Genomic DNA, 70,588 nt, shown 5'->3' with positions numbered 1-70,588 from the left:
TTGTAATTCTGACTTTCTCTCAGGGCAGGCCGCACATTGGGCGCCAAATTATGTACTAGTTTGAAAACAAACCAGTGAGAGGCACCAAGTCAGAATAACAATTTAATGGAAATTAAAGAAAAGGAACAGAAAATAAAAGAAAACACTGACAGAGTCAAGATACAACCTGAGTCCCTATTAGGCAGGGTAGTGGTAGCAGTCTGGTGGAATGGTGGCTGCAGTCCTCTGAAGTGGTGATCCTGTAGTAGAAGGGGTCTGCTCTTCCTCAGAAAGTCCAGCGGTGGCTGTGTAGCTCCTGTCCTCTGGAAATCCAGTGGAGCCAGTGTCTTTCGTGCTCAGAGTCCCAGTTATATCCACGATGGGATGCTTGGTTCCTCCCTCTGGGTGGAGCATCTCACAATGGAGTAATGAGTCATGAGGCCAAGTGTTGATTAGGCTCGTTAACAGAAGATAGTCTGGAGGGAGTTATCTCTGAGTCATGCAGCGGGACAATGATGGGCCATTAACAGAAAGATAGTCTGGGGGAAGGAGGCAAGGAAACACTGCCCCACCTGATTTCAACAGCTCATGAGGATGGTAATAGAATACACCTCAACCCAGGACAGTCCCATACGTCCATCTCCTTCTCGCCCAGACAAACTGCTTCTGTCAAAACATGCCGATGCTACCTGCTTTCCTTCTCAGCTATTCACACCGTCACATTCTGTGTCCCTCTTGCAGTCTGAGTCTAAACCCAGAAGTTTCTGCCTACATCTCACATGAACAGATGTGCAAGGAGGAAAAAGTTGCTCGGACCTTGCCGCTTACGCTTGAAAATGTCCATTGACTCCGCAATAAAATGACAGCTTTCTTTGCTTTACATCCTGTGAACTTTGCACTCACACAAGTACACATGGAGCTATGCACTTCCTTTCTTCCTGTCCTGGGTTGAGGTGTATTCTATTACCATCCTCATGAGCTGTTGAAATCAGGTGGGGCAGTGTTTCCTTGCTCCTCCCCCCAGACTATCTTTCTGTTAATGGCCCATCATTGTCCTGCTGCATGACTCAGAGATAACTCCCTCCAGACTATCTTCTGTTAACGAGCCTAATCAACACTTGGCCTCATGACTCATTACCCCATTGTGAGATGCTCCACCCAGAGGGAGGAACCAAGCATCCCATCGTGGATATAATCTGGGACTCTGAGCACCAGAGATAGTCTCTCCACTGGATTTCCAGAGGACAGGAGCTACACAGGCACCACTGGACTTTCTGAGGAAGAGCAGACCACTTCTACTACAGGATCACCACTTCAGAGGATTGCAGCCACCATTCCACCAGACTGCTACCACCACCCTGCCTAATAAGGACACAGGTTGTATCTTGACTCTGTCAGTGTTTTCTTTTACTTTCTTTTCCTTTTCTTTAATTTCCATTAAATTGTTATTCTGACTTGGTGCCTCCCACTGGTTTGTTTTCAAACTAGTACACTTTCTCAGATGAACTCACCCATCCCTCACCTTGACTTTCTCTACCACTTTCCTCTTGGCCTTGCCACGCATGAACAACAGATGTCTTTCCTCTTAAGAAACCCATGGTGTTGCATACCCCTCCCTTCCCTTGCCTTGCCTTTTCTGCCCAACATTGCCTTTCCTTGTCATTCCTGACCATTCCTTTCCCTTGCCTTCCTGACCTACCTATGTCCTTCCCTTGCCCTTCCTACCAGTTCCTTTCATTGACTTGCTCACCCACCCTGCACCTGACTTCCCATTTGTCCAGGTGCAACCTTTCATTTCCTTCTCCTTCTAGGACTCCCATTGCCTTGCCTGCCTCTCCTTTGTCTTGCCTTGCAAAGCCACAGCTTGCCTTGCTTTGCCCTTGAAGGCATTCCTTGCCTAGCATTACATTGCTCACCTCTCCTCCACCTGGTATTCAAGACCCCTCTTTTTGTGGCATTTCTTCAACTTGCCTTGCCCTGCCTGCTCCTCCTAGAACTCTCAAGGCCTTCACATACCTCCAGTGTTTCAGGAGCATGTGAGGGGAAACCCAGAGGAGGTCACGTACAACTACATCTGTCTGTCCTGGCAGCTTTTTTCTGGCACCTGTCCTTGCATGTCTTGAAGTTTGGACAGGCATCCCTTGGGCTCCAGGACTAGAATGACAGTTCTTTTGCATATGAAGGAAAGCAGGAAGCCCAAGTCTTTTAGGTGCAGACTGGAGACAGCCCGTGCGGAATCAAGGCCAGACAGAGCAGTCGGACCTGGCCGCTTTTGTGTATCAGCAGTCCTTGAACGTACCTGTCACTTGCCTTGCCTTGGCAACCCACCAGTTTCCTTGCCTTGCCCTGCCAACCCTCCCTGGCCATGCCCTGCCCTTGACCTGCCTACTTCTTTTCTCCAGGGCCTTGCCTTGCCAGACCTACATCTTGTTGGCATTTCCTTGCCTTTCCGGCCCCTTCCTTTACTTTGCCTTGCTTCCCCACACCTTGCATTGCCTTGCTGTCCAGTCTGTAGTCTTCCCTCAGCCTTCCTTCCCTCCACTGCCTTACATGGACTCAGTTACCCATCCCCCACGCAACTTCCCTTCGCATTTTTCCAGGTCCAGCCTTTAATTTCCTTCTCCTAGAACTCTCATTGCCTTGCCTACCTCTCCCTTGTCTTGTCTTGCAGAGCCACCACTTGCCTTGTCTTGCCCCTGAACCCCTCTCTTGCCTTGCATTACCTTGCTCACCCCTCCCCCACCTGGAATTCAAGACTGTAGGAACCCAGAGTGCCGAGAATATTTCTCTGCCTGTTTTGAAGGGGTTTTACTCCCCTGATCAACACTGTTTTAACCTCCAACCTTGGAAAAAACTGCCTACAATCAGAAAAGAACTAGAAAATACAGTGGTGTGAATTAGGTGATAGACTACTATGTAAGATTGTCACAGGGTCAAAAATTTAGAGGTTTTGGGCTTCTCTTTGTAGTAAATAGGTAAGAACAAAAAATATCAAAATGGAGGATTGTTGTTGTTCTCCAAACTTTCTTCTTCTTCTTTTACTACTCCATATTCTGCAATAAAAGTAATTTGGGATGATTGGGCAAAGAATTCTGCAGTTCCTGGCCGTGTTATTGAATAATTGGTAGGAAAGTGAAAATAATATACATTTTTAGTAACCATTGCTTAAATTAAAAGGCTGTGTAAATATTGAAAATTAGACTTCTCTCCTGCTTTCTGTGCTCTGTGCTGTACCTGGGTCATGCTGGTGGCTCTGTTTCTCTAATAAGACTTAAACAACTATCTGGCAGCATTGAAACACCAGGAAAAGTCTCCGTTTATTTTTCAAACTCCTTGCAAGGACTTTTAAAATATCCTCTCCCATCAGGAGAGATTTGATTTACGGCACGGTTCAGTGTCACAAGACCCCTTTTCTCCTGGCATTTCCCAGCCTTGCCTTGCCCTGCCTGCTCCCCTGAGGACTCCCAGGGCTCTCCTATATCCCCAGTGTTTTAGGAGCACATGAGAGATAGACCAAGGGAGGTCCCATTCATCTTTCTGGGCAGTTTTTGTCTGGGACCAATCCTTGCATGTCTTGAATCTTGGAAGGGCAATTCACATTTCGCCCTTGGGCTCCAGGACCAGAACAACAGCTCTTTTGCATACAAAGTAAAGCAGGTAGCTCAAGTCTTTTAGGTGCAGAGGAGACATGTGAGATCAAGGCCACACAGAACAGTTGGTCCTGGCCACTTTCGTGTGGAATACTTGCAGCTTTTTACCGGCTCGTCTCGTAGTTCAATGCCTTAGAAAACCTTGGGCAGCCTAGAGAGGTAGCATGGACAATCTAGCATTTCAGTAGCTCTGAAAGTGGCAAATGGTAGCTGCAAAGCTAATACCACTAGTAGAAGCAAAGAGGGAGAAATATAGCCTTTGGTTTGCCTAATTCCTGCAATTAGAAGCTTTCAAACAGAGACACACAGATGTTCGCAGAAGCAATGCAAAGCCAAAGAGAACGGGCCCTCTCTCGGGTCCTTCTTTTATTTGGAGAAGGGGAAAGGGGAGAACTGGGGATGGACCCAGGGTGACTGGCCAATCAGGCACTGCTGAAGAATTTGAGTTACATTTGGTTTTGCCCGCGGTTGGAACAAAGGAGTTCAGAGCACATGGCAGAGGCAAGTCTTGGCTTGTCTTGGGGAGGGGGAAGGACGACCTCGGAGCAGGCAGCAACACTTTCGTGTACCAGCAGTCCTTGAATCTACTTCTCACCTGCCTTGCCTTGCCTTGGCAACACAACAGTTTCCTTGCCTTGCCCTGCTAGCCCTCCGTAGCCTTGCATTCCTTTGCTTGGCTGTGCCCCACCCTTGACCTGCCTACTGCTTTCCTCCACATCCTTGGCTTGCTGAGCCCTTCCTGTTTCTGCCTGGCCTACCCATCACTGGACTTTCCTTCCTACGGCCAGCCTTGCCTCTAATTCTGGGCCTTACCTTGCCTACCACTGCATTTGCTTTCCCCTCACTGCTCTGGCCTTGCCTACCTCTCCCTTGACTTGCCCACAATTGCCTGCACTTGGTTTGCAGCGCCTTGCCTGCATGGAAGGCAAGGTTAAAGAGTGGTAGGCAGGGCAAAGCAAAGCCAGCAAGTTGTAGGTAGTGCGAGGCAAGGCAGACATAGGCAAATGAAGCAAAGCAAGGGTTGCTTAGGAAAAGCTAGGCAAGGTACTGAAGGCAGGGCAAGGTGACACCATCCCTGAACCTCATGAGAAATGCTATGGCAGAAAAAACAGCAAAGGCAGTGGCTAGTAAGGTTCAAGTTCAAGACCTAGCTTGAATCCCTTCTAGCACCCCTATGAATAAAAAACCCCCACCATATGACAAGTATGATATAAATTGGTGTACTAGTTTGAAAACAAACCAGTGGGAGGCACCAAGTCAGAATAACAATTTAATGGAAATTAAAGAAAAGGAAAAAAAACCTAAAAGAAAACACTGGTTCAAACTGACAGAGTCAAGATACAGCCTGAGTCCCTTTTAGGCAGGGTAGTCGTAGCAGTCTGGTAGAATGGTGGCTGCAGTCCTCTGAGGCGGTGATCCTGTAGTAAAGGGGTCTGCTCTTCCTCAGAAAGTCCAGTGGTGCCTGTGTAGCTCCTGTCCTCTGGAAATCCAGTGGAAAGGGTTGTCTCTGGTGTTCAGAGTCTCAGATTATATCCATGATGGGATGCTTGGTTCCTCCCTCTGGGTGGAGCATCTCACAATGGGGTAATGAGTCATGAGGCCAAGTGTTGATTAGGCTCATTAACAGAAGATAGTCTGGAGGGAGTTATCTCTGAGTCATGCAGCAGGACAATGATGGGCCATGAACAGCAAGATAGTCTGGGGGGAGGAGCAAGGAAACACTGCCCCTCCTGATTTCAACAGCTCATGGGGATGGTAACAGAATACACCTCAACCTAGGAGAATTGGATACAGGAAGAAAAGGGACAAGAACAGACGGGTGGGCTAAAATAAAAGATCTCATAGTCATACCTAGAAAACTGTTAAAATTATTTATCCAAAGCAAACATTCTAAAACACATTAGGGAGTTGACGCCTTACATAACCACTTAGAAGACAAAAGAATAGCACTGAAATTAAAGGAGACAAAGGAGGAAAAACAACCCTAATACCACTGTTAGGCTAAGCACAGAGACTATCCCTAAAAGAGTTTTACCAAGAGATGTGTGGCAAATTGACTTCTCTGAATTCCCTAGAAAAGGGACATACAATTATCTCTTAGTCCTCACAAATACTTTTCAGGTTGGCCAGAAGCTTTCCCTTGTTGAACAAACAAGGCTAGAGAAATTGTTAAAGCTTTAGTACAAGAAATCATTCCAGGATTTGGGGTACTGAGGGGAATGAATTCTGATAAGAAATCACACTTTGTAGCCCAGGTAGTGCAAGGAGTGAGTCGTCTACTAAGTCTACAGTGGCAACTACATATACCATATAGGCCACAAGCAAGTAGACAAGTAAAAAAGATTAATCCCTTCATAAAGCAACAATTAGCCAAAATTTGTCAAAAAACTAATTTCTATTGGTATCAGGCTCTGCCCATGGCTTTGCTAAGCATTTAGGTCCACAATAACAATCAATACGCACTACACTTGTTCATTGTCAACCACCACCAGCTGATAAACTCTTTCATAATATGAATCCAAAAGACTGGGTTTATATTAAGTCTCTTTCTGGAAATCCACTCCAGGAAAAATGGGAAGGACCTTCCAATTTGGGACAAAACAAGAACATTGCATCAGACTACCTTAGATAACACTTCTTGGAAGTTTAAAGAGATAGAAGATAAACTTACAGCATGGTTACCCAACTTATCCTGGCTTAAACAATTGTTTGTAATAGTTATTTGTGTTGTTACATTCTTATTTATTGATTGTATTAGTAGTTATTGTTATATGATATTAGGTACTTAGTACTGCAATGCTTAAGCTCAATGGCAAAAGCACAAACTTAGAAACAAGATAGAGAAGGGTACTTACTTTCAAGGCATGCAAGATTTGTAAAGAATTACAAACGATCGAGGAAAAGGCGGGATTGAGAAGGGGGTTGATCCATAGTTAACTCATGTAAGCACGAATAAACTATTAAGAGACAGCAAATGTTAATCAAAAGCCTAAGCAGCAGGATTCACCCTAATCTTGTCAAGATAAGGGGAACAGGATCTTTTGAAAACCGGCACAGAGATCGCTGAATCGTCCAGCGAAGGACTGCGCATGCTCCAGAAAGAAAGGTAAAAAGTGCATTGTGACGAATATGACTGATCTTCATCAGAAAGACCCCCGAGGAAGAAGAGGAGCCTTCCTCAGTGTGACCACTGGGGTACACAGAAGTCCCATTCGCCTCCTTTTTTCTCCTGGCAAAAATCTGAACGTCTCCCCCATCAGGGAAGACAACAATTAATGATGCGGACAGCGTTACAGTCCTTATGAAATATTACATAGCAGGCCATACCAAGTTCCACATATCCCAGAGGAAATTCATATGAGAGGTAAAAATGATTTGCAGAAGTATTTAATGGCTCTGAGTTCCACTTTGTAGAAGCTCCAGAGATTCATTGTGTTATCCAAACCAATAGGATTGGACACAGCTGCTCATCCATTCCAGGCTGGAGACTGGGTCTACATCAAGCGGTGGGACAGCGACCCCTTGCAAGCCAAGTGGAAGGGACCATTCCAAGTTTTGCTGACCACTTCTACTGCAGTCAAGGTTGCTGGCAAGGGAGCCTGGATTCACTACTCCAGGGTGAAGAAAGCTTCTGCTCCCGAAATCACCAAGAAGACAGAGACTGATACAAATCAGAAAGATGCAGTTTAAACTGTTTTTTACATGTTTGCTGTTTGCCCAAGTGGTAACCATGGTTCAGGGTTCACCCCATGATTTGCATAAGACTGTGATCTAAAATGTGTCCAAGGTTCTTATGTGGACCAAAGTGGGAGAATTAAGAAAGATTTGGATGAAATTTGGAAGGGAACTCAAATTCTACATGAAGTAGCATCTAGAAATAACATCTTAAATTTTGATCATATTTTTGATACCCTCACCTCATGATTACCAAACTGGGCCTGGGTAAAAGAAATATTCATAATAGCTGTAATTGTAATTATTATCTGTGTAATAGCCTGGGGAGCAGCCAGTTATGTAAAATGATTCTGCGGGTAAAGAATAGAGTAGAGACTAGACAAGGTAGAGTTTTGTTAGTCTTTAAAGGGGGGAAATGATGCCATGAAGATTTTTTGCCTTTTCTTTTATACCCCTGTTATACCTTTTTACAACTTCTGTATTCCTAGTGCTTTTTGCCTATATTCTTGGACTTGTTTGTCAAGCTGAGAGACTAAACATTTTAGAAGTTTCATAGCTAGGGATCAGTGTGCCCCAGACCCCAAGGTTCTCTCCAGAACACATTGTGTAAACTAAGGTAGAACCATCCAGGAGAAGGTTCCTTGGGGCAGATGCTGTCCACGTCATTAATTGTTGTCTTCCCTGATGGGAGAGACATTCAGATTTTTGCCAGGAGAAAAACGGAGGTGAATGGGACTTCGTGCTTCTCAGTCTCCAGATAGGTGTTTATTAATTCTTACCTAAGGAGTACAAGCCACTGGCATGGCCTAGACATAGCACAGAGCAGAGAATGCAGCAAGAAGACAACTTATCAAGATTTCAGAGTTTTTAAAGGTAATTACCGAATGAAAACTTAAAATACAAGGTATTTTCACTTTTTTACCAATGCCCAACAAGTTCCTAAATCACGTAGTCAGGAACTGCGGAATTCTGTATCCAATCATCCCAGACCACTATTGCTGCAAAATATGGAGTTAGTGAAGAAGGAGAAAGAAGTTTTTAACTACAACTTATCCTCCATTTTGAGGTTTTCTAGTTCTATCTATTTACTATGCAAATAGACCTAAAAGCTCTAAATTTTTCATGCTGTGATAATCTCACATAGTATTCTATTGCAACTGGTGAGGGGTCAGTAGCTCTGACCGAGGAAGAGGTGACCGGTCGGGGGAGATGGTCCCAAAAGGAATCGCCTTCCCGAGGCCCGGTGTCTTCCCTCAGGTGCTAGCTAGGAGGGCCCGTGCAGAAGCTGTCAGCTCTTTAGTGATTATCAGCTCGTGATTTCAGCTCTGCAGTGCAGCCTCCAGGCCAGACCAGAGAGAGACGAGAGGCTCGTGTGGCTGGTTCCGCACAAAGGTAGCTTTATTGTTGGTCTGTACTCCGGCGAAGGGGAAAGCCAGGGATGAGAGCTCTCTCCCTCGCAGGGGCAGAGGGCTACTTTTATAGGGATACAGGGGGTGGGTGCCAGAGGGTAAAGGCCAATGGGTTACAAAGGATCTGCATAGGGTCTCCCAGAGGATTCTGGATCTGTCTTTTCTTGCCATAACTGCAAAGTTAGCTGCTTTCCCAGGGAGTCCTGCTGGGAGATTGCTCCATCTCCTTATCTCAGCAGACATCCCTCCAGGGCAGTGGCTGGGCATACCCTACAGTATTCTATCACCTAATTCACACCATTGTAGATTCAAATTCTTCCCAGAGGCTAGGCAAATTTTCCCATGGACAAAGGCCAGAAACAGTACTGTCCAGGGGGGTAAAACCTTTCAAAACAGGCAGAGAAATATTCTCTGCATTCTAGGTTCCCACACCCTTGTATTGCTGCTGAGCACAGAAACGCGAGCATGAGAGGACCTTGGGCCAGAGCGTGGTGCCTGCAGTCAGAGCCTCGCTGTAAAGAAATGAGGGTGAACTGAGAAGCCCACGCTGGGGTCACACTTTGAACATTTACTGTTTCACGCTGTCAGACCTTGGGACTTGATCACAAAGGTGATTACTGCTCTTTGTCTCCTTGCAGCCCGTGATGCTGGATGTGGAGGAACTTAATCTCTGCATCCAATTTAACCCAGCTTATGAGAACGATTTGAACAGCCAGGTAGCAGAGAGAGCTCTCAGGGCGTGCTTTGTGGGGCACCCTCATGAGGAGCACATCGCTGTTTGGGGAGAAGTCCAGTTCCCGAATCTTCGTCTCCAGGCCAAGGCCCTGGACTTTGGCTGCATCGTGAATGACACTAAACAAGTGTTGTACATGGAGATGACGAACTGCAGCCCAGTTCCTGCCCAGTACCAATGGTCATTCCATGTGGACAGCCAGGTGAACAGCATAAGGTAGGTGCACCTTTGCCCTCTACTTAAAGCTCTTCTTCCTGGTGTCCTGTTTGTACTTTGCAAAAACCAAGGCCGTTTGCCTGGGATTTGACAAAGTGTTTTTTTCAGTTTTCCTTGTGGAAATAACACTGACCAGCCATGGTCAGGCTGGCAGTTCAGGGAATAGGTGATCTCCAGCAGTTTGACACTGGGCTGGAAACAATGTCCTCCTGCCAAATTGGGCTTATAAAACATTCCCAAGATTTTTCGCAGAGCCGGTAACCTGGAGTGCTGCTTTATCTCTGGAGCGACAAAGCCATGCTTAGGCACTTGGACAAGCAGATCTATAATGTGACCTCTCGTCCTTCCCTGCCAAGCTGATTTGTGGTGCTTTCCTACAAAGCACCTACACAGAACATTGTGCTGCTGTCCCAATCTCTTACTGCTGCTTTGCCGTAGGCCCCATAGTGGTTTCCCCTGGGAAGGAAAGCTGCTTTCTTAGACCTCTGTGGCCCGAGGCAAAGACCACCTTTAACACCTGTTAAACCACACTCCCCTTCCCAGAGCAGCTCTTTGGTGTTTGACAGAGATCAGCAGGTTCTGCAGCTTTAGCAATGGCTGCAAGCTGTTGGGGGGAGCACCCGTCTGAACAGCCCTGGAATCAGGGCCATCCAGGGCTGGGCTGTGCTTCCCAAGCCCAGGAGCAATCCTGCAGTCATACTGGGGCACATCTATGAACACATTTTGTGACCTCTCTGCAGAGTGCAGAAGTCTGAGCTGGGCAGTCTTCATGGCAGAAGCGAACGGTTTTTCCATAGTGCCCCAGAAGCCAAGCCAAGGTAACCACTGGGCATTGAAGTGCTGCTGTTACCAAGAACGGAGTTCATCCAGAAACAGCTTCCTTTAGGGCATTGGGATCTGGCTCAAAGGCGATGATGACCTCTGTAGCTCTGAGGAGGGTCGTGTTTGACTGTGTGGGGAACACTGGCAGCCTGGCACGGTGTCAGGCAGGCACGGCTTGAGTGTGTCCCCAGCGTGGCATTAGAAACACAAGCAGAGCACCTGCTGTGATTTAAAACAGGGAATGTGACCTGAGTTACCTGGGGGTGTTGGAAAGTATTAACTTGCCCCTAACCCAGTGGTGTTGGGGAAACATTCCAGATAAACACCTGGGAGAGCTGCAGAGCTTCTGGCGTTGGCCTTGAGGGGGACGAGGAAGGGTCGGCGCTTTCAGGCGGGTGCTGGGGGGGCTGTGCTGGCTCATCACTGGCCAGATCTGCCCCTTGCTGCTTCAGTCTCATTTTTTACACAGTTTCTCTGTCTCTTCCTTTCCTGCTGTGCTTTTTGCCTCCCCATGAGGTCTTCACCTCTGTCCTCTGTAGTTCCTCATTGCAAGCAGTTACCAGCTGCCTGCACCGCTGCAAGCCCAGCATCATCCCTGGGCTGCTCTGAGCGTGGACCTGCTCCAGTCTGCTTTGGCAGCGGCTGTTACTGAGCTCGCCACACCAGCACCCAGCCAGGGGCCACATCCCGATGAGGAGCTGCTCTTGCAGGCATCGCTCTCTCCCACTACAGGGCCATGACCGCAGTTATGTTATTTTCCAGGTTCCTCCCTTCACCACCTACATTCAAATCCCAGTCATCGAGGAAGGAGCAAGTGTTTCCAAGGAGATGCTCCAAGTCTGCAGGTGTGGAGGAGCCAACCAAAGCCCTGGAAGCAATGCAGGATCCTGCCCAGGAGGATTGTGCCCAGAAGGATTGTGCCCAGGAAGATCCTCCCTTTTTGCTGCCCTGCTGTCCTGTGCCCTGAGAGTGGGCTGGGCAGCAGGGCCAGTAGCTGGACATGGGGTATCTGGGGAGGGAGAAATAGGAGAGTTTTGCTTGGAGAAGCCCACTCACTCAGATACTACAGACCTGTGTTGAGTGTGGGATTTTTTTTCCCTATTTTCTTTACAATGTAAAATGAGGTCTTTGTCTGCATCGTGATGAGAAGGCTTCCAGCTTCCTGTGTGTGTCAAGCCATGATGAGCCATGATCTCCATGTACCCCCTTCCCAAGCCGGCTCGAGCGCTCCCATTTCTGCCTTCACCCGACAGCTGGTATTGCAGTGGCAGCCCCAGAGGTGTCTTTCATAGAGCAAGACTTTGCAAAGTGACTGTCTCTTCCTCTGAGCAAGGAAAAAGGCCTTTGCTCTGCCAACTTGCCTGGTGAACATCAGCACTCTAGAGTGGGAAGTGGCCCCTGGTTTTGCATCATGTGGAACAAAGGCTGCTCATGGGGCAATAAAGAAAAAGACGTAAAGAAGCAGAGGAGTTTCTCAAAGCCCCAGTGTTGGCATTAAGGAGAGGGGTTGTACCTGCCCACACACAAATCCCAGTTGCTTAACTCTGCACATTTTTTTCTCAATCAGGAGAAACAAAGCCCTGTAGATGCAATGAATAGTGTGGCTGAATGTTTTCAGACAGAAGTCCAAAATCATCTTTATTTCCTGGTTGTTGCCATGTTGGATGCACAAGTAAACCAGGGAAATTCCAGTGGCCATCCTAGAATCCTGGAAGGGTTTGGCTTGGAAGGGACCTTCAGAGACTATGTAGTTCCAACCCTGCCTGCCTCAATGCTGGGGGCACCCAGTTCCCTCGTGCAAGTTTGATGTAGGAAGTGCAGATGGAGCCCAGGTCTGATCTGTGGGTGGGCTTGGACCCACACTCGACTGCTGGCGTGGACATTTCCACACTTGATTTGTGCCCAGGGCCCTTCTGTGGTGCTCCTGGTGTGGTGAGGTTGTGGAGCCTGCAGCAGAGTGATCTTGCTCAGACCAGCCAGCTGCTCACTGCGGGCCGTGGTGCTTGTTTTCCAGGAGCTGTCATCCACTGCTGTGGAGCCTCAGAGGCTGGTGAGGAGGAGGGGACTGAGTCGACTCACAGTGGTGGGGCACCTCGACTTGAGAATGCAGGAGGTAAGTGGGAATCTGTCTCACTTCCACATTTCCAGTGTGGAAAGCGGTTGTGTAGCCCCCAGTCCCACTGGTGGCCCTCAGCATAGCCCACAGAGGGGCCTTGCATCCCTCCATGCCCATCACAAAGCTCTGCTGAAGCAGCTGGTCACTGGAGAGGCCATGTGGGACATCTTGTAGGGCTGCCCCAGGATGCTCCCTGTGCAGCACCTGTGGAGGGCATCGTTCCCATTTACCTCATCAGGTGTTTGACAGGAAAGTTTTGTAGGAACTTTTGCTGTAGCAGCTTGAGAGAGCAGCACGTAGATCAGAGAGAGAGGGAAAAGCCTCAGAAGTCAGATGAGCTGGGCTGGAGTCCTTCCCCCAGCTCCAAGGGCTCCCGCCTCCAAGTCTCCTGTTCTTCTGAAGGCAGTGAAAAGTGTTTCTAAAGGCAAGTTCTGCAGCAGAGAGAATTTCTTGCTGCCAGGAGACATTCCAGTTTACTTTCATGTAGTGTATACTCATCATTAAGTGATGATGGGAGAAGATTTTCCCCACGGTCCCTCCACTGGTCAGTGGCATGGACACAGGATGAGAATCAGGTGATTCTGGCTGTGTTTGGGGAGTAGGCCCCTCCAGAGATGACTGTACTTCACTCCAAGCCACAGCTGGTCTGCATGCATTTCCACACTCAGCACCTTGATCTCTCCTCCCCTCCCTCCAGTTTTTCGATGTCCTGCCACTGTGGGGTGTGCTGTTGCCAGGCCAGAGTGAGCTGGTCACCTTCAGCTTCTTTGGCCATGCCAACATTGTCGCCCGTGCCACAGCGCTGTGCCACATGGAGGGGGGCCCCACCTATGAGGTGGCGCTGGCCGGGGCGGCTTCGGTCCCCAGCTACCAACTGGAGTGGAGGAGATCGACTGGGGGCTGCAGGTACTGCACGCTTTTCCTGGCACAGCTCCTTGGCTTGGAATCACAGCCAGCGGGTTCCTGCCCACCTTGATGCCAGGCTCTGTCCCCTTCTCAGCTCCTTTGTTGGCTCTGGGGCTTAGAATGCAACCTCTGAGGGATACGTCCAGCATCCAAGCTGGTTTAAAATGGCCATCTCCACCCCTCCCCTCCCCCCTGGCCGAGGGACATAACACCCTCCCCTTCAAGGCACCTAACACTGCCTCCTGGGGAAGGCAGGGTCTCAGGGAAGATGTCCAGAGGGACATGTCCCTCAGACATCCCTCCACTGATCTGCTCCTAAAGCTTGAGCTCCAAGGAGATGCTCCTGTCTAATGCTCTTGGCTTGATCCACAAAATGATCCAGGGAGGAAGCTGGGCTTTCCGCTGAAGAGAATTATAGCCCTGACTTACTTTTCTTATTGGTGTATGATTCCATGAAGCATTTCTCTCTTATTCTGGGATGTAGAGGTTAAGCAGGAAAAAGTGTTAGTTTTAAAACAAACTTTGCCTATTTCTTATACCTGTATGGTGGGAACGACATGGTTTCTTCTCCAGTGATCCTGCCGACCTTGCAAGTTCATCTGAGGATAAAGAAACAGTCATCCATACATCCTTCAGAAGACGAGCCTTGAAAAGTGCAGTCCCGAAATTGTTTTGGAAAATGGGAAGCACTTTATGAAGAAGTTTTCTTATGCTAAGCCAATGCTTTTACATGTGATGACATGGAATTTCAGTTACTCTGTAGGACTCAATGAAAGACTTGAAGAACCTACTGAGTGATAAGAACCTCGAGGATTGGCATTGGCACACCTCGTTGAGCAATAAAGCAGGGAAAAAAATGTTGCATGCAAAGAAATCCATGAACACTGAGCTCTGTACACAGGCATGGTGCAGATTTCATGAGATGCTGTGCAGTTTTCCTCTTCTCCCAGGTGAAGCTCTTCAGGACAGAGAACTGAATTCTGTCCACCTCTGTGAAGCACCTGGAGCTTTTAGCCAGCCTTAGGCACTACTTGAAGTCCCACCATGTCCCTTGCCACTAGAATTGGGTAGCTATTACTCTAAACCCATATCACGAAGCCAGTGACATGCTTATGATCATGGATGACCATCTGATAGCAAATACGTTACCTTGGTGGTACTTTGGCCCAGGTAACACTGGGGATGGGGGCAGACCCGTAGAGAGAAGACTCTTGGGACTCTTGGGAGATGTATGACACTGATGATGTGGATAATTATGGCTAAGCTTACTGCTAATACAGTATCTAATTATTGTCAATGCAGTATATAATAGAAGCAGGTCTAAAGGGTTTTAATATAAGCAGCTTTGGCTGGAAACCTACAGGTTTACAGTCTTTGGCATTGCAGAACTCCCAGTGACAAAGCAACAAAGCACCTATGGAGCTGCTTCAGGATTTTACCTCGAGACGTGACTGGATCTTAGTTGGATCTGCAGTTGGAGGCACCAGGAAGCCTGCTGGGGCATGCAAGGAGCTCAAGTGGCACAGAGGGTGGGTGGCACATGCCTTTCAGCATTTGCTCCTTGCCAGGCACAATGGAACCCTGCAAGGGACGGGAGAAGAGAGAGGGAACGAACCAAAGAAGCTTTGATGGGGGATGGCTCAGGGGACAGACAGGCTGAGAAGACAGGTTCTCATCCAGAAGAAAACATCAGCCCACATCACCTTCGAACTTCCTTGTGCCCCAAAAGCTCGAGCCTCTGAGCCCAGGGTGCAGCGTGTCCTCCTGAGTGGTGGAAAGGCTGCAGCCCCAGCACAGGCTGATGTGAGCACAGCTCTGCTGCTCACGGCATTTGCCCTCTGACAGCAAGGGCCACACTGAGCAAATAAGAGCTCTTTTGCCAGCTGCTTTGTAAATATATCTCATTGGGATATATACTTTTCCTTGTTTTTATAAGATTACGCAACATTTTCCTTGGCATAGTCGGCAGGATGTCAGTAGAGGGGTTTTTGGGGAGTCAGGGCTGTGCCCCTTCTCCTTTAGGGATGGAACGGGTGAAGGAGAAGGGCTTGGACCTGGAGGAGGTGGTAGATGCAGCAGTGCTGCCACGGCAGAAAAGGAGATAGTAAAGAAAGCGCGTGTGCCACCTTGGGAGCGTGCCTGGTACAGGCACATAGTGCTTATTTCAGAACACTGGAAATAGAAAAACAGCTGGAGACAGATGTCTTAAAAGAACAAACAGGGAAGGAGAGCAAATATGTTTCTTGGAATGAAGGATTGAAAGAAAGCTGTCACAACCAAAAAAAAACCCCAAACAATAGGATTATCCACTTCTGGATAGTGACAGCAAATGTGGATCCAGAGGACTGGTATGGGAATATCTGGGGAGATTCTGATGAACAGAGTTCTGAAGGATTAGGGCAGTTAGAGGAAAGAAGCATGTGGCCCCTTACTGAAAAAGGTCTGTAGGTCCACATGGCTGATACTCCCTTTAGCACTGTACGCCCAAGCCCATGGATGGGACTGGAACTTGGTGGAACTCTAACTTCCCTAAGCTGCAACTCAACAGTTTCATGCCCGCTCGAGCCCCGTGGCAATGGCCCGTTGGGCACGGCGGGTCCTTCAGGGCTCGTGGCGGGAGCCCCTCACCCTCAGAGTGGGCGGTGGTGGCCGCCATCGCAGCGCGCTTCAGCTGCGGCTTGTTCTGTGCTGCCACAGTTCGCATCGTCTGGCAGCTGCTCCTTTTGTTCTGTACACGCCGCCATTCCCTCCAGCAGTGACAAAATGAGCTGGTTTCCAGCAGTTCTCCACAAAATGGAACTGCTGGGAATGAAAAGCACATTTTGGTTTCTCCTCACCCAAGCGTGTTGCAAACTAGAATATATACTCTCTTAAAAGTGATTTTCATTCTATCACTAACAATTGTAAGCTAGCAACTTATCAAACACATATATGCAATAAATGCTCACGTGTTAAATAGCAAGGGTCTGATTATTTGAGGACTCAAAAATACAGAAATGCTAAATGCTGAATCCCTGCACATTAACTAAAAGAATGACTAAAACCTCCCATTCAACTCCATGCTACCTACTTATCTTTTAGTTCGTTTTGTATCCTACCAGTAATTTTCTTGTTTTGCTGTAAGCCTTTTCACGCATTTAGATGTCACAAAAGCATGTTTTATTTCATAGCTAGAGAATGGTATCAGGAATTTATTTTTCTTACCTTTTCTCAACTGGGGAGAATTCTGGGGATTTGTTGGTATGAAAAAGTGCAAAGTGTAAATACATATATAATGTAACCTGAGACTCGTAAGCACGAGCTTCAGCATGCCCTCGGGCAGAGGGGACGCAGCATTAGCCTCCACAGTGTCCTCGCTGGACAACTTCGCAGTGGGAAAAGGCGCAAGATGGACGCGCATGCTGGCTCCTCTTCGGAGGAGGCACGTCAGGTGGCCATTGGATTTGGCTTGCGTCAGCCTGGAGGCAAAGAAGGCAAGAGGGACCTCTGCTGTGGGTTCCAGTGAGTTTATTAGCAGGAGGGTCCAGGGACCAGAGGGCCCCGAGAGGAACCGTGCACAGCCTTTTATGGGGGGGGAGGGGGAAACAAGGCGGGGAAAAGGGAAGTATCCAATGGGGTACAGTCAAAGGGGAGGATACAATTTGACCATAACCAATGGGGAAAACAGGGAGAAAGGAGTCACAACAGGGAACCAATGAACAACCAAACAGCGAAGAACTTTCCAGAACGAGGGAGGTAACTTGCACCCAGGAACCACCCAAGGGGAGGCGACCTAGACTTCAGTGACATCCTCTGATCTGCCCTCCGACCCACTGTCTTGGGCAGGGAAATCCACCCAGTGGATGGCCCTGGTTTGATTGATATTCAATGGTCTCAGCCCAAGAGCGGGCTGAGCCACCCCAACACACATAGGTACAAAAAACGCTTCTTCAGATGTAAAGCTGTATCAGCATACTGTACCTCTAAATGCCTTTGCAAACAATAATACAAAGTACAGGAGTCCTTTAAAACCACTACTTTAAAAGTGCACAGAAACAGATTTTAGTAGTATTCAGGTATAGCACAGGACTAGTAAGAGAGAAACCTTTTTAGTTTATTTTGCTTAGGAGGGGTGCTCGGGTTGGAAGATTCATGTTCTAGCTCCTGCCCCAAAAACTGTGGAAGAATTTTACCTGAAGATTGCCCAAGGAAAGAACTGCCCATTAGTAAATGTGCAACTTGCAGAACTGCAGTTTTACTAGCAAGCACTTAAGTGATTTTTGTGCTCAAAGTAGTTTTTTGGGCACTCACATCCCAGATGGATATCTAAATAAAGAATGAGTGTTTTGAGTTAAAAAAGTACTTCCTAAATATCCAAACTAATGTCAATAAAGTTGTGTAGGATGCACAGAGAGAAGCATGAAGCCCCAGTGGCTTTACTGCAAATCACTCTGTGGTTGGACCTCTGTTAACTTCTGTTTTTCAACTGGTGCAAATGCTTGGTTTGATTCATAAATGAACGCTATTTACATTTGCTAAAAGGAGCAACAGCTGAACTGCTGCTGTTCCACACAATAATGTTTAGAGAACTAAAACCAAACAGCGGTTTGAAGCTGTACAGTTTGCACAATATCTGTGCAGATTAGGTTGAGAGGTGGAAAAGCTGGGAGCAGAGGACTGTAAGTTAGTAATTGTGTCTCCTGGTATCTGTTTTGTTTACCAATCCAAGGTCTAATTGCTTTGCTCTATTTTAATTTAAAAGTTCTTCCTTTAATTATTTACTTTTCCTGAAAAGATCAGCAGTGAGAGACAGCACTGCGGGTGCACCTCATACGATGAAGAGTTTCAAGTCAAGCTTTTAAAAATGTTTTAATAATTTCACAGAAGTGTTTAATACTGAAAAATAAAGCTCTTCTTTGTACATGTGGCTGCTACTTCTCCAAGGATTTCATCCCAGCCAAAAAAACAGGTCTTTTTTTCCTTTAACTTAAGGAGTCAACTGGTATGAATATAAGGAATGCAGGATATTAACAATTAGCAAATATTAGCTAGGAGAGCCAATGTAGGAATAAGAAAGGTTTGAGGGCAGTTACAGCACATGCACAGGAACTGCCATCAGCTTTTCTTTATCACACCTGCACCTGTTTGGGACTGGAGCAGGGGCGGCACAAGTGCAAACAGCCACAGGAACAGCCGAGGGTTCTTCATCTTACTCGAGCCTTGCACTGGGGCACAAGATTGCAAGACACCGAATGCTTTCAGCTCACCATGGGATTCAGATCAGCTGTTCAGGCCTGCTGACACCTGGAGCTGTGCAGCAGATCTCAAATCCAGACTAAATTACCTGAGCTTTTAAAAACATCACCATGTGCCAGTACGGTCATGACCACTGTGAATGAGATGCTAGTTCAGCAGCAATGAGGGAACAAGGATTTCCAGCACAAGGAACATCACATGTTTGGCATTGCCAGGGTGCCTGGTCAAGTACACATAAGCACTTCTGTCCTTGTGAATCCTCGCCTCCACTTTTCCTTCCTGGAGAGGACTCCTGCCAGCAGCTGAGTGAGGTTTGATAACAAGGTGGTGATGGACAAAGTTCAGTCCTGTTGCCTGTATCCTAAGTTCTCCACAGCCTACAGAATTTCCTTGTGAGAAATGCTAAATTGACCAAGATTCATTGCACATGTTAACCTGCCCTCTTCCCTCCACAAGCTCAAGCGAAACAAAATGAGATTGTGAAAACACCTCAAACCTTTTGTATTTTTATTGTGCCTCCTGGAAGTGCTTCAAGGTACCGCATAAGACTGTACAGATTGCGCTGTCCACGTGTGGCACACGCAGGAGACGGACAGATCCCCAAAAGTTTTCATAGGTTAACTCAAATAGACACAAATTACACGACCTAGCATTATTTCATTGTATACAAGGCAAACCCCAGAAAGTATCTCCGGTCACACAGAACAAGGGCACTGAAACTGAAAGGGAACTGAAGCAGACCTTTTAAAAGTCTGTTCCACCAAAAATATTGTGTGCTTTTTGCAACTCTCTTAAAAGAGATTAAAAATTCTATTAGTCTAGTTAGGGACCGCCAGCTTGAAGTTCCCAATTCAGAAGAAATTCAAGTGTAACTTTCAAAAAATAGGTACAAAGGGAATAAACAAACCTCCTTTTTCCTCTTTCAAAAGAAATGAATTGCCAGACCAATTTATCATAGATTGCTCTTCTTTCTTTCATACACAGATGCATACAAATTAATGAAGTTATTCTCGGAGGATGAAATTAAGTCGTCAAGATCATAATCCACTTCAAAGGTAGGTCTCTCTCCAGAAATTACAAGAGCAAGAAATACAGCAAAGTGTGCAGTCAGTCCCCAGATCTTGAATGACCTTTTATGTTCCTGGTCATCATATATAAAGCAGTGTATCCGAGTTAAGTAACCCGAAGACATTCTATAAGAGAAGGTCTTGTATTTTAAGGGCTTGACAAAGTACTCCAAAGGCACAACAAAAACCTCACTCACTTCATCTGGATTAGGAGTGGCCTGGAATGTATCCTCTATAAATCCTACAACTGGTGTCACCAAGTTATTCATCTAAAAAGAGAGAAACAAAGCCAATAAATCAGTAAATTTTTAAAAATCAACAAAACCCTCGAACAGTTACGTTTGTACCAAGTAAAAATGTTTGTTATTTAAAAAACATTTCAGATGTTACAAAATTAGTACAAGAAGCCTATGAACCATCCTTAACTGCAATGCAGTTTTGTTCCCCTAATGGCAAGCTATGTCCTTTGACTCGAAAAATTGGAAATCATGTTTTTGTATTTGTCAAACATGATTTTACAAATGTTCTGTTCATCCTGTAAATCAATCACACAGCAGTTAGAAAGGCTTGTCAGTTTGCTACAGAAGTAAAACAGCACGCATGCTTTCTCATGGGTCTTCCTTATATACTTTTTAAAATTCTTGGTTTTAATCCAGATTTTCCATATCACCCATCCTTCATCCTATCTCTGTATTATTTTCCCAGGATACAGGAATTTTCCAGAATATGGACGCATGGACCAGAATAGGTACGGAAATATTATTGCAACACATTTAGCCATAAAATGTAACACTTCTCGAAACACCTTATTTATGGACATTTTAATTCTAAATGTAATCCCTTCTTCCACAGGAAGGCAAAATCTACTGAAATCATCGTTTGCATCAAGGCAACGCCAAAATTCTTTAAGCTGTATTGCTAGTTCTATTTATTCACACTAACAAAGACCACCGTTCTGCAGAAAGGAGGAAGAACAAAGCAGTGTTTGTGGTATTTGATGCAAGTCTGGAAAGACTCCGTCCAAGTCAGAAGCACCAGGAACGTATCTATTAAGAAGACAAAGTAACATCTGACATGTACAATATTGGTGGTCCCAATTAAACCCAGTTAATCTTTCCTACTGACTGAGGTAATTGGCTCGAAAGCATGGAAAATGTGATCCTTTTTACACACTGCCTCTGAACTACGAGGCTTTAAGGCATGCTGTGCAGAAATTATCATGTAAGAAGTTAAAGAAAGCTTTTTGCAATACAATTTCTAAAGTAGTTCTTTCATTTTTTAATGGGGAGAGGATATTGCTAACAGATAGAAAAACAGGAGGCATAGTAATGAACTGTCACCTGGTGAACAAAAACAGTCTTCAGAAACAGCAATTCCTCTGTTCTAAGGGAAAACTGATCCTGTGTAATACTGAATGCTGCTACTGAAATTGAGAACCTGTTAATTTACAAATAGTGATCTACACTCCAAAGACACCTCTGTGAGTCTCCCTGCTGGAGGTCTCCACACAATCCCGGTGCACATCCCCTCTGGTGGTCCCTCTGCATCTGCACAGCCCTGGAGTCAGCAGACACTGAATGAGACACCTGTGAGGCTACAGCAGCCTGCTGGGGCCCTGCCCAGGCGAGTGAGCTCTGCACAGCTCCAGGGATGGAGATTCTACAGCCTGTCAGGAACATCTGCTCCAGTTTTGGGCTGACCTCATGGTGAAGAGTATTTGTTCGCTGCATCTCATCAAAATGTCCATGTTGCTGCTGTGTCCATTGCCTTGAGACGAGTTCTGGTATCATCCTCTCTACAAGCACCCAGGAGAAGAAAGCAGCTAAATCCCCCGGTAGCTTTTGAGCAGAGCAAGCGCACCTCTCTCAGCCTCTTTGCTCGTCATCCACTCACTGTAACCCACGACTATCCCCATGGCTCTCTGCTAACCTCTCGCCAGCACAGCACTGCCTGTCTGGTACTCCAGAGCATCACTAACTGGCGCCCCAAAGCTGGCCTCACAAATGCCAAGCACAGAGCAAGAACCCTTTCCCTGGGCTCTGCTGGACACATGGGCACTTGAGAGAGCGGTGCCTCTCAGCAGTTACCTGTTGGGAAAGGTCACTTCCAGCCTCACAAAAGAAAACTACCCAAACTTCTTTTGTAATGATATGCTGACTTACTTTATCAATGCCAGGCATCAGCCTACAGATGACTTCCACCCTCTCTGGCTGGAGACCCACTTCTTCTTTAGCTTCTCGGAGAGCAGTGTCAATATCATCTTTATCAGTGGCTTCACTTTTACCTCCTGGAAAACACACTTCCCCTGGTGATCTTCTCAGCTAGAATGTAAAGCAGTACTACTGTTAAATGAAACAAGGTTTATGTTTCTTCTTGGATCCACACAGATGCGGGTTAGTATTGGGGCATCCCTTTATGTTTATCTATCTATCATCTATCTATGTTTATGTCAAAGAAGCTGGACATGGTGGCTTAGGTTTCTGCAGACCAAAAGAAATGTGCCTTAGCAAGAGTAGCTGCCTCAGAGAATGCTGAGCCTATCCCCCTCGCATAAAGGCATAAAGCCTCGCTATCAGAAATACGCTGCACCTGTACAGCCTTGTGTAATTCACACTGGAGCTTCTGCTTTAGTATGGCAAAGCTTACATTCTGCACCATCTTGTTTGCGTAAACCACTGACAGATGAATGCAGACGGACAACTTGTAGAGCAAAACTAATACACTCTAAGAGCAAAAACTTCTGAAAGACACAATTAAATAATGTAGCTGTGAGAGATAAAATAACGTTTTGCTTCAGCCCAAAAAGATTATGGAGCAAAAGAATGAAAATTGCTGGTTCTCTTTCCTATTTGTTGTTATCTACAGTCGGGATGCGTTTTGTTTAATCTCTTGGGCGTTGCTGAGAACCAGCAGAGGGGCACGGTTGAAGACAGGACCAAAACAGGAAGAAGGATGAGAGGGGAGGGGATAGAAGAGTTGGCGGTCGGGAGCGAGCCTGAGTAAGCTCCCGAGTAGCCATTCAACGGGAACGGGGACTGGGAGCACCCCGGCCGCGCAAGGGTGTAACACATTGCCATTTCGGGGAAGCGCGTGTGCGTGTTTGCCTGAGGGACTCAGCTGACTCGTTACAAATTCCTGGTCACTGCTTCGAAGGCTGTGTCCCCGTTTAATTGTATCAAACCCTTAAGGATTGCTAACATACCTTTAAGTTCATTCCAGTAATAGGCTTGTGCATCAAGGATCAGTAAAAAGCACATTTACGATCAGTTTATCAGCTGTATAACTGTGATTATTTGGTTTTGTTAAAGCAAGACCCAACAACAGAAAAAAGTAATTTCTGAGTACAGACAGTTGATGGGAGACAGGGATGGAAGAGTTGTAAAAGGAAACAAAATGCTGGCAAAAGAGTTCTGGGAGCCTTAGGTTGTTGCTTTTTAGGTATTAAAGGGAGAAAAGAGTAATGGTAACTGCAGACTGAAAAATCTCATTTAAAACAGCTGCACTGCATCGTCACTTTGCTCATGTAAGTAAACAATCGCTGCAGACTCTGGAAATCACCCTTTCCCGTCACGGCTTTCCGGGGAGCCGACATGTTCCTGGCACGCGAACACCAGAATCACGGCAGTGTGAAAACACCTGGCCGTGCGCTTGGGAACAAGGGTCGGGATGAGGGTGCGCAGGTCCCGGGAGGGCGCACAGCCACGGCTTCCCGGGAAGGATCGCGCCCCTCGGAGCCCCCCCGGTACCTGCACGGACCGGACGGTGAGCAGCAGGTGCAGCCGCCCCCCCCGCACCATGAGCGGCAGCAGCACGGCGGCTCTGGGCAGCGGCAAGCGGGAGAACTTGTCCCCGACATCGAACTCCCTCAGGCGGCGCCGGGCGCTCTCCGTGAGCCCCCGCCTAGGAGCCGGCAGAGCGGAGCCCCGGCACCCTCCGGCAGTGCCCCGCTCATCCCCCGCGGCCCCCGGGCAGGGACAGAGCCCAGGGCCCAGCTCCTCCTCCTGCTCCGCCGCCATCTCCGTCAGCGGCTGCGGCTGCGCCCCGCCCGGCCCCGCCCCGGCAGCGACGCGCGGCGCCGCTGATCGGCGCAGAGCTCGTTCGCTTTCCCTTTCCTTTTCCGTGTCCCGCTGCCGGGCGCGTCGCTGTGCCGGGAGCCGTGGGGCCGCTCGCTGCCTGCCCGACACCGGGCCCCAGTGCCCCGGACGTGCGGCGCTGGCGCTGCTCGGCTCCATCGATTCCGACCGGTCCCGGCTGAACTCTGGAATCCAGCAGCTGCCAGTGGGAGAAGGAGCGTGAAAGTGCTGCATTCCTGCCCAAACAGTCACAGAACCATAGCGCATGGAAGGGATCTTAAAGATCACCTTGTTCCACCTCCGCCGTGTTAGAAATGAACTAACTTTTAGATACAATTAAATGGCGACAAAGTCGTCGAAGCAAAAGACAACATTAGTAGCGATGCAGCTGAGCTGAGAGCCGAACACACGTGCTCTCCAGTGAAATGGCTCTAATTTTATACCTGTGTACTTCTGGGCATTCTCTTCTAAAATGTCCCGCTTTTCCACAATAAAAGCATTTCTTGAGACCTGTCTGCCAGGTGGTCGTCCCCTGTCCCCTGGGCTCTCCTAACGTTGGGCTGAAGTCTTCCCTTGGGCACTCCTCTGCCTCTCCCAGCCTCATTTTCCAGTTTGCCATTTTAGTACTTGCTCTGCAGTGGCTACCATTAAATTGGTCTTATTTTTCTGTTTTTCATCATCCTTTCTAACATCAACTTCCTGAGCTTCCCTCAACAATTCACTTAATCACTCCAATGCTCTATGTTTTCCAATTTCTTCTTTGTGTCTGGCCACGCTTTGGTAACAATATGTACTTCTAATAGTTCTCTGCCTGCAGCACTTTCAAGATCCATTCCAGAATACTGCTACGTATTCTTCTGGAGCCTTTGTAACCAGGCAGTGGGTGGCTCATCACGTTGCTGTTTATTTTCAAACGCCTTTTCAAGATTCTGTCCTTTTGGTGCTGCCTGTTTAATTCCCCTTATCACCAGTCTTCTGTCATTGGACACATTATTCTTTCCCTCGATTATATTCTGATCCCAGTTAGGTCTTACTATGGGGATTTTCTGTTCACTGATATCCCCCCTTGAACATTGGGCGGATTTTCTCTCTCCCACATTCTTATTCCTGCAATTCTTCTCATTTATCTTTCCTCTGGGGTAAATGGAGTTCCTAAAATAGATTGCATTTCCTCCCAGGTGTAAATATTTGGGCCTGTGATAGATACATATTGTAATATTGGCTTTCTGCAAATGTTAAAATGAATGCTATATGTACAATGTTAAAGTAGCTTTGTTATTGTGATAGATACGTATTATAATATTGGCTTTCTACAAATAGATGCTATATGTATAATGTTAAAGTAGCTTTGTTATAAAGATGTAGTTTTGTAACAATAACTAATGCCTTTATTTCTGTCATTAACTAAACTTAGACATAATAGTAAAATAGCTAATATAGTTCTGCTTGTGGTAATTGAACTGTCTGCTTGGTTGGATAACATCCAACCAATGTGTTGAAGACCCCTGCTACTGACATGCCAACTATCAGCAACTACCGTCTGCAAAAACCATAGACCAAAGCCCACGCTGAGGGTGATGATAAAAACTGACTAAAACCACAGCCAAGAAATGTGCATGCTCTAAAAAGGCGGATCCAGGGAGGACCCATGCTGAACAGTTCCTGGAACATGTAAACTAGTTTGGGGAAAGTTTAAATATGCATAATTGATTATGAATATGCATTAGGTTGATGCAATGGGACAGGTATGTAAAGGGTGTCTGCGCAATAGCAGGTGTGCTCTTGGCTGAGTGCCAAAGCACGTCACCATGAATTTTGCTTTATTGTCTCTGTCCCCTGCTGTCCTTTATTAAATTTCTAAATCCTAACAGGAAAGTGAACCTTGTTTTTCGCAGGCCTAAGAATTGATCCAGTTATTCTGCTAGTGCCAAGAGGTCTTCTAGTATATGACTCATTTTCCTTTTAAATTCTCTTCCTTCAATACTGTTTAGAGGTCCATTAACAAACGCTGCCCCTCCGTGTGCTCCATGCATAGGTATTTCTCAGGGTACACATAGACATACTTGTGTTAGGATCTAAGGTGGTACTGGAAAGGGGGAAGGGAAAATTTTGGACATCTCTCTTTAATTGTGCTAGCTCTGTAGTCCTTGTCCTGTGTGACAGCTGGTCTGCCTTATTTTGACATCTTCTTGTTTCAGTAAAACCAGCTCTACTACAGGGGCCTGTTGTGGCCTGTGAGGTTACCACTGATGGGTCAGTGAAACCCAAACAAAGAAGGGATGTTGGTAGGATAGCCCACAGGCAGAGACATCCCTCTAGCACAGGGTGAGGTCCCAGGAGACCCTGCACTTATTATGTTACTATATGGATTTCCCCTGTGTGGGATTGGCTTGTTGTTCTCCACCCCTTTTATTACTTATTTGAACACCCTCCAGAAATTTTGATTGTCACCCCATTGGCTCCCTTCCCTTAATCCCTCCTCCTCTGTACCCCTCCTGGCTCCTTTGCCCCTGCTCGGCCCCCTGGCAATCAGCCCATTGGCTCTGTTGCTCTGCCCGCCCTCCAGACCCCATACTTAAGCCTGTACCCTGCCCTCCATCTTGGTTCTTCGTCCCTGGACCCTCTTCAATAAACCTCATAACTGGACCCCATCCAAAGGACCCTTCTTGCCACCTTGAACCAGCCATCACTGTGCTTCTGTGTGTGTGTGTGTGTGTGTGTGTGTGTGTGTGTGTACCCCACTCCATCAAGAGTGTGTGTGGCTGCACCTTCGTCCTAGCCCCCCGTGCCAAAGCGGCTTCCCCTAATCTGGGGACACTTCTGGAAGGCTGCAGCAACTCACCACTGCTCCACACCGCGGCATGGGCCTGCCATTTCATGGGAACCACCACACAGATCTGCCATTTCATAGGGACCTCCCCTGCCATGTGGATCCACCATTTTAGGGGGACCAGCCTCACTGGATTTTTTTGTGATCCTTCCCCTGGGTGCAAGACAGCTCCTCTTGTCTCCAGTCCCTGAGTATCCTCCTTAAGGGACTGTCTGGAGGTATGCTTGGAGTGGAGCTCTTAAGTCCCTCGCCCCTGTGCAGAGGAGGAAGTATAAGACCAAATCAGTAGGCCCAGTTAATGATGCTGGGGAACCAGGGCCCTCACAACCAGGAGGGGAGCCGGAGCCTGAAATCATCACCAAGTCCTTGTCGTGTGACAGTCTCCATAATCTGTGAAAGGACATTGTGCAGTGGGGGTGTGAGGCTTATGCAACCTGGTTACTTTGGGTTTGGGACCTTATGGGTACAGGTGTGCAGCTGGATAGTGGCGAGGCAAGGTATCTGGGATCCTTGACCCAGGACCCAGGTGTGGATCAGATGTTCGTGAGGGAGCCAGGGCCCCTTTCTCTCTAGGAGCGGCTTTTAATGAGTTTAAGAGAGAGGTTTGTTCACAGAGAATGCAAGAATACCATCATAGAATGTGCTGGAAGACACTTGAGGAAGGGATCCAAAAGCTGAGAGAAGTGGCAGAATTAGAGGTGTTCTTTAGAAGGGGCAGACAGCATGATAATGACCCTGACAAGGTCAAGTGCACAGGACAGATGATGTGGCACTTGGCAAAGCTAGGGCCACCCAAATACACCACCTTCGCTGCAACAATTAATGCCAAAGACAACTGAGAGACAGCGGGTTCCGTCGCCAACAGGCTCAGGAATTATGAGAGTATGGTCAATGGCCTGATGCAGGCTCATGTCTCTGCTGTGGTTAGGGACCTCAAAGAGGAGTTTAAAGAGGAGACTGGGGAGGTGAGGACAAACAGTGTGGCAGCAGTGCAAGTCACAGGCCCCCAAGTCAGAGCCCGACATCCCCCAGCTAGGGGGAGGGGGTACACCCGACAAGCTGACCTGTGGTTCTTCCTGTGTGACCATGGGGAAAACATGAGAAGGTGGGATGGGAAACCCACTTCTGTCCTGGCAGCACAGGTGCATGACCTCAAGGAGGAAAAAAGTAATCAAGGGAGTTATGCTAAAGTGAAGGTAGCTTCAGCCTCCAGTGACCGAGCTGCCAGGTATCACAGAAGGGAGTATGATACATCGGATCCCCTTGCAGGAACCTCTAGAATGTATGCCCAGGGAGGGAATGCTAACCAGGGCTAGAGGGGCCCTGCCTCTAGCCAGGAAGAGGCACGGGAGAATCAGGTCTTTTGGACAGGGTGGATCTGATGGCCTGGCACATCAAAGTCACAAAAATATGAAGCCTTAGTCGACACTGGTGCGCAGTCTACCCTAATGCCATCGGGACATGTGGGGGCAGAACCTGTTTCTGGGCACCACTGCTGGGGTGACAGGGGGATCACAGCAGTTGACCCTGTTGGAAGCCAAGGTGAGCCTGACTGGGAAGGAGTGGCAAAAGCATCCGATTGTGACTGGCCCAGAGGCCTCTTGTATTCTGGGCATAGACTTCCTTTGGAACGGCTATTACCAAGATGCAAAAGGGACTCAGGTGGGTGTTTGGGATAACTGTTGTGGAGGCAGAAGGCATTAAACAATTAAGACCTTGCCTGGACTATCAGAGAATCCTTCTGCAGTTGGGCTCCTGAAGGTGGAAGAGCAATGTGTCCCAATTGCCACCTCGATGGTGCACTGCTGGCAGTATCAGACTAATTCAGATCCTGTGATCCCCATCCACAAGATGATCCACTCTCTGAGAGCCAAGGGGTGGTCAGCAAGACCCACTCACCCTTCAACAGCCCCATTTGGCCTGTGCAAAAGTCTGACGGGAAATGGAGATTGACCGTGGACTATCGTGCCTTGAATGAAAGTAACTCCACCACTGAGTGCTGCCGTGCCAGATGTGCTGGAGCTCCAGTACAAGCTGGAGTCCAAAGCAGCGAAGTGGTACGCCACTACTGACATTGCTAATGCATTTTTCTCCATTCCTCTGGCAGCAGAGTGCAGGCCTCAGTTTGCCTTCACCTGGAGGGGCGTGCAGTATACCTGGAACCGACTGCCCCAGGGGTGGAAGCACAGTCCCACCATCTGCCATGGGCTGATCCAGACTGTACTGGAAAAGGGTGAGGCTCCAGAACATCTGCAGTACATTGATGACATCATTGTGTGGGGGAACACGGCATCGGAGGTATTTGAGAAGGGAGAGAAAATCATCCAGATTCTCCTGGAAGCTGGCTTTGCCGTCAAAAAGAGCAAAGTCAAGGGACCTGCCTGAGAGATCCAATTCTTGGGAGTAAAGTGGCAAGACTGACAGTGTCAGATTCCCACCGAGGTCATCAATAACATCACTGCGATGTCCCCACCAACCAGCAAATAGGAAATGCAAGCTTTCGTAGGCGCCATAGGTTTTTGGAGAATGCACATCCCTGACTACAGCCAGATTGTGAGCCCCCTCTACCTGGTTACCCGCAAGAAGAACGATTTCCACTGGGGCCCTGAACAGCAACAAGCCTTCACCCAGATCAAACAGGAAATCGCTCATGCCGTAGCCCTTGGCCCAGCCAGGACGGGACCAGAGGTGAAGAACGTGCTGTACTCTGCAGCCGAGAACAATGGTCTGTCCTGGAGCCTTTGGCAGAAGGTGCCTGGTGAGACTTGGGGCCAACCACTGGGATTCTGAAGCCAAAGCTACAGAGGATCTGAAGCCAACTACACCCCAACAGAGAAGGAAATCTTGGCTGCCTATGAAGGAGTTAAAGCCGCCTCAGAGGGGATCAGCACGGAAGCACAACTCGTCCTGGCACCCCGACTACTGGTGAAGCTCTGCTTGTGGTAGTGGCCATTGTACTGGAGCCTTTCTAACACCCTACCTCACTGGGGGGGCCCTTTCACCATCTGCTCAGATGCCTCAGGGGGAACCCAGGGCCCTTTTCCCCTCCAGGGGAGCCTCTCCCAGCCACTGCCCAGCCCTGCCCTGGCCTCTGCTATTGCTCTGGTATTTTTTGCTACACTGTGGCCCTGCAGCCCCTGCCTGCCAGGATGCCCTGTGGTTCCAGCTACCACTGTGGCACTTCTGTGGAGTTTCTGATGTATCTTGTTTACCACTCTGGGATTTTGCTTGTCCCTGCTGTTCCAGCTTGCTGCTTCCAAGGTTGCTGCTACAGCTGATTTTGTTAGTCGGAGGGGCACCGGGACTGGCTGCCCTGTGAGTTGTAAAGCAAGCCCCTTTTCCATCCCTTCTGCTGGCATGTCTGCTGTTGTCCATGAGGAGAAAGATGGCCGAGCTGGCGCCACAGCGCCTCCTGCAGGCACAAGGGAACCATTGCAGGTGCCCTGCCCGGCCGGGAGCCACCAGCGCCCCTGGCAGCCACGAGCACAGCTTCACTGAGGGGAAAGGGCCTGCGGCCGGGAGAGGCTGGTACTGGGTTCTGCTTCTCTTTGTTCTTGCTGCCCATGTTGTTGTTTGTTTGCACTGTTGCACATACTAGTAAAGAACTGTTATTCCTTTTTCCTTATCTTTGCCTGAAAACCTCTTAATTTCAAAGTTATAATGATTTGGAGGGAAGGGGGTCACATTCTCCATTCCAGGCAGGTCCCACAGACACCTGTCTTTCAAACCAAAACAAGCTGACAGTTAATTTGATGCCTTAACAATTTATTAAAAATGTAATGAAGAAGTCATGTGTTGGGGAGGATGAAAGTTTGGTAAGAAAGTTTCACAGATATGTAGGCTTGGCAGAAAGATCTATGAGTGTTGAAACTGAGGATGAGATAGAAATGAAAGAAAGTTTTGATATAGAGTAAAAGATGTTTTGCTGAAACACTGATTTCTGAGTAACTGAGAAGGCAAAGGTTGGAGATGAGTTGTAAGGAGATTTTTATGAATAGGACAAAGGTATGTGACTACAAACAAGAACATGTTTTTCACCAAGTAAATAAGTCTCAAGAAGAGCATAAGTAAATAGAAAACATGTCTTTACCAAAAAGCAGGCAAACAAGAAATGCTGATGTAGGAAGAAGAAAGGTCTGAGAATTTTCCACTGTAAGCTTAAATTGTAACTTACTTACTCTTGTGATTGGATAATAATGATATGGTAATAATGACAATGATATAATGGTAATAATGATATTGGATAATAATGATATACCATAATATGGTAATTGTAGTAGTTATGATAGGCTATAGGCAAATGTAAAGGTATTGTGTAGGTGCTTATTGGTTGATATGTATTAAGATACTCTGCGAAGAAAAGTATATAATGCTTTGTAACTTGAACAGAAAGTGGCTTCAGGTATGCCTGGCAGCTGTAGGGCTGGCTCTGGATACCCACTCCCTGAAATGCTGTAACTTCACCTATGCAATAAACAGCTTTCAAGAGAGCCGCCTGAAGTCCAGACATCCTTCATGAAACTTTCTCCTATAGTCATGAATATGTAGTCGAAAGAAAACAGAGTTGTTCACTGGAGTTTGGAAGGGTAGCTGCAGAGGTCTCTGGTGAAGGGTGGGAGACCATCAGCAGCAGAAGACATGATGTTGACAGCTCCTTCCGGATGCTCTACCTGCACAGATGCTGTCACTCAGCTGTTGGGTTTCCAGTGCACCTTGGGTGCTTGGCCTTTCTCTGTCTGTCATAATGCAGAGTGTTTTGGTTCATCAAGACTCTTCTGCTCCTGGGCTCTGCCTTTCACAATCACCCGCACTTTCTTCTGAGTCAGCTTCAGGTTAGGAATCCTAGGAAGAAAGGGACAGGTATTAGCCAGACACATTTCCAGCCAGCTGCTTTTCTGTCTCCTTGCAGAGCACACAGAGTTGCATCCTCTCTCTGTGCAAGCAGTGAGCAGCAAAGTAAACAACTGCACTCACTGTGGGGAGGCTGCAGAGGTGGAAGGGCAGGAATATGACCAGTTAAGTGCCTGGGGACCAACTGCAGCACACGATGTTCTGTGTAGAGAAGCAGGCCTTGCTTGTCCCAAAAGGAAGCAGAGCTAGGGACTGGCTGGTTCCTTGACAGCCATTCTGGATCTCTCATTCCAGATTTTGCAACCCTCCAGGAGTTTAATGTTTCATACAGTGTCTTTTCCCAGTGTCTCCCTACTTGCTTTTACCAAGGCCAGATGATGATCTTTCTGTGCTCCTGTATGTTGGGTGTTTCTGCTGCCTCTCTGGGGCTGCTTGTCTTCAGGCCCACCCTCCCATCCCAGTCAGAGGGACTGAAGGGGGGGTATTAGGGGGATGAACCAGGTGGCGCCCAGCAACAGGACAAGAGGCAACGGGCAGAACCTGAACAGGAAGTTCCACCTGAACCTGAGGAAGAACCTCTTTCCTGTGCAGGTGACAGGTTGCCCAATGAGGGTGTGGAGTGTCCCTCACTGGAATGATTCCAGAGCCTTCTGGAAACAATCCTGTGCCATGTCCTCTGGGATGACCCCGCTTGAGCAGGGAAGCGGGACCAGATGACCTACTGTGGTCCCTTTCCAACCTGTCCCACCCTGTGATTCAATGATACCCATCAGTAGCACAAGTTGACAAGTGCCCAGACATTTCCCACCTGCACAACAGGGTGGTCTTAAACTTCCCCGCACACTCCAGGGAGAACAGCACATGAAAAGTCTGCTTCTGGCCAGGAGTGATGGTGCCCTGGTAGGGGTTGATGGAGAACAGGTCATGGACGACATCTGGGAAGATTTCCAGGGAGGAACTAACACACTGCAGAGAGAGGTGCTTTTGCCTCGAGAAGTGTAGCTTCTGCTGCTTGGACTGCTGCTCTGCTCCTCGGAAGGTTGCTGCTGCTGCTGAGGGAAGTGTTGTTCCTTGGAGCGGTGCTGCTTCTTGGAACGCTGCTGCTCCTTGGAAGGCTGCTGCTGAGAGAGGTGCCCTTCCTTGGAGGGGGGCTGCTTCTTGGAACGCTTCTGCTGCTTGGAAGGCTGTGAATCACGCCGAAACCGGGCCAGGAGACACTTCAGAGACAGAGTCAGAGAAGTGGGTATTTGCTTTATTCGGCATGCCAGGTGTGTGGGGATCGCTCCTCCAAACACACACACCACAGTATTAAGGGTTAAATTATGAATATTCATCACATTCCTTGGGACAGGCATCGTTATACAAATTATTTCTCAGAAGTCATTAATATCATTAGCATACGGGTCACGCCTGCGCTGTGTGTCCTGGTGGTCGCAGTGAGGAAGGCCTCTCCTCTTCCTCGGGGCTCTTTCTGATGAAGACCAGTAGTCATCCTTGCAGTGCACTTTTCATCTTTCTCCCTGGGCATGCGTAGTCCTTTGAGGAATGATTCAGCAGTCTCTGAGATAATCCTTGTCCCCTCTATCTTAACAAGATTAGGGTGAATTCGGCTTCCTGGGTTTTGTAATTAACATCTGCTATCTGAACTAACATTTGCTGTCTCCCAATAGTTAACTTGTGCTTACATGAGTTAGTTATTGACTGCCCTTTCCTCAGCTGCTGTGCGGAAGGCTGCTTCTGCTGCTTGGAAGGTTGCTGCTGCTGCTGAGAGAGGTGCTGTTCCTTGGAGCGGTGCCATTCCTTGGAATGGTGCTGCTTTTTGGAATGCTTTTTCTTGGAATCCAGCTGCATCTCCTCAGAATGCTGCTGCTGCTCGGAGTCCTGTGGCTGTTGGTTAATGTACTCCACAAGCTTCTTGAATTCACCCTGCTCCAGCAGCTGCTTGAAATGGTTCAGGTCCTGCTGGCACTGCTGGTGCCTCCTGCTGTGCCTGCGCAATCTCCTGCTGCCACTTCTCATAATCCCTGTACACCTCATACTGCTCCAGCATCTTCTCACCGAAATAACACTCCTGCTCCTCTAAAGTCTCATCAGGCTTCCGAAACATCCGCTGCATCTCCGTATAGAAATCTGGCGGCTCCTACTGCTCCGGGTACAATTCCTGGTGCTCCCTCAGGCACTTATCCAGCCACTGCTCATTGAAATAAAGCTGCTGCTCCACAAAAAACTTCCGGTGCTTCCTATAGAATAGCCGCATCGCCTCATACTTCTTTATCACCTGGTCCATGGCATCCACGTTCCACGCTGGGCATGGGAATGGCGGCTCCTCGCAATCCTGCCGCAGCTCCAGGAGAGTCTGCTGCCCACTTCTCTTCATTCTGCCCCATCTTCTCAAAATTCTCCTGGATCTGCTTATGGAGAGCCTCCAGCAGCTTCTCAGAATCCTGCTGCTGCTCCTGGAAATCCTCCAGCAGCTGCTCGGAATCCTGCTGCTGCTCCTGCAAGTCCTCCAGCAGCTGCTTGGAATCCTGCTGCTGCTCCTGGAAATCCAGCTGCTGCTGCTCCTGGAAATCCAGCTGCTGCAAATCCTGCTGCAGCTGCTCAGAATCCTGTTGCTGCTCCTGGAAATCCAGCTGCTTCTGCTCCTCGAAATCCTGCTCCTCCTCCTTGCAATCTTGCTCCTCCTCCTTGGAATCCTGCTGCAGCTGCTCGGAATCCTCCTCGGAATCCTACTGCTGCTCGGCAAGCAGCTTTGCAAGCCACTGTTGCTCATGCAGCTCAGAAGGATGCACCTCAAAAGGATGCTCCTGCTGCCACCAGAAATGACACAGCAGCTTTCTGCGATGCCTTACGGTATCAGAGGAGAGGAAGTTGCCTGCAGAGAGGAAGAGGACATCTTTCAAATACAAAATCCTATGCTCCCAGCAACTCTGCCTCCTGCTGCAGGTGGGTGGAAGAGAGCTGGGATGCACTTGGAGCATCTCTGGACAAGTACTTTCAGCAGGAAATAGACCATCTGGGAGCAGGGTCTCTGCCTGCAGCACACACTCCCCTGCCAAAACAGGAGGGCTGGTTTTAGACAGTGACTTTGCACTTGCCCTGGGGTGGGGAACTGCACACAGACAGTGGCCGCAGGGCAGCTCACTCATTACACCATTGTTTTTCCCAGTCTCACACTTCCCAAAGAGATGACCTGATGTCCCCCTTCCCAGTCCTGACCCACCACGTGGCTCTCCCCAGAGCCCGGCTCAGCTCCTTTGCAGAGCAGAAGTGGCAGAGCAAGAACAGAAGGGCTGAAAGGCAGCAGGGGGCAAGGAGAAAACTCTCCAGCTGCAGCTGGGAAGATGCTGATGAATGTGGACGTGTGGACAAGGGTGAAAAAACAATTCATGTTTTGGGGTGAAGTGGCAGGGTCTTCTCCGCAGGCCCTCAGCTACCAAGTGAAATGCCCTTACACATCAGAGTCTTTGAGTATGGCTTTTCACTATATGTAACTTTCACCCAGGAGTATTCCAGGTCTATCTTTCCTGTATTGTGCATCGTGAAACTGAAAAGCAAGGAGGAGAAATAAAAAGAAAACATCCAACAAATATAAAGCAAATCGCACAGCAACATTGTCTGATGGACTCCTGGTACCACTTTCTGCTGAGGAGCATCTTCTTCCCCAGGCAAAAAAATCCTGCCATGCTCAGACTGCTGTCCTGGGTGGCCCAAAAAAGTATTTCCAAGTCTGGAACTTTAAGAGGAAAGGGCCAACACGGTGCCCAGGATGTCAAAGCTAAGGGGCTTACTCTGGACTTTAGGTCTTGGTTTGACTGCAAACTTATTCTTGAGCAGATGAGGACAGGGGACATGCAGTGAAAGCAAACCCATGGCTGTTCTCAGCAGAAAGGCGTGGCAGCATTGAACCTCTCCTGACCACCATCTCCTGCTTGGCTTTGCGTACACGTAAAGGGGCCTGTGCTGATTTTGGCTGGGGTAGAGTTTTGGGAAGCAGGCATGGGATCAGCCAGCCCTGGGCAAAGGCAGCTCCTGTTTGCAGGGCCTTGCCTGGCCTCCAGCACTCACGTGGCCGTCCTTGTCTGGAAGGGGAAGGTATCCTTGAACTGAACCACGGCTGTGCTCAGTTCGAACTCGGCGTAGGCAACAAGGGCACTGAGGTACACCTCGGCCTCACGGCTGCTCTCCTCCACCACAGTGTGAGCCGGTTCTGGGACTGCCTCGAGCACCTGGGAACAGAGGAGGGAAGAATCACTGAGCAGAGCCCAGAAAGCCAGGCTGAGAAGGGAATCTTTTGGCCTCCAAGATCAGCCTCATAGAGGGACTAGAAAGGACCATTCACTTTTACTTCCCTGGAAAGATGACCAAATGGGGGCTGTTCTGCTACAGTACTTGTTTCTACCCACTGACCAAAGCAGTCCCCACCACAGCTGTTAATATACCCATGAAGGCTATAGCTGTGTTCCAGTTCCTGTACTTCAACCTTGTAGAGGGACTGACTTTTTTCCTGGTTCCCTATAAATCCAGCAGGTCTCAAAATTAGGGTTAAGTTCCCCTGCTGGAGCTCTGTGGATGGAGAACCCCAAGACTGAAGAGTTCTATAAATCACCTTTTTCTTCTTGTCTTAGGAGAAAGTGCTCTCCAGATGTCATGTGTGGAGCAACAGCCACACTGCTGGGAGCTGGAGATGGGCATTTTGGGATGTGAAAGATCTCACCAGGAAAGTCTCCAACTGCAGATGTTCTGATAAAAAGAGGATGGTTTAGAGGCCTGAAAATGGTCCAGAAACTCAGAAAGAACCTTCACCCAAGATGAGTGTTTGGCAATAATGACAGTAAAAGCAAGAGTTTCTGGAGATGATCCTTTTCCATACTCCTCCATGTCATATAGTGCCTGGGCTACTCCATGATGAGATATCCCACCCAATACAGAAATCACAACCAAAATCTCTGGTATCCATGCAGACAGAACTTGGAGCTCACCAGCATACGCAGAAGAGTGTTTGTATTTCTCTCCACTTCAAAAGAAGAGACAGAGTGCAGCAGACTTAACTCCTTGTTGGTGAAAAGGCACCAAATCAGATTAAGAGATTGCTAACACCATAAAATGGGATAGAATCATAAAACATTGTCTCCCATTCAACACGGGCTGCAACACTTGTGCTTGTGGCACAGACTGATAGCTTGTGTGTGGCTAAAAGTCTCTTGTCAAAAGGCTTCCCCCTCTTGTGTGAGTGTATCTGGTCACTGTGCATCCACCTCTCCCCTAGAATGCACTGCTGGTGAACCTCACAGCTGTCCAGAGGAAGCAGGAGCTGCTCAGCCAGCAGTGGTGGTGTTATGGTGTCTCTTTTTGTAAAAGCTGGGTTGGCTTTTTTTGCTGTTTTGCTTCTTACCCTCTCTTTTACAGGCCATCTGGCTCCCAGGCGTTTCCTGGTGGTATCCTTCCACGTCACAACATGCATTCCGTCGTCCCAGTCCTCAACCTTCGTTTGTGGCAGCTCAAAGTTGATCTCGGCCACCTTACATTTCACAAGATGCCTCCTGAAGGTGGCTAGGACATCTGATTTCAAGGTCACTGTGATGCTCTTGGCACACCCAGGATGGAGGTGTCCCACCTAGGGAGAACCAGGGAGCCAAGACCTGCACTGACAGCAAAAGGTACTGATGCCGTGAGCAGCTGTGCCAGGAGTCTGCACCTCAGTGTGGATTTATGTGAAGTTTGATAGACAAAAGTAGGAACAGAAGGTGCCACCTCCCATAACATAGAGCATTTTCTGGCCCAGCTAAGCCAGGGACTACATCTCCTATGTGGCACTGGAATGGGCTATCACTGGTACGTGAGGACTCCCTGCCAGCTCCTGGGTACACCAGGGCAGGGCTTGAGCAATGGGGAAAGGCAGAGCAGTCCACACTCACCTTCGGGGAGAACCGGAATGGGGCATCTGCCTCCCACTCAAAGCGCAGGACCTTCATACAGGTGCGGTTGGTGATGGTGAAGGTCCTGCAGCAGTGCTTCCCAACATGACAGTCCCCAAACTGGATGTGATTCACTCTGACAGCTGTTAAGGAGGAGAGCAAGGGATCTCAGCATGCAGTGAGGTCCACCCACTCCCCTCACGTGCACAGACACCTGTATGTCCAATGCTTCCTTGCTCCAAGCCTTCCTCCCTCTGGGACACAGCTCCCCAGACAGTTCCCTATCCCACCACTTTCAGGGAAACACCCTGACACATCCCTAAGCCAGCGACATTCAGCACAGCACACACTGCTCTGCACGCACAGCTGCCACACCCACAGGCCACCAAGTCCAGTGGGTGACAGCCAGGCCTGGCTAGAGAGAGGACACACGTGATCAGACATTTTCCTCTTCCTTGCTCCAGCTTGGCAGCCTCTCCTCTCTTACCATCAATGATGTCTTTCTTCACACTGCTCTCAGCGTTCCTCTCCTTTGTGTCTTCCTCTAGTCCATCAAGGGTGAATTCATCCTCGTGGCCTTCACCCACCAGCTCTATTTGGGTCTTGTTAGAGTAGATGTTCACCACTGACACACAAATCCTCCCTTCCAGACCTTGAGCCAGGGTGGGTTTGAAAATGACATCAAACTTTGCCACGTGCCCGTGATGCAGAAGCAGGAAAGGCTGCTTTGGGTGCTTGCTCACTGCACAGCAATGGAAATCAGAGTTAAGTGATACAGCTGTACAGAGGAAATATTTCCATAGGGTATATGAGGAATAAGAGGTTGAAACCAGCTGCCTTCTAAGCACACGTTCTCTCTCCAGTGGTTCCAGACCCTCTTCCTGTGTTCACAAGACTGCCACCTCCAGACACATCACCACTTAAGCAGCTTAACCTCAGCTGCTAATGCCCAGCCCTCATTCCATCTGCTTCCAGCCAGCTCCAGCCATATGGAAAGCTGAGCCAAAGCGTGCTTTTGGCAGAAGCTGGCTGGCTGTGTGTTCAAGGGCTGCCCCCGTTCAGGCTGGTACCTTCCCATGTGCGGCAAAGACCTCAGAGGGTCCACTGAGGTAGTGACGGTGCGCCACAACTCAACCCGCCGTGTCTAGAAGAACAGAAGAACTTCCTACAACTTGCTAGGAGGAAACCCTGCAAAGAGTCCTCAAGAAAAGCTTGGGGGACAGAGAGCCCAAGGAACGAAACTGGGTCTAACATCTGGCTGCTGCTTAGATAAGCCAAGAGCAGGGCACACATTTTCCCTCTGTACATGATCACACTTCATGGTTAATGAATTTACCATTTTCAATGGAGCCCTCTTCCACATTTTCAGTGTGGAATCTCTCGAGTGTGGCTTTCCTGGCTTTCAGTAAGAACACTCCCTGCTCATCCTCCAGATGTAACATAAGCTGAGAAAAGGGAACACAGAGCACAATGACGCTGGTGTGAGTACAGGATGGCATGTGGACTGGCACTGCAGTGCTGCTGCTCCACCATGGGAACCCAGCACCTCCCTCCACTACAAACAGCACTTAGCACAAAAGTTAAGTCAAACTAGCCAGGAAAAAAGGGTGTTCAGAGGCATTTGGATACAACTGACACAGAACTAAACAGGACAGAAAGTAATGAGCAGAATGTAATTAAACCACAACCAAGTTTACTTAAAACCTACTAAACTGTCATCAAATACAATCCAACGGAACTGGGAAATCACACATGTCCCTGAGAACAAAAGGGGACCTGAGAGACAGGGGGGAAAATACTCCACCACCTTTCTTGTGTTCAACTTAAAGAAGAAAGACTGGACAGAAAATTTCCAAGAACTCCCTTCCTGGAGAACAGACATCAGCCACTTGCTTAAAAAGAATTTCTGACACCTCTTCCCAGGTCTGCCATGTTTTTTGGGACCCTTCCCCCATGCCACAAACACTTGTTCCCAACCAGACCATTCCTTGAGCAGGTCCTCACCTTGACAGGTACGATGCCATTGTTATGGACAACCAGGGGCAGCATCTCTGAATCCCCCAGCTGGAGCCTCTTGAAGCGCAGCACAGCATTTCCCCTCTGGCTGCAAGCACTTGGGCACACGACTGTCACCTGTGGCTCATGCCCCTTCCCACTGATGGTGAAGGTCAGGTGTTGGGGTTTAATTTTCACAGGGCTTCAGGAGAGGCACAGAAACAATTCAGCTGGCACTAACCCATTTCTCACTGGGCAAGCTAAGCAGCAAGGACCACCCATGGTGTTTTCCCTGCCTGGTGCTCCTGTACCCCACAACACAGCCTCCCACCAGCCCCTTCCCAGTCCACTCAGGGCCATTCACAAGAGGAGTCTGCTCCAAAGAGCCAGAGCCTTCCAGAATAACAGTCAAAAATAATTTCGCTTAATTGAATCATGCAGTACAGCAGGTAAGTAATGAGGCACCAGATGACGTATGGCAAATCCCTTGACTGTAATGAGATGAGACATATGCAAGAAGCAGAAGCACAGCATGAAAGCAGTACAAAAACAAGAAGGCAAAACTAAACCAGCATCACCGTCAGTAAAGATTATTTCCAAGAACAGTAAAAAAGCAATTATTATTAGCAATTATTAGCAATTAGACTTCTCTTGTTCCAGTTCAGCCACGAAAGGGTTGAGGAAGGGCAGATCAAAGCCCCAATACACAGGTCCCACTGGGCTCCTCTTTCATATCAGCTCCAATCACTCACATAAAATAGCTTAATAAATGTCAGGGAGTCACAGAGGATCACTTAATTTTACAGAAACAAGAAGGAAATTGTGACTGCTGACTTGCTGGCACAGAAACTGCTTCATCTAAGTCTCTGTCCTTGGAAATGCCCAGCTCAGCTGCAGCACATCTCAGTAACTTCCTAATGCTTCCCTGTCTTCATAGTTCCTCGTACAGACTAAAGCATCAGCCTCATTTTTCTGCTCTGCTCTAACAGCTACTGCCTCCCAGATCATCCCATGCCAAGTACTCTGCCTAAGGCTACTGAAAGCATTAGAGTTAACAAGAGGTCTGTGCCTTCCCAATGGAGAGGCAGCTTTCAGAAAGGCCTCCCCCAATATTTCACAGGGTCAGTTACCTTTTCGGGATGACAAGGGAAGCCTTGAAAGTGCAGTCGTAGTTCCGCTCCTCTTGTGGGGTGAAGGTCACCGTAGCAACGGCATAGGATGAGCCGGGAACAGACAGCTTGACTGGATGCAACTTGAAAATGTTGTTGATCGGGCTTTTATCCTTGGGGGAACCCACAGAGCAGTGTTAGGAGAAAACACCTTTCAACATGACACAGTTTTACTCATAAATGCATCACTGAGGACAGCCCCTGACAGTGTGCCTTCCTTCCTGCTTCCCTGGGCAGGCTCCCTCCCTCCCAGGCAACGCTGACCTTGTGCTAAAGCACTGTGTGTTTAGAGCACTGGCATCTGCTCCAGCATATATAGGAGGTGGGCATTGCATGGAAAACCCTGCAAATAACCTAGAACTGGCCTTTACTGAGAAGGAAGAGCCAGGGAGCCTGAGGAAATGCTCTGCTTGGAGCCCTGGCGTGTCAGTTCCTACCAGCCCCTCTCTGAGCGCACTTCCAAGAGAGGTTCAGAAGGATTCACTTCTCCCACCAAAAACCCAGAGGTGTGAGCCAAAACATCGCCTGAGACATGCACAATTCAACACAACTGTTCCCTGGCTCTGCTGCTCTCCCCTGCAGTTTGACCTGCACTGAGCTAGACTAGTCTGGGCCAGAGGAAGCAATGCATCTGGAGAACAAAGCACGCTCTCACACAGCCTTTAGAGGGCAACCATCTCCTTGGCCTCCTGTTCTTACCTTTCCATGCAGGGGTTTGATGGAGAGGACCACATAACATGAGAGACTGCTTGCACTGTAGATGTTGAAATGAGCTTCTGCCTGTTGCCCAACCAGAACCTTGTTGAAGATGAATTTGTTCTCATCTCTGATGAACAGGCCCTTGCCTTTCACTGACTGCAGCTTGCAGCTGAGGTTGGTGCTGCTGCAGATCGGGTACTCCTCAAAGATCAACATGACATCCTCAACAAGTGCTGTGGACAGACTGTTGGGGTCCCTCCCCTGCCATGTAGCCCTGAGGGGAGGCACGGGGTTTCCCTGCCCCTGCTCAGCCTCGTTCCCCATTGGTTGGTTTGTGTTCCCCTGCGCGGGCAAAGCAGCTCGGGTGCTGACTGCAGCAGTTCCTCGGGAGAGCCCGACCATGCGGCTGGGGAAATAAACATCTCTGAAACATCTAGCAAGAATCCGTCCGTATATATTTGTTTCTTTTCCACGGGACTCCTGGTTTGATATAGGCGTGTTGCAGTATCCCCACTGCAACAACAGACCAGAGGGATGAGCATGGAGAAGCCTCCCTGATGAATTTATCTGGAAACTGCTGGCCTCTCAGAAGGCTTGATAAGCCCTTTCTGCCCGGATGACTGCTAAACCCAGCCTTGGGTGGGGGACCTGGCTGTGAGGGTGGAGCTCAGTCAATCTCAGTCTTAAAAAGCATTGCTTTCCTTTTATCCTTCCACACATCCCTCCCAGCCTGGCAGGGATGAGTCCACTGGTGGACTTGAAGAGGGCTGGAACCTCTGAGGATTTTAAGGTGGGACAGCAGGGCCAGCGTGCCTCTCTATCCAAGCAGCAAGTGTAGGTGCTGATCAGCAGCACCTCTGACCATGGGAACCTGTGGACAGTACGTACCTGGGAGGCAGGACTCGGCAGTCAGGGTAAAGGGAATGCCGAGGGGATTGTCCATGGGGTCTCTGCTCGTGATGTCAAAGTAAATGTGCTCCTCACACGTCCCCTCCTGCCCTGCAAAGCACTCCACTGTGATCTTCTGCTGGCCCCATGCAGCGATGGAGCCGGAGCAAGGGGACACCGTGAACATGCCAAGACTGAGGTGACCCTGCAGAAAAAGTTCCAGGAGAGCCTGATGCCTAAGAGCTGTGCCTTGAGCACCCCAGCAAGGAGTATGCCCCGCCTTGGTCTCCAGCTGAGCCCAAGCACCCAGTCCCAGGGCAGGGAAGGATGACTCCATGGCCCAAAGGCAGCCCAAGGCTGAGACCAACAAGCCAGGAGGAGCTGCAAGCCTGTCCCAAGTGGCAGAGAGAAAGGAGTTTGAGTGTAAAGAATGAAGGCGGTAGCTGTGATCCTTCAACCTCCAGAGGTAACACAGGAGAGGCAGAAATAGCTGTGAGAAATGATGTGAGAGAGGTAGGGGACTGGGAAGAAGAAAAAGCAATGCTGTCTGAGCTCTGTGGACTGGGAGTTCAGTGGGGGATGTTTTGACTTCTGTGGTGTTCACAGACCTATGCTGGCTAAGCAGCTACCAAACACAGGAGCTGCTCCCCTCCTTTGACCCCACAACTCCAGGTCAGAGCCAGAGTACAGGGCTGTCAGTGGCACTGAGCAGATACTGGACTACACCCCGCAGACCATGTCCCACCCTGTGGCGATGAGCCCCCAGGCTGGGCACAGCAGCCTCTTCTCACATCCCCTGCAGCAGCACTTCTTGGGGGAGCAGGAGTCACCCACCTGTGTCACAGTGCTTGATTTCCTTCCCACGGAGTGCTTTGGAGCCAATAGAGCAGATTCCCCTTGCTTTGAACTGAGAGGAGAAAGCAGAGGTATGTGTCATGCTGAGCTCCCCTGCCTTTCTCTTGAGGCCAAAGCTGGCCTTCCTCCTCATGGAGGAAAGCCTTCCTGCTCCTGATGGCTCACAGAGAGCAGCCTGCAGCACCCATTGCTGGACAGAGCAGCTCTATCATCAGCTTCGTACTATACATGGGGATACCGAGGCATTTTTTTGCTCTCTCTCCCCAGGCCAGGAATGCAAATGGACAATTTGCATCCCTGGTCAGCCCATGTCTCCTGGCTGTCTGCCCCATACCAGCCGTGGGCTGGTGCCTCCTCAGACATGAAGGGTGGTGCAGGGCTTCTCGTACCTTTCTCTTTCCAATGCAGGTGCATCCTTGGGTGCTTGGAGGATGCGGAATTTGAAGCTGAGCATGCCTTTGTTCTCCAGCATGACAGTCTGGGTTTTCTTGGTGCCCTTGACTATGGCACCAAAGTTGATGGGTGAGGCAGGCTGAATACTGTACTTGCTGTACACAGCTTTTGCCGACACCCTCACTGGGATGCTGGCAACAATCCGGCCTCCTTCACCCGAGCGGGCATCTATCACCTGCATCCACAGGAAGGGGTGGTAAACAAAGCAGAGGCCAGCCTCTACCCCTGCCCACAGCCTCCACCCCAGGCCTCCAACAGTTTACCCTCTGTGTTTAAACACCTCCTCCAGAGTCAGATTCTCAGCTCTGCTTAGGAAGCCTTCCAAATGGTTTTGAATAACTTTTTTTTTGTGTATGTAGGAGAGAGGATTGCCCAGTTAAAGCCTTCCTTCCAGAAGACACCTATCCTGTTTATGCTCCCAAAACACTGTGTGATAACACAGCCTGGCCCAGGCAGCTCACCTGGCAGTATAAGACGGGTTTGTTCTTGAGGAGGATTTCAGTTGTGGGGTGGAAGAGCATCTTCACATTCACACCAGGCGGGGAGGCAATCAGCATGCCCGACTCAGGCTCAATACTGAAGTGGGATACCAAGTCTTGCATCCTGGGACCTGCACCTTTCAGCGTGAAACTGGGGAGAAAGGGAAGGAATGGAGACCTCTGCACTTAAAAGTACAGGTGCCAGCAGCACAGCCAGGACTTTGCATAGAACCAGAAAAAAAAGAAAACAGAGAGTCCAGCTCTGCTGGACCTTGACAGAGAGTGCAGACAATCACAAGGTTACTGCAAGAAACCTTGACACTGAGATTTTTCATTCACTCCTTTACAGAGTCTCAGAAAGAAAAAAGAGGTGACTATCACATAAAGGCAGTGAATTTCAGCATTTCAGTGGCTGAAATTTCTGGGCCTCTCCTTTGTGTTCCTGCTGAGCTGTGAAGAACTGCTGGTTTGTGGCTGGATTCTCCAGTAAAATAGTTGAGATTAGAGAGCTGAGGTTTTGTATTTACCATGAGGTAGCCAGCGTGGAAACAGGTTCTAGCCATTGACAGAGGGAGAATGCAGGCCTAGGAACCTGAGGAAATGCTCACTACCAGGCAGCTGGACTCATCTGTACTCTATGTTGTATATCCCTTTGTTCTTTAAACTCAGAACTTTCATCACATTATCCTGGACATTAATGGTTCCAAATTCCAAGCTTCCATCTGGACCTGCAGAAAACCTGGAGAGCAAGGTCAAAAATGGTATTTGTGAGCTGCTGCAGCATACACCAGGTCACAAGCTACATGGACGTCTCAGCACAAAACCCTTTTCAGCAAGTTTCCATTCTTGGAAGTGTTTTCTAGCTACTTGTCTGCCCTTTCTCTTCTTACTCAAAATACCTGCAGGTTTAGTAGCTAAGGAGCTCGGCTTCCATTTCGTCGCTTCCGAGCACAAACCCAATTACCTTATATACTGTGCTGAGCCTGTGGGAGTTGCCAACTGCCTGTTCACGTCAGTGTTGTTTCAAAGCCCCCAAATCCAATCTGCACATGAAGCTGCACACCTCAGAGTTCAGGTGGGAGAGACTTAAGGCTGTCAGTGTGCTGACAATGCTTTACTCCACGCAACTTGCAGGGTGTGTGCTTTATGTCTCCGTGCCATCCTTGCATCCCATCCCATCCCAAGTGCTTTGGTTGCCCACCTCCCAAGGTAATGCAGTGCACCTGGCCTACTTTGTTTGGGAGGCATCCACTGATCTTCAGGCATGTCGATGCTCAGAGAAACATCATGAACCTCTGCAGAAATTTCCATGTTTTCAGCATGAACAATCCCCAGGATGTTTTCTGTATCTGAAACCTGAGGAAGCAAGAAACAAACACTGTTCAGATTATTCTTTTGGTAGACAGCCCCTAAGTCCTTGTCTCTGCTGGCTGCATCCCTCATGGCCTCCCCAGCTTCACAAGCATTGGTGGACTCCCAAGCTTTCCTAACCTGTTCATCTCACGGGCTGCCCCAGTGGAATTCTGCTGCAGTAAAAAATCCTATCAGCCCAACTCTGCACTCCTACAGCAGGGAACACTCCTGCTAAAGCATCCTTGAGAGGCACAGGGATGTAAGAACAACCCCAAGAAGTGTGAGGTGTCCCAGAGCAGGTGGCATTGACAACCCTCTCCAGTCACCTCGCATCCTCTCTGAAATGCAGCCCCCCTAAACCATGGGGAACAAAATCCCAGAGGGAGAGTTAGTTGCTCTATGCAAGAGGTTCAGACAAAGTCCAGGAGGAATGTGGAGATCATGCTGCAATCTGTACAACCAAACAACCACCTTCACCCATTCCCAGGGACAAGGTGGTTGTGGTACAGGCTCGGGATGCAGTCTCTGGTTATCTGGGGGGATGTGGGTGCACTGCATGTTCTGCAAACACTGCGTAGAGGCAGAAGTTGGGGTCACAGCCCCCATCTAGCCCGGTCCCTGCCCTGGCACCCTCAGTGCTGACACCACAGGAGCACCCACCAGACTGTCTTCCACAGCAGCACCTTCCGGTGCAACAATGGCGAAGGGCTTCACACGCTCCGCAGAGCCTGACCGCTCCTCCGGGTAGTCAACAATGGAAAGAACGGCAGCAGGGGGAAGGGGAGGCCCGTCAGGATGCAGTCCCAGATGTTTCAGCAGCTAAAACAGAAGAGAAAACCCTGTTTCTACTTCTGTCACCTTCATCCTCACACTCCTGCTCTAAAGGCACTGAGCTTTTGGCAATGGAGTTTTTGATTTATACAAAGTACAAGTCCTTTGTTATGCCCAGTGGGGTGAGCAGGCTCCAGAGCAGAGGCAGGAGCTCCAAGCGGGACTGAGAGAGAAACCTGTCCCCTGCATGATTCAGCTGACAAAACAATGACCATGAGCTGCCCTGCCTTGGGACTGTTTTTAATGATTTCCAGGCTGGGAAACTCTGAACAGATAGGATGCATGTACACAGAGCTCTCCCACTTTCCGCCCACCTGAGGGATAGTGATAACCTCCCCATCCACATGGACGCTACAGAGCCATTGTGGATCATCATCAGCGGCTTGGACAAGGCTCTGTGCCATTATCACCTGGGGGAACACAATGCTCTGGGACCCAGGACCACGGAGAGCTCAGGATCTGAGCCTTGCAGCGTTTTACCCGGTCTTCTGTTGGCAGCCTCCCCCTCTTCAGGATCTCCTTAAGCATGTCCTCCATATTTGTGACCTGGATGTCCAAGTACGGCACCCCGACATGCTTGTCTCTGGCTGCCCCTTCTGCAACTTCACTTTGCCTCTCCAGCTGAGATGACTGAAGACTCCTGCAGCCTCCATATTTTTGTGCAGGCTTCTTCACCACCTTCTCTTGAGGTTTATTGGTCATCTTCTGATCTTTTTGTTCAGCTGAAGGCTGGGACTTGTTTTCCTTTTGGATCACAGGTAACTGCAGGGTACCCTCAACCCTGTCCCAGTAGGAGTAAACCTGTGTGACGTTCTGCTGTGATGACTCATAGATCTGAAACCTCAGGATCAAGTTCTTCTCCATCTCAGCTGCGGCGTTTGGTATTTTGGTTTCCCCCTTGTCTGGTGCTTCCATTTCCCCCTTCTCTGGGGCTTTGGTTTCCCCCTTCTCTGGGGCTTTTGTTTTCCCCTTCTCTGGGATTATGATTTCCCACATCTTTGGGGCTGTGTATTTCCACTTCTCTGGGACTTTAGTTCTTTTCATCTCTGGAGGTTTGGTTTCCTTCCTCTCTGGGGATTTGGTTTCCTTCTTCACTGGAGTTTTGGTTTCCTTCTTCTCTGGATGTTTGATTTCCCCCTTCTGTGGTTTTGCAGGCTGCTTCACCAAGGAGACATCCTCCTTTTCCTCCTTCAGCTCCTCTTCATCCTCTAAGTCCTTTGACTCCTCAAGCTTTTGAGCCAGCTGCTTCAGCTCCCTTCAGAAAACAAAACAGAAAACATCCCTGAGAGTCACCACCAGAAACATGGGCTCACTGTAATCCTGGCTGGCCCTGCACTTCACTCCTTGACCCTGAGGCCAGGCAGAACCGCGAGACCATTTCCGTGGATTTTCCTCAACCCACAGAAGTTGGGAACATCCCAAGTGGGGGAAAGGTGGGAGAGGGCCTCCAGGACCAGCCAAACCTAAGCCTTGGCATCATAAGGTCTCAACTGTGCAACCTCCCTCTTAAGGCACACCCAGACACCTCCAGTCCACTGCCAAAGGCTGATCCACCATCTCTCTGCACTGATGCCTGAAGGAGCCCTTTGTCTCTTCATTTCCCAGTTTAAACCAGATCACAAATTGCTAACATCTGCCTATCCCTCCTCCAATTCTTACTCGACTCATTCTGCCCCCTTCTCCCTGGGCATAACCTGTTCCTTAGTGAGAATAATCCTATCAGTCAGAAAGCAAAGGCTGCAGGAACTCCTCTCCTGCAAGACAGGCTCTTGACAGCCAGATTTCCTGCTGGAACCCAGCTGTGACCGAGGCAAACTTGTGCTATCTGTCATGAAAATGATTTGGAGCAGCCTCGTCTGTCTCCTCCCCACAAAACCAACTTCAGCCTGGGCTGAACAAAGTCCTGATACACAGACTTGCTTTAAGCAGCCTCCCCTCCCAGCTCCACACTTTTCCCGTGTGTCCTGAGCTGGGCTGCCTTGCCGGAGCAGAGCTTCTCCTGTGCTTGACTACCGCTGCAGCTGAAGGGGAGCCTAAAGGACACGAGCTTTTATGGTGTCCCACCATAAGGAGAACCCTGGCAGATCAGCATTGCAGGGACTTCATCTGTGGCAGGACCAGGACCCAAACCAAGCCAGCACAGCTGTGCCCCACACCCGCCCATACCACAATCCCACTGTTTTGGTGAAGAAGGGAGATGATGAAGAAGGTGCGAATCAACATCATGGACTGAACAGACACTTCCACAGGCAGTGCCAAGGCAAGCCCAAAGCCCAGCTCCCTGCAGGCATCATCTAAGCTGGAGGGCTCACCACTAAAACAGAGAAGATGTTCCATCTCAACAGAGGAAGGTCCTTCCTCTCTTGGGAGCCAGGGAATTGAGAGTGGCCATCCTTGTACTGCTTCTGGCCTTTGCTATCAAACACCTCAGAGCTCTAACAGAGTCCTTGGAGCAAGGAAACCCTCCAGGGACACTACCCTGAGCAGTAGACCGTGGAAGGCTTACTCACCTCTCCCTCTGTATTTGCTTCCTTTCCAGGATTATTCTATCCATTTCAGCTTTCTTCTTCTCAGGGAGGGCATCATATCCATCCTCATCCATTAGCAAGAGACATTTTATTTTCCTCTGAAGAGCTTCATTCTGCTTCTGCTCTTTAGCACAAACCAGAGGAGAAACCATGAGTGACTGCAAGCAGAGCTGGGTGCTCTGGGCCAGCTGCAAGGCTTCACAGCTTTTCCCAACCCAGCCTATCATACCAGGAGATACTGGGGAACTCATATCCCTGCTCCAAAATTCAGACAATCCCCCAAACTATGGCCAGGCAGTGAGCTCCTGTGCTTCGCCTTGCTTAAGTGCACCAAGGCTGGGGGCAGTCGTTCGTCACTGAGCTACAGCAGCTTGCACTTGTACCCAAGCTTTCATGTTAGAGATTAAGGTGAGTCTTAAAACCTCAGATCTCCTGCAACTCTGAGATGAGTGCTGGTTCCACTGAGGCAGAAGGTGGAAAGATTAATAACATTTTTTATAAGCTCTGCTGCTAACCCAGATACACAGAGAGAAGGTTGAGGGCTTGAGAGAGAAGATTTGAGAGGGATGGAGATACCTCACCTTCCTCCTGTCTTTCAGCTTCCTCCCTCTTTCTTTCAGTTTCTTCCCTGGCTTTGCAAGAAGCACAATCCCGATGCAGGTTCACAATGTAGATATGACGACGATTCTTGATGGCTTTGAGCACACAGAGCAGAGAAGATTCCAGGCTGCTTGCAAAGAGGCTCTCCAAGCCGTCAAAGATCGCTCCCTTGTAGCAGTCTTTGTGCTGCAAATCAAGGCAAGAGTAAGTCAGCCATTGCACACGGGGGGCTCGCAGCTGGACAGTAAACCCAGATGTCACAAGGCACCAGCTATCCTTGTTCCAAGTGCATTAGCTAAGGCCAGCTTGGATCTTTACCTATGCTCTGCCAACTAAGGGCATCTGCAGCTTTCCCCAAGGTTCCCTGCACACAGTCCAGGACCCTCCAACAGCACGTACAGACCTCCTCCTCCTCCACCTCCTCTCCGAGTTGTACCTGACTGCCTCTCTGGAGCAGGAATGTCTCCTTTTCCCCCACCCCACGTACCTTCAGCCTCTCAGAGAGGATGTCCACCAGCAGGTCCTCGGGCAGCACACAGCTCAGGCAGTTCAGCTCTTCCTCGCTGCTGCTGCAGCTGCTGTTCAGCTGCTGCAGCGCAGGAGCAGTGGAAACCGTGACCTGGAACGTGACCATTGTAAGGAAATGAACCCCAGTGGAACACTCTGAACAGCTCCCACTGCTGGGCTTGGAGCTGGGGTTCCGCACCAGCGGAGACCAGAACAACCCTGCGGGGCAGGCCGGCGGCTCCAGGAGATGGTCCTGGAGGGCCCATCCCTTGGCCAGCACAGACCAAAGCTTGCAAGCCCCCGGTGCAGCCTCCCAGTGTTTTGCTCACTGCCTGCAGCCACACTAGCCAGGACTGCACTTTAATAACAAGCCACTGAGAACCAGTGGAGTTTGTCTGCCAGAGCACATTCCCAGCCCAAGTCATGCCCAGCCTGCCAGCTGGGCTTGGCACTATGGACCCGCATACCAGGGCCTAGCTGGCACAGAGCCTCCTCTGTAAGCAGTCCCCGCCCATCTCAAAGACAATGCAAAGGCCCCAGGCATCAACCAGTGCAGATCATGTTTGCCTTGGGGTCCTTTTTCTCCGGTGTGCTGGCTGCCTCCTTCTTCTTTTGTGCTGAAGGGTTCTCGCCTTTGGTGCTCCCCTTGATTTTTTCCCCTTGTTTTTTCTTGGTCTGAACAGTGAGCTTAGACTTTTTACCTGCACAGGGGACAGATGGTTCAGGGGGCTGTGAAAAGCAAGTAGGCACCTTTCACCGCAATGGGCATGACCTTGGGCCCTGGAAGGAACAGGGCACTTTCTCCCCAGTTTGCTGGGCACTGGCAGCACTTTTTCCCAGAAAGCAGCTCCCTCCCTGCTTCTCTTACCAGCATGGTAAAGCACACCATCCCATACTTGATTTTAAAGCCAGCCCTATGTCCCTCCTAACAACTGTGCATGCAGGTGACACTGCTCACACAGCAGCTCCCCTATGGATCAAGCCAAAGATTCGTCCTCCAGGAGCATTGTTTCCATACACTGCACCCACCCTGCATTCTCATGTGGAGACCTGCAGTCCTGCCCCACTTGCATCACCTGTCTCCACTGAAGCTAAATTCTCCTTGTGGGAAAACCCCAGCTGGGATCCAGACTCTTCTTCCTTCCACCAGCTCCCAACCCAGCCAGGTTCAAAACTGAGCAATGCAAAACTTCCCCCTGCACCAAACCAGGTCTGGCCTCACCCTGCAGAGCTCAGGGCACCAACTGCCCAGTAAGTTTCATTAAAGTCTCCAGTCTCACATGGAGAACAGCCCAACGTGCATGAGCTGTGTAACCTGACAGTGGGCATAGGTAAATCTCTGGAGAAAAAAGCTCATCTATAGCATGTCTCTCTTTAGCAGGGGGCAGGTTCTGAGTGCTGGGGAGACCGGCCAGAGTCACGATACGAACACCGATACGATTTGAGCATCGTGCTTCCCTTATTGTTTACTTACACTCACTTATATTTACTTTACAAAGCTTCACGCCCTATTCCCATGGGACAGCCTCTAAGCAGGGGGGGAGCCGACCAGCGTGTAGCTTTTCCCAAGGCTGTTCAAGGCTGCCTGCTGCCAGGTGTCTTTCTGGCCTATCTGCAGCCTGAGGCCCCTTCAGGGGTGCTTCTGCAGCAGCCCTGGGTTGCCCAGACTGTCCTGGACTATCATATGCTCCTGTTCCACAAGGAGTCCCTCTACATCTCTCATTGGAAATTCCTCTGGAAGGCGGTTCTTCCATTCCTCTCATTTGCGAGGTTACACTCACAGTCAGTTCTCTTGTGCTTAATGAGCCACTTCAGAGGGCTTTCTCCTTGTTAAAGTGGGCAGCAGTTCTGCCTGCTGCCCATGAGGAACAAGCTCAATTCAGCTTTGAGGAAATATAAAATATTTGGGAAAGAGATAGGCATGCTTCACCCCCCTTATAAAACAAACATGCCAAGAATGGCAGCAAAGGGGGCTATAAAAGAACCCCTGAGCCCCTAAAATTGATTGGGTTTTTTTTAGACAAGCCAGAGATGCACTTCATGCATGTTCCCTAAGAGACACAAGGACTGTCCAACTGCTGCTCTGAGTAAGCAGAAGTGGACAGTCATGGTGGGTTTCTCAAGCCCTGGCTCTGGGTCCAGCATTTCTCCTTACCAGCACTCCCTTTGTCTTTGTCTTCCAGCTTCTTGGCAGCCTTGGTGCAAAGCTCCCGGGCACAGAGCCCAGCTTCACTCCCATCATCGGAGATGGCCTCTTTCACCACGGCCTCTATGGACAAGTAGTCCGCGTCGTAATAGTAACACAGGGCTGCTGCTACCGCTGACTTTCCTGAGAGAGAGAGGAGGTGACACTTGCACATGAGGCATTACAGGCCCTGGAAAAATCTCAAACAGGATTTCAAAGTTACAAGGACAGCAGGAAAGCAAGTGTCCCTCCAGGGGAGGCCATGAGGGAGGCAGCTTGAGCATGCTTACAAGCTCTGAATTCTAGAGCCAAGAGGATCATCTTCACCTCCTGCTCAGCTGAGGACTTTGCCTCAAGCAGCATGGTCCCCCAGGGTGCATTTCTCCTGCTTCCCCCTCTGCCTGCAGCCCAGGGCTGCAGCTCACATACCTGCCCGGGGTGCCCCGTGGACGATGACAACAATCCCTCTGCACTGCTGTGCTGCATCTGAAGACGGCTCCACGCCCATGTGGCGCATGACAGCCCGAGACAGAGGATCCCCAACTGCTTTCACCAAGGGCTCTGGGCAGAATGCGACAGTCCCTTGATATGCTGCAGTGCAAAACCAGATGGAAAAGTCAGCCTCCTGCCTGCCTTTGATCCTCATAATCCTCCCCATCTCCTCAGATCCCAGGAAAGGAGACTTGCTGAAAGCAACATGAGCTTGTTCTTTTGTTGCTAGGAAGGTGCAAATATAAAAGAGCCAGTGATATTAGACCTGGTTCTACTGGCTGAAGAACTTGTCCAGTCCTAGTCTTTGTGGCTAAGGCACACAAGGGGATATCCTGATTATTTCCCCAGTCTATGGTGGGCAGATAGGAGCTTGCTTTGGCTACACAGGGTTGGTAGAGGATGCAACAGCCCTTCACCCAGAGCTCCTCCACCCAGCTGGGGGACCGGCAGCTGCTAAAAGCATGGGCTTTCCCTGGAGAACAAGGTGAAAGAGAGTTCAGGATGTATGGGCTGGACTCCCTGCTGTGTCCACAGTCAAAACAGTCACTGTCAAACCCTCACTGTTTTTCTCACCTGGTGCTGCCTTGCCCATGGCCTGGGCCTCAGCCTCAGCCCTGGCCTTGGGCTCTGCCTGTTGAGCCTTCAGCTTCTCATGTGCTTTGTAGTCCTCCAGCACCTCTGGGGGCAGCGTCTCACCCACAGCACGTGCAGGCATCAAAAAGGTCTTTGGGTACTCAGACCCCACCACCCTCCGCAGAATCTGTGTGTGTAGGGAAGAGAAACCATATGCAAGATTCCTTTTCTTGCCTTTCATCACACAAACAGACTCAGCAAACCATTTTCTCCCTCCTCCCTTCCTCCCACCACCACAAACTATTCAAGTCCTCCCACAGCATGTCAGCAGAGTTGGCTTTGCCCTGGGGATTGCCTCCATCTCTCTGGCAATGCCGGCGTGCTGAGAAGCTTGGGCAGCATGTGCATGGGACCAGACCTGCCTTCTCACCTTCTCCTCCTCAAGGTACTGCTCGTCAAAATCCAGTGAGTAAAACTCAATGGGGAACTTGCATGGGTTCTTCACCACCACTGTGGCTTCCAACCCATCGCTGCCCACCAGCACCCATCCCATCTTTAGTGCTGGGGGACTGAACTCCAACCGTGACTCCAGACCTTGTCCTGAGAGGTACAGCTTTAAGTGATTGCTGCTCCCACAAATGTTAACCTTCAGCTCATTCTTGTAAGACCTCTGAAAAGAGAAAAGTGCAGAAAACTCGTCCATGAAGTCCCAGGTGACAGGACCCCAAATACAACCCTTGCCCCAAAGTCAGCGTGTTATCAGTCCCTCCAAGGTGAATGGAAACCAGGTATTTACTTATGCTAGGGGCTACAGTGTCTGTGTCCTGGGTCTGAGTAACTGGGATGAATCCTGGTGTGCACTGTAAGTGGGTATTTGGGTATCAGATGGATGTACAACGGACTGTCAGATGTTTTCACCTAGTTATGCAGGAGTGCAAGGCTCATGAGAAGGGCCCTCAGGGTTACAGTGTCCAGACACAGTCCTGGCACTGCTGCCATCAGGAAAACCTCAGCTCCAGGAGAGAGAGACAAATGAGTTCTCGCTGGCTAGAAATAAGGGTCATCCTCCCTGCTTAGTGTTTGGCTCTGGTCAAAGCCAGACGCAAGTTGGTTACATCTCTCGAGCAATTAAAGATCCCTGGCACTGTCTGCAGGCACAGAAGCACTTGTGTCCATCCTGGTACACACTGTCAGTTTCCAAGACCCAGTGGCCACTGGCAAACTACTTTTGGGAATGCTCCATCCTTTAAGTTGAATCCCCAGCTGCATGGGAATGTGCAGGCAGGCCAGAGCCCTAGGGACTGCTGACAGCACACCGCTACAGGTAACTGTCCTGCTGTACCCAGGAAGGTGTCTGGTGCCCATTCTGTCTGTCCATTCCAGCAGCAGGATGAGCCTAGATTAGCCCTCCCAGGGTTATCCTCTGCCAGTGTGCAGCTGCTCTGCACCACGTCGCAGCTGCAAATACAGCCAGGCAAGGGGGAGGCTGAGGGGAGTTGGTGTGGCAGGATGTATCCACCTCCTCTCTGCCACAGATGGTTGGTGCATATGCAAGAGATAACCCAGGCGGGTCACAGGCCCAGCAAGGGGTCATCTCTGGCGCCAGAAGGGCTCAGGCCCCCAGCTAAGAATCAACATCTTAGTCTGGAAAGCAAATGTGGGAAGAGATGAAAGAAAAATAAATATTCATGACCAAAAGACACGGTTCTTATGTCTATAAAAGCCCACACAATTATCACGGAGACAGAAGCCTTCTACACACATGCAAGGAAGGCGTGCAAGACTTCTTCCCAGAGTCTGGAGCAAGAATCCGTGGTTACTTTCCTGGGAATTGAGGGAAAGGATTTTGATGTGGGCTCCATCAGAAACTGGATGGTGAGAAACACTGGATCCTAATTTACATTATTTCTTCGCTAGCTGTAAAATTAATGGTACCTTTAGCCCTGCGTCTAACGCTAGTTGTCTCTTTTTGCCTCATTCCTGTGCAGTAATAGTCTGTTTTAAGTCTTATGTCTGTTAGCTCTGAAGTCTATTAAATAATATTCATTCTATCATAGACTGAATCAGGCATTATTAAAGAACTTAGGAATGAGAGTGGGTTTTGGGATGCTGGCCATCCCTATAAAGCTACTGCCTGCTGCCAGAGGTCTGGGCAAAAGGCAAGGACTTATTTAAACCCACATCATCCATTCATAGCAGTTCGTAACATCCCCCCCTTGTGCCAAGAGGCAGCCACAGAGCCCTGATGCTCTCTGTGCAAGCTCCCTGTGGGCATTTCAAAGCACATCTCACAGGAGTGCTCTGTGGGGTGAACGGAGCCACGCTAAGAACGGGGCTTGCAGAAAGCTCCCCGTGAAGGCAGAGCTCATCCCACACTCTCTGCAGCAGGCCCTCATTTCCAGATGGCCCTGACACCCCTGGGCTGACACATGCCAATCTCACCTCTTCCTTGGGTGCAAACTGGATTTCCAGGTTCTGCCACTTTCCTGGACCAATGATTCCTCTGGAGGGCATCACTTTGAAAGGACAGGGATCCTCCTCCTTAGTCTCCTTCGGCCTGTCCTTCAGCTTTAGACATATGGGCGGTCACCCCAAGACAGTGGTATAAAGGGTTTTTTCTGCTGGGCACAGAAACCAATTGTGGGAGGTCTCCTCAGTCTGCAAGGACAGAGCCTCAGTTCCTGTAGCGCTCCGAGACATTGGTATGGGGCTGAGAGCACTCACAGCCAAACTAAGTGTGGCCCCATGGCCTCGAGCTGGAGGGAAAACTTGTAGACAGGGCAGGCAGAGGGGGAACTACTGTCCTCAGAGGACAGGAGGAATGGGTGAGGATGGCAGAAAAGCAAAGCATCAGCTAATGGAACAGGTCCAGGCTAACCAGCCCTGATCTAGACCCTCAGAAGCTTCCTCAAACATGCTGTAGACCCAAGTGCTCAGGCAGCCGCAGGAGCAGAAAGAGCCAGAGACACCAAGAAAACCCAACCAAGAAGTTGGGTTGCCTGTGCTTTACTTTAGGCTTGATCTAAGAAAGGAACCATTTGCAGGGTACTCGGAACCAGTTGTAGAGCCAGACTGTCTCAACCTGGCACTGCCCAACGATGGTATCATGGAACTGAAATCTGTCCTTGGAGAGGTTGAGCGACTGTCCAAACACTTTGGCACAGAGGTGGATGTGACACGTGGGGCCTTTTGTTACCTGGAGAAGGACAGAGAATTCAGATGACAGTCCAGGTGACATCTGCTGCTGTGCCCAGCCTGCTGCCTGCCCAAAAAGCTGTGGTACCACGATGGGCAGCACCACATCCACCTCTCCCAGTGGCTGGCGGGCACTTTCAAAGCACACTTCAAACGACATGGTGTATCTCTGGGACTGGTATGTCACCTCCTCCAGGTTCACTGTGAAACCTTGAACAGATGAAAACAAAGCAGCTGAGATACACAAGAAACACAAAATGTGTCATAAGCACATTAAGGCCTTAGAGGTGTCCTGGCTGAGAGATCTGGGGAAAACCCCATGCCATGCTGTGACCTGGACAAAAACTTAAAGGGTGCACCTGAACACCCCTCAGACACAGTGTGCCACTGGGATGGAAGCACAGACTTGCCTCAAGGCCTCTTTTGGAACCTGTTTTGATCTACCAGAGGACCTCAAAGGCTGTTTCCTCAATAAAAGATTAACACAAGTGCTGTGACAGTGTCAACTTCAAACAAAGCACTTCTAAACCACAGCAGACCCCACTGGTTTGCAAAACAAGCCCACAGAGTGCTGAAAGAAACTTGATGCTCATGGGAGCCAAGGGCAGAAGATGCTAAGAGGTGACCAGGGTGATGAGCTCATCCTGCCCCTGCACTGAAGCATTAAGGCAATTGCAGGCAGGCCAGGTCCCCAGGCACAGCTGGCCAGGAGAGTTCAGGCTCTGAAGCTCCCAGCAGGGGCACTGAGAAGAAAAAGCTTGAAAACCTTAAGTTCAGTGGCTTAAGCTAATCTGTCTGAGACACCTCCTTCAAGCCCACGGGAAGTGTCTCCAGCACTGCCTACCTGTGTCCTGCAGGACAGATTGATCGACCTGTAAGGACACTGCCATCGGCCCGGGGTTGCTGATCTCCACAGTGCGTTTCTCAGTGTAGCCCTTGAGGACAGTGCCCATGTCCAGGATGTACTCAGGCAGCTCAATGCTGGAAGAAGGAGTAAGGACAGTCCTTAAACCACAGCCTACATATCCAAGTCGATGGAGAATGCAAATAAAGTGGAATTCTGTATTCATTGCTGTAAAAACTCAGCTCAAGCCTATGAAACCCCAGACCTGACCAACTGGAAATGACTTCAAGAAGTCACAGAGAGTGCAGGTCCTAGGTTTTATCAGCTACCAGTGGTACCTGAAAGTAAAATTAATTTAAAACGGACACTGGTCACAGCTCCTCTGCTATGAAAAGCCAGTAGAGGTAAGGACACTGGGCCTCCACTGGTCTCAGTGAAACTGCTTAGCCTGGTGTACAGCATGAGCCTGAAATTGCTTTGGGGCTTAGGAGTAATATTTGCCTGCACAGGAAACCTTCACTGCTCTGCAACCAGAACTGCCACCAAAGCAGCACCAATAAGCGTAATAATCAATACTGGCAAAATTCACAGGAAGGTCCCTTCCCAGAGCAATCCAACTCAGGAAAGCACACAAATGATCTGTTTTGCAGAGATCTGTTTTGCAGATCTGTCTTGTAGAGCTTCCTGTGCCTGTGCTGCATTATGAAGAAGCACAGGGAAAGTCACCTAGGTATGTCACCAGCATGCAAGCCACCTGATTTTGGGTTTTAAAGGGTTTGCTGATGTGTGCAGTTCCCTGCTCTTTTTGTTTAGTGTGCTCTGTTAGTTGGAACAAAGACATCAGCTGGGAGTTGTCTCTTTCAGAGCTAGTCAACAGGGTCAGAATCTATGCTGTCTGGAGGGGCTTGAAGGTCTGCACAGGGTCCCCTGAGCTCTAGGGACAGAACTCCACACTTGTGGGAAGCTGAGCAGTCCCAAGTTCAGATGACGCTGGGGAAGGGAGGGCACTCAGTTGCTCACAGAGAGCGTGTCACAGCAGCCACCAGGGCCAGACCCTTTCTCAAGTCCCTACCTATTCCCAGCTCTGCAGACACGAGGAGCTCCCAGGAGCAGGGGGCACTGCTGGGTGTTACCCATGGGGCACCTGGAGATGGTGATTCGAGTCTCCACTCACTTGACAAGATTCTGGCGCAGCTCCTTGTCAGGGAACAATTTCCTGGTCTTTGGGCAACGGGAGGTGTGAATTCTCTGCAGCTCCAGAGCAGCCTGCCTTATCAGCTTCTTCACCAGCTTTTTTTGTATCCAAGTCTCCCACTAAGGAAAGGGAAGACAGTGGCTGGTTAGCAAAGGTCCTTCCCAAGGCCCAGCTTGTACCTGATAGAGTATCCCACCCTGCTCTTGTTGAGAGGGAGGATGGGGTGCTCCTGTCTGGCTGCTCAGTGTCTGGGACACCGCCTGCTCTCTTAGCCAGGACCTCATCTCCAAGGAAGTAACTCCAGCATCTTTGCCTGCCCAGCCACTGTTAGCAAAGCTGATCTGGCCAGACAGACAGACAGACAAGCCAGGAACCTGCCAGAGTTCCAGACACCCGCCTGCCCTCAGGCCAGTGCCAAAGCAGCTTGGACAAAAGCTGTCTTGAAAACGAACTGGGACCAAGCCGGTGCCTCTTGGAGATGAGCACTGCCAGCACAGTCCCATGGCACAATCAAGCAGCTGCTGTTCAGGTCTGTAAATCTGGCAGGGTTCGGGTTGGGACCAACAAACTGCCTAGCAATGACCTGCATCTCCTTCAAAGCACCATCAACTCCATCCCTTGAGCATGGCCTTCAGGAGCCCTCCCTGGGGACACAGGAAGCTGCTGAAACCCCAGGAGAGACCATGACCAGAGGGGCAGCCCCTGGGCTAATGCTGAGCAGACACATGATCGTGAGTGCGCAGGGAGGTCCCAAGTGCCATCAGGGCACCGGGAAGCTGCTGTGGGCTGCAAGGGGCTCAGGTGACATGGAGAGGGTGGCATGTGCCAAACAGGGCTGCAGCTGTTCTTACTACAGTGTCAGAGCCACGCATGTGTGACTTCAGGTTCTGAGTCATCTGGGTCTCAGTCTTCAGTGTCTCAGCCTTCTCCCAAACAAGTGATTTATCTTTTTGCCCGCATTGTTGCGGGCTCATATTTCATGAGCTCTTCCAGTGCCTCCTCATAGTTTTCATTTCCTGAAGGAAGAAAACATCCACATAGAGAAATGTTAGCAAAGTGCTCATCCCATTTAAGATGGGAAGTCCCACTTTCCCAACACTTGCCTCTCCCAGAAACAAACCCCTCAGGCCATCTATGAAAAGTGGATGCTGCTGCTGCTGCTCTCTGAGTCCTCATGTTCACTCCCACCCATCTTCCCCACAGAGCAGCTTCTCTTCCCCTGCAGTATCATGCAAACCCAACCCTGCCAAAAGCCCTGCCAGCCTCTCTTACAGCTTTCCCAAGCCTTTCTGTTTCACCATCATCCTTCCAGGAGCCTGCCAGCCAGACAAGCTCTGCAGCATGGTTCCTGGGACAAAGCCCACATGGGATCCTCTGCTCAAGACTCATGAAGCAACCAGAGGGCTTGAGCTGGTCTGGGAGTCCTGCAACCCTCCAGGCTTGGTGGAGGTGGGCACGAGCTGCCCTGCGGGCATATGGTAGGGAACAAAACCAGAGGGGCCCTTCCTGGGGGCAGACAAACAGTGCCCACCTTTGATGTTGCAGGGCAGGTTGATGCCGATAATGGGAAAAGCTGCTTTTCCTTTCAGGCAGGTATTTTCTGGGTCCAGATCAGCCACTTTAAGTTCATAAGTCCTGCAGAAAGCTCCTGGTAATCCTGGCAGGTAGGAGAATTTCAGCACTTTCCTCTCACCAGGCCTAATGGAACCCTGCAGGTATGGAGAAGAGGGAGGGAATGAATCAGAGAGCATTTAATAGGGGATGGCTCAGGGGACAGACAGGCTGAGAAGACAAGACAGGTTCTCATCTAGAAAAAAACATCAGACCACATCACTAACTTCCTTGTGCCCAAAAGCTCGCGCCTCCAGCCCCGGGGTGCAGCGTGTCTTCCTGAGGTCTGGCAAGGCTGCAGCCCCAGCACAGGCTGACGTGAGCACAGCTCTGCTGCTAATGGGGTTTGCCCTCTGCCAGCAAGGGCCTGCCTCAACAAAAAAAGGCTCTTTTGCTGCCGTTGTGAAAGAGAAGTCCCTGCACTCAGCAGGGCCAGCAGCTCCTCTCATCCCTTGTAGGAGACAGGCATGAAGAAATGGGAAGGTCAATCAGCTTCCTCTTCCCACTGCAAGGAGGGACAAAGGCAGGAATGCTGCTGCTTCGGCTCAAAGACATCCAGGCAGGACTGAGAAGCTTGGACAGTGGTGGGATGCTGCAAATACTTCTCCTTACACTTCCAGCCCCGCTTCTCCCTGGCCCCCTCACTGCCCCACAAAGCTGCTGCAAAGAAGCAAAGCTGGAGGAGGGAGGGACCAGCACAGAGGCTGTGACAACGTCTGGCAAAGGAGCTTCAAGCCTACGAAAGGGATATGTAAGTGGTGCTTAGCGCTGGCAGCAGGGAGGCAGGGCCAAGGACTTTGTCCTGTGTGATCACACAGCCTGGGTAAGGCGACCCTCAGAAACGCTCCAGTGCCAGCACAGCCAGAGATCTCAGCCGTCAGGGTGCCCAGAGTGACTGTGAGGAGCCAGTTTCGTTTTTATTTATGCCTTAACTTATGTTATAATCCATTTTCTGACATGGGGTGAAAAATTACTGCTGGCCTTGTACGTGCGCTGGGAGCCTTAACGCGTCCCACGTGCTAAGGAGGCTGCCAGGAGAAAATGCAGGCAGGCTCTGTCTCTGGGGGGCTGCAAGCGACCTCCCCCTTGGAGGGGGGCAGACCCCGAAACCCGGGAAAATTCTGCCCGTCTTACCAGTAGTCTTCCTAAAAGGGCTGCGTTATGGGAGGAGCATATAACAGCAGTTAACACTGCCAGTTTTTCCCCGCTGGATATTTTGTTCGTTTTTTTTTTTTCCCTGTTGGGCTGGCAGCGCCTGGAGGGCCCGGCTCCCTGCAGAGCTACTTCTTCCCCGTCTGTCTACCCCGCTGCCGCCGCTTCCCTGCTCGCCACGGCGGTTTCCCCGAGGGAGCAGCCGCCGCGCCCCGGCCCTGGCAGCCGCAGCCGCTGCCCCCGGAGCAGCCCCGGCCCGCCCGCCATGCCCGGCCCGCCGCGGAGTCGCGCCCGCTCGGTGCGGCCGGCAGCGCGCATGCTCCGTGTGCCGGGCGAGCCGCCGCCTGAGCGCCGCAGGGTGCCGGCGGTAGCGCCGTGCCCCTGTCTTCTGCTACTCTCTCCGTGTCTCGTTTTCTCTCGCTGAGCTCTTTTCTGTCCACCTCTGGTCGGGACCATACTCCTTCTTTATCAATAAACATTTTTCAGATATAATATTTGTTGCTTTTGTGCTTATTTTCGCCCGAGAAATCTATCAAAAAGAACTCTCCTCTACTCCCCTTACAGCAGGGCAGGACAGTGGCCAATACACTTGTGCCTCCCGCCGGTGTCTGCCGTGTGACAGCAGAGCCACCCACCAGCCAAGGCCATGGGGAAGTCTATCAGGAGAGCACTTGTGTGACCTTCTCTGCCCCCAGCAGAAATAGCTTGCAGTGCTCTCTCTCTCATGGCTGGGTTCAGGGTTTCCTGCCCCACCTTTTTTCCCCTCTTTTTTCCCCCTCTCTTTCCCACCCCCCACCCCCCCTTTTTCCCCTTTACTCTCCTGAGCCACCTGACACAGGGCTGGGGTCAGTCACTTGTGCTACTTACACTGCTGGGTTTGACCATAAACACTCCATCCAGAGCTTGGTCTGCAGTGGCAGTGCTGGGGTTTAGCACCCAGTCGAATGCTAACTTGCCTGTGTTCGCCAGGACGACCTTGCTATGATGAATTTCATTAAACATCTGGAGAGAAGGCATAGGAGGGGGAAATTACAGACCCAGGCCTGCTGCTGGGAATCTCCTTCCTCTTTCCTGGGGTTGAAAGCAGACACATCGTGGGAGCAGGGATGGGGGGGAGATACAGGCACTTGGGAACCTGGGGAACCCCCAGGCACAGGGCACCTGCACATCAACAGGGAGCTCTGGCAGTACACAGAGGTGTGGTAACCACCATGTCAGGGCCAGTAATAAATGAACCAGAGGACACAGGTCCTGTGCACTCTGAGGGGTCACCAACAGCCAGGAGAAACAAAGGAGGTGACACTGAGGCATTCCAGAAGAAAAGGCAACTGCATGCAAGTAGTGGCAAGAAACATACAGGCCACAAGGGAGTCACACAAGGCCAGCAGCTGGAAATATCTGTGGGCTTTCAACTGCAAAGGAGTGAAGTGTGGATTACTCTGGGACAGTCTCTGCAACGACAGTGACTGGAAGCCCAACTTCTTCCCTTGATTATTGTGTGGATTAAGCAAGAGCTTTAGACAAGGGTATCTCCTTGGAGGTCAGGTGTTGGGGAGGATGAAAGTTTGGTTAAAAAGTTTCACAGATATGTAGGCTTGGCAGAAAGATCTCTGAATGTAGAAACTGAGAATGAGATAGAAATGAAAACAAGTTTGATATACAGTAAAAGATGTTTTGCTGAACCAGTGATCACTGAATAACTGAGAAGGCAAAGGTTGGAGATGTGTTGGAAGGAGATTTTTATGATATGGACAAAGGTATGTGACTACAAACAAGGACATGTTTTTCACCAAGTAAATGAGTCTCAAGAAGAGCATAAGTAAATAGAAAACACGTTTTTACCAAAAAGAGCTATCGCAGGCAAACAAGAAATGTTGATGTATCAAAAAGAAGTGAGGTCTGAGAATTTTCCACTGTAAGCTTAAATTGTAACATACTCTTGTGATTGGATAATAATGACTATAATATGGTAATTGTAGTAGCTATGATAGGCTATAGGCAAATGTAAAGGTATTGTGTATGGTGCTTATTGGTTGTTATGTATTAAGATACTCAGCAAAGAAAAGTATATAATGCTTTGTAACTTGAACAGAAAGTGGCTTCAGGTATGCCTACAGCTGGAGCTGGCAGCTGTAGGGCTGGCTCTGGATTCCCACTCCCTTAACTGCTGTAACTTTGCCTATGCAATAAACAGCTTTCAAGAGAGCTGCCTGAAGTCCAGACATCCTTCGTGAAACTTTCTCCTATAGTTCCTCTCCAACAAAACGGTTTTTTTCTGTAGGTGAATCATTCTAGAAGGGGAAAGAAGAGATAGAAGACACATAAAACATGCCCAAATGTTGACTTTCTGGCGGGGGAAGAAATGCAGACAATCAATGTGATTGGTAATGCAAGCTTTGTTTATTAGCAATACAGAGGCACTTATATAGTGTGAAAATACAAGCTTATCAGTTCTTTAATTAGTTTAAACTTACAAAAGTGCATTCTTACTTCTACATAATTGGGTTAGATAAAAGACTACATTTGGCAAGCTTCTATTATTTATGTTTTGTCTTGAGAGATCAAAGATTTTCCTCCCTTCTCATGGTCAGCACATCTTTATCAGAACAGCACTGTACCTCCTAAAAACTCCCTTTTTGGTTCTCAGGCCTGTTTCTCACGCAGGCATTTTCTCATGTAGGCTTTTTCTCGTGCAGGCCTTTGCTTGCAGGCTTTTTTATTGATCTGGTTTTATCAATAATCCATGTCTCTGATCCTCTAACCATTCTCCAACAATTCCCCCTTTTTCTTTTTGTACAAGCAATACCTGATGGCTGCAGATGTAGTAACTTTGTATATCATCTTTTGCAAGCATTGGCACAGGCAAGGTAAGCACACTATTAGTATTACTAGTCCTACAGTAATCAAATGCTGCACGAGTAAAACTAGCCATGGTCCTAAACCTAGTGACTTTAACCATCCTTCTAAACCAAGACCATCTTCTTTCTGTAATTGGGTGGTTAGTTGATGTAACTCACTTACCTGCTTGTGAATTGATTGGGAGTGATTCGACAAATTCATACAGCACATTCCATCAAAATCTTCGCAACCATGTCCATGAGCTAACAACAGAAAGTCAATCACGGCTCGGTTTTGCAAGGTAGCATGCCTCACTGAATCTACATCTACTAAAAGCTCTGATAATGCTTTTGACGTTGCATTGGTTTGTTTAGCAAGCCAACAGCCTAGCTTGTTTAATATACTCAGGGCTCCGGCAGAAGCAACTCCAGGTGCTAAAAAAGATGCACTTATTATGGCTCCAGGGGACCAGAATTTAACATTATCTCGGCATTCAGCTGTGAACTGATGAGCCATACACTTTATCCGGTGATGTTGGGTCATTTGCAATATTGTTGATGTATTTGGTGTTAGCAACGACAATCTGCCAGTTGTACACGGTCCACCTCTTAAGCGAGAAGGAATTCCTGACCATGCTCGATCACTGCAAATCAAGAAGCAACCAGATGGCAAAGCTAAAGGAGAGTTAGTAGATACAGACAGCTTTGTAGCAGTGTAATTTCACCAAATGGAACTATTGCGATACCCTGGTAGACTGGAGTTTACATTAGTGGGAGGCATCTTGAAGTTTTCTTGTTTGCATGACTCACTTATCCAATTAAACACAACACAGGCATCTGCTTTTACAGATCCTAGTAACTCCAGCTCTTGCAGTTCAGCAGGGGCAATAGGTAAGTAGGGTACCCACCGATCCCAATTGTTGACTGTGACAGATGAATTAGTCACATTACAGGTCGGGGTACGGGTCGGACATGGCCAAACATCTGTTGGCAACCCTACTAAACAAGTGGAAAATGGATTCCTGGGAGAAGAAAGAGATAGGCAAATAGCACTCTGTTTGGTTAGGTTAGCCAAAGTAACCCAAATATTCGTCTTGGGCTGCACTGGGGCCCATGCTTGGGAGCTGGGTACCAGGCAAGCATTAGCGATGATGAGTATTAGACCGAGACAACTTAATATTTTTCCACCTGCGGTTTTGTGCATCCCACTCATTTTCTAACACTTCATGTGAGACAGGAATGCTAACTTCCTTTCCACACTTTAGGTCTAATATGCAGGTCCTTTTAAACTCTTCTAACCTCCTTATACCTTGCTGACACTGCCACACAATCAACAAGCGTCGTCATGTAGCTGTGCTTTCAATTAGAGGCAAAGATTGTTCGACCGAGCAGCCAGTGTAATTTTCCAAGGCTTGGGACCAATTCTCTCGGTCGTGCCAGCAGCTGGTGCAGCAAGGGACTAAGGTTCTTTGGTGTACCCAAATTCTTCTATTACAACGACCACAAAGTATTTTAATCCAAGCTCTACAGTTCACACTACTACAGCTAAAACAATCTCTTTGTTTTTTACTAAACCGGGGATCAGGATTTATATCTGGCTCAAATGTGCTACAGCCGGGATTACTGTAACAAGCATATATCAAACCAGGAGTCCCATGGAAAGGCAATATATATGGACAGATTCTTGGTAGATGTTTCAGAGAGATGTTTATTTCTCCAGCCACATGGTCGGGGCTCTGCCGGGGAACTCTTACAGTCACGGGACCCGAGGGTCCCTGCCCACGCAGGGGAACACCAACCAACCAATGGGGAATGATGCTGAGCAGGGGCAGGGAAACCCCGTGCCTCCCCTCAGGGCCCCTCTCCCAGGGCTACATGGCGGGTGGAGGAGACCCTAACATATCACCCGTTTTATTTTAATTAAAGGAAAATGAAAACAACTCGATAAACATAACAAAAACAGTTTCAAGACAAAACAAGCCACCCTCCTGAGTCTTTAAATGTCCAAACAGATTCTGTGGAACATCTTAGGGCTGACAGAAGGGAGACAGAACTCTCCGGGCATGCTTTGTGAGGAAACTGAGGCAGGAGAGGGTTTAATTTCTTCCCTCCCCCTTTTCATCCCCCCCTTGGCATCGGAGAGGAATTGTAGGGAAAAGGAATTGTATAGGGAAGCCATGGGGTGAAAAACAGATTAGGAATAAACTGGGGATGGGGTAAACTTAGGAAAGGGTTCATATTGAGTATAGGGTAAAAGGGGAAATTAGGCTGCGGGTGGGGAAATTGCTGGAATGGATATTGTTTATAATTTTGTGCATAACGGCTGCCTTTGACGGGAATACCTCCAGGCCCAGTAACATTTGCTGCTTGAAAACCCTTCTTTCCTTGCACTATATCAAATTGTACAACTTCCCCATCTCCTACACTTTGCAGGTAATTTTTAGGGTTATTCCTTTTAATGGCAGTTCTATGGATGAATAAATCTTCCCCTGTATCATCTCGTGTTATAAATCCATACTTGTTTTTTACATTGTACCATTTCACAGCTCCTGTGATTTTCGTTGCTACAACTTCTCCTATCACGTGCTTGCGTGTTTGTCGTGGGTGCCAGTCCCGCGTGGCTGCCGCCTCGCCGACTCTGACATCTTGGCCCGGCCCCCGTGTTGCGGCTGCTCTGCGCTCTCCGAGCGGCGCTGCTCCGGCGCGTGTCTGGGCTCTGAGCGGCCCCACGTTGCCAGCCGCGTGCCAGCCCCGTGCCCTGTGAGAGGTTCCGCTCTCCACGCCGCTTTGAGAGCGGCCCCGTTTCGACTCGGCGCTGCGCTGCGCGGCTTCTCGTGTCGCTGTGGAAACCGCCGCTTCCCCCTCCACAGGGCTCTCCGAGCCGTGTGCTCAGAGCGGGCTTCCACGCCAATGCCCGGTTCCTGGCTGCTCGTGGCCCACGGCACCCATGGCGCCTGCGGCATCGCTTCCTCACTCGTGGTCGCGTGGCCAGGGATCCCGAGACAGGGATGGGGTCCGCGATAAGGTGCCCAGCTCCCGAGGGGGCCGGGCACATCCAGCGCAGGCACCTCTGCCGGCACGGCTGCAGTCACGCGCTCCCGGGATGGCAGCCGCGTGGTCTCGGCCACGGGATTAGTATGATCCTCTGCTTTAGGGGTAATGGGACCATACAAATGCTCCTCAAGCTTCACTGATAACAAGGGATGCACGGAGAGCTTCTATCGCTAGTCCATGTTCTGTTTGATCCCTTACCTTATCCCAGATCTCGTCCCAAAAACACCCATGACTAGTTCCAGGAGGTTCAATATCAAAAAGTAAGTCTTGAGAAATATAGGAGAAACTTTTGAAAAGCCAGTTAAAAAAATGTTCTAGATCTCCCAGTTCCAATACCTTTTTGTTTTGTTGTTCAAGGATTCCTTTAACTTCTAGATACATTTCTTTCTGTGGCTCAGAGAGCCACATTTCCCATGATTCTTCCATAGTCCAGAGAGAATATCCAAACCAAGATGAGAAGAGAGAGATCTAGAGTGGTTTTTACTCATGAATTTTATGTCCTTAGGGATTGGTGTCCTGCCCGCATTCTCTACCATTTGCTACAGCAGAGATTACTGTAACAAGCATATATCAAACCAGGAGTCCCATGGAAAGGCAATATATATGGACAGATTCTTGGTAGATGTTTCAGAGAGATGTTTATTTCTCCAGCCGCATGGCCGGGGCTCTGCCGGGGCACTCTTACAGTCACGGGACCTGACGGTCCTTGCCCTTGCAGGGGAACACAAACCAACCAATGGGGAATGAGGCTGACCAGGGGCAGGGAAACCCCGTGCCTCCCTGAGCCCCTCTCCCAGGGCTACATGGCAAGGGGAGGAGACCCCAACACAAATGGATCATATGCAAGCAACTCTGCTTATCTTTCTGGTGATAGAAAGTGAGCTCTTATCCCAAGTAAGGTTTGCAGTCTATATACATAGGGCACAACAGCCCTTCTCAGCCTTTCCTCCTCACGTTGAAGCAATTTGGGATCCAGGGTCGGCGCTGTTCACTGCAGGCTCTGTCGCAGCATGAGTCCAGCGGCTGGGTACCCACAGAGGTCCTGCTGGGGTAAGCACACACATGTAACCCCTACCTGAATATTGAACCTCAGCGGGCCCTCGACAGATCCCTGTAGCTGGGTGCCTATACATCACATAAAAAGGCTTTGTTACTTTCCTCCTTGCTTCTGCAATACCACTGTGAAGGTAAGCAGGTGCAGCATCACTATCTCCAAACAAACACAAGTAATTTAATACATACAAAGCTTTTGTTAATTTTTCCTGCACATCTGGAATGTCATTGAACTTGGCTAGATATAATTTCAGCGTTTGATTAGCTCGCTCTACAATAGCTTGCCCTGTGGGTACATGAGAGATTCCAGTGACATGCCGCACACTCCATTGCTGGCAGAACTTGCGGAGCTGCTCACTAGTATAAGCGGGACCATTGTCTGTCTTAATCTGTTCTGGTACGCCCATCACGGCGAAGCAGCTGGTCAGATGTCGAATCCCATGAGAGGCCTTTTCCCCTGTCTGCACTGATGCCCATATAAATTTGCTGCAAGTGTCTACGGTGACATGCACATACTTCAGTCTGCCAAACTCAGGAACATGGGTCACATCCATTTGCCATATTTCATTCAGGCCTAAGCCTCGGGGATTAACCCCAACACCGAGACCCGGACCATGATGACTACATGTAGGACATGCCCGTACTATTCCTTTGGCTTCTTCCATGGTGATGCCAAATTGTCTATGAAGACCTCTGGCATTCTGGTGGAATGTGTTATGGGCTTCCCGTGCTTTTGCAAATTCACCTAATGGCACTGTCACAGAAACTAACTGATCTGCATAGGCATTCCCTTCGCCCAGGCCCTCTGTCCATTGATGACTCCTAATGTGTATTATAGCGTAGGCACACGTTCTCTGACCAATGGCTGCTTGGAGCTGGTGCAGTAGTTCAAACAGGTGTCTGTTGCTTATATCTTTGATCCTAGCATCCTCTATCCGTTCCACAATGCCAGCAACATATAATGAGTCTGTTACTATATTAAGCTTAACAGTCAGCCATCGCTTGAATGCCCAGACCACTGCGGCTAATTCAAGGGTCTGCAAAGAGTCTCCAGGTTCAGCCTCTAGTATCTGATGACACCATTGTCCTTGAACTTGCCACGTCGCAGCTGCTCGTCGGGACTTCTTTCCGGCGTCGGTGAACACTGTTACTGCTTCTTGTAGTGGTTGTTTGCTCCTTTTGGGAATCTGAATCCATGTATGCTGTGTCATCCATTTCAGTATTGGGGCCTTGAGTGGTTGTACTTCAATTTGCTGGGCATTGCTTAACAAGTTAATTTGCAAGGCTTGAGAATATTGCAGGTACCACTCAAGCTCATTTCTTTTCATTGGCAAGTAGATCATTCCTGGCTCTTGCCCAGTGACTTGTATTATGCGGTTGCGGCCTTTCTGTATCAATTCTGCCACATTGTCGATTTTTTGTTGCAATGTTGTTTTGGGCTGTAGGCTTGTGAACATCCACTCCAGCACCCTAACTTGCTCCCCCTTTTTCCTTTTGCACTGAGTCAGTGCACCAATAAGTTGACTCTCTCCGTGGAGGACAGTAAAGTCGACTGGAAGATCAGCATCCATTTGATCAACTGCTCTGTCTGCGATAACAGTACTGATAGGCTGCATAGTATTAATTTGCTGTGGTGTGGGCCAAACTGGCGAAGAGGGATCAGTCCCTCTCAGCAAGGGTCTCAGTACCTCTAGGTCTTCATTACTGATGCCTACGACTGGTCGCAGCCACTGCAAGTCACCCATGAGTTTTTGTGCATCTTGCAGGGTTTTGAGATTGGTTTGAATGGTCACCTTCTGTGGCTTGATTTGTGCTTCGGTGATGTTCTACCCTAGGTACTTCCAAACAGGCACACGCTGAACCTTTTCTGGTGCGACAAGCAAGCCATACTGTTTTAGCTGATTGGTGAGCAGGAGTTCTTGTTGGGGTGTGATTGGGTTTGGCTGAGCGACGAGGATATCATCCATGTAGTGATAAATGATGAGTTTTGGCCACTGCATTCGAACTGGCTTCAGTGCAGCATCAACATACATCTGACACAAGGTGGGCCTGTTTTTCATTCCTTGGGGAAGCACTGTCCACTCATATCGGGAAGCAGGCCCTGCCCTGTTTATAGCAGGGAGGGTGAAGGCAAAACGATGCATGTCATTAGCATGCAATGGTATAGTAAAAAACCAGTCTTTTAGGTCCATTATTAGTAAATGCCAGTTCTCAGGTACAACTGCAGGATTGGGAAGACCAGGTTGCAGAGTCCCCATGGCTTGCATTTGAGCATTAATGGCACGCAAATCATGCAGCAGCCGATATTTTCCTGATTTCTTCTTGATTACAAAGATGGGAGTATTCCATGGACTCGTAGATGGTTGCAAGTGTCCTTGATGTAACTGTTCATGCACTAGTGCATGGGCTTGCTGTAGACTTTCCTCCTTGAGCGACCACTGCTCGATCCACACTGAGTCATTAGTAAGCCAGTGCAAGGCTATCGGGAAAGTCAATGCAGCGTCCTCTATCAAAAAGGCGTCTCAGTGGTTAAGACAAAACCTAGCTGGGTGAGCACGTC

General features: G+C 49.3%; 2 protein-coding genes across 2 annotated transcripts; both read right to left on the bottom strand.

The window, feature by feature from the left end:
* Positions 1-19,233: 19,233 nt before the first annotated feature.
* NUDT7 (nudix hydrolase 7) lies at positions 19,234-23,839 on the bottom strand. Its single transcript, XM_069026837.1, has 3 exons — positions 23,555-23,839; positions 21,971-22,129; positions 19,234-20,077 (listed from the first exon to the last, which is right to left on the bottom strand). The coding sequence occupies exons 1-3, from the start codon at positions 23,822-23,824 to the stop codon at positions 19,694-19,696; spliced, it is 813 nt and encodes a 270-aa protein (XP_068882938.1). The 5' UTR covers positions 23,825-23,839; the 3' UTR covers positions 19,234-19,693.
* Positions 23,840-33,823: 9,984 nt separating this feature from the next.
* Positions 33,824-59,281, bottom strand: LOC138117201 (hydrocephalus-inducing protein homolog). The gene is given in 32 exon segments (XM_069027275.1): positions 33,824-34,437; positions 35,018-35,109; positions 35,631-35,791; positions 36,958-37,179; positions 37,481-37,623; positions 37,968-38,222; positions 38,817-38,925; positions 39,485-39,677; positions 40,606-40,757; positions 41,344-41,576; positions 42,232-42,436; positions 43,066-43,138; positions 43,476-43,714; positions 44,001-44,172; positions 44,650-44,757; positions 45,271-45,374; positions 46,032-46,190; positions 46,683-47,457; positions 48,713-48,854; positions 49,312-49,516; positions 49,818-49,949; positions 50,405-50,538; positions 51,993-52,166; positions 52,452-52,613; positions 53,088-53,274; positions 53,518-53,757; positions 55,530-55,655; positions 56,071-56,283; positions 56,371-56,492; positions 57,127-57,263; positions 58,301-58,440; positions 59,276-59,281. Coding segments are annotated over 32 exon segments (6,129 nt in total).
* Between the last annotated feature and the right edge of the window lie 11,307 nt (positions 59,282-70,588).

Source organism: Aphelocoma coerulescens, chromosome 11 (assembly GCF_041296385.1).
Source record: "Aphelocoma coerulescens isolate FSJ_1873_10779 chromosome 11, UR_Acoe_1.0, whole genome shotgun sequence".
In the NCBI taxonomy this organism is placed as follows: Eukaryota; Metazoa; Chordata; class Aves; order Passeriformes; family Corvidae; genus Aphelocoma; species Aphelocoma coerulescens.
This window is presented reverse-complemented; position numbering and strand designations above follow the sequence as displayed.

Coding starts and splice junctions, on each gene's coding strand:
- NUDT7 (XM_069026837.1), bottom strand. CDS start 23,824: ATGGCGGCGGAGCAGGAGGAGGAGCTGGGCCCTGGGCTCTGTCCCTGC. Junction 22,130..23,554: donor TCACCGTCCGGTCCGTGCAG/GTACCGGGGGGG, acceptor TTTACATTCTAG/CTGAGAAGATCACCAGGGGA. Junction 20,078..21,970: donor TGATGCCTGGCATTGATAAA/GTAAGTCAGCAT, acceptor CTCTCTTTTTAG/ATGAATAACTTGGTGACACC.